The sequence below is a fragment of the Musa acuminata genome, chromosome BXJ2-2 (genome assembly GCF_036884655.1).
Source record: "Musa acuminata AAA Group cultivar baxijiao chromosome BXJ2-2, Cavendish_Baxijiao_AAA, whole genome shotgun sequence".
Taxonomy (NCBI): domain Eukaryota; kingdom Viridiplantae; phylum Streptophyta; class Magnoliopsida; order Zingiberales; family Musaceae; genus Musa; species Musa acuminata.
The window spans coordinates 9,809,926-9,882,014 of record NC_088339.1 but is presented as its reverse complement, the minus strand read 5'-3'; the positions used below and the strand labels follow the sequence as shown (position 1 = coordinate 9,882,014).

General features: G+C 38.7%; 1 long non-coding RNA gene across 1 annotated transcript; it reads left to right on the top strand.

Moving 5' to 3' along the window:
• Positions 1-41,806: 41,806 nt before the first annotated feature.
• On the top strand, positions 41,807-45,940 carry LOC135605135 (uncharacterized). The gene is made up of 2 exons (XR_010484336.1): positions 41,807-43,664; positions 45,705-45,940. It is a non-coding gene; the product is annotated as an uncharacterized LOC135605135 (long non-coding RNA).
• The last annotated feature ends 26,149 nt before the right edge of the window (positions 45,941-72,089 follow it).

The window sequence follows — 72,089 nt, the reverse complement described above, 5'->3', positions numbered from 1 at the left end:
CTTCTCTTCTTCTCCTTCCTCCCCTTCTTCTTCCCGGCGTCACACACACCCTCTCCTCTGTTTCCTCTGCAGGGAACAGAGGTATCACAACCTCTTCTCCTGCTTCCTCTTCTTCTTCTCTTCCTCTTCTTCTTCTTCTGCTCTTCTCCTACCCGACACCCTACACGTCTCCTCTGTTTCCACCTGCAGGAAACAGAGGTTCTGCAGCCCTAGCTGCTGCCACCTCTCGCTTCTCTCCGTCTTCCCTCTCTTTTCCCTCTTCTTCTCCTTCTCTTCTTCTCCTCTTCCCTTTTCCTCCCCAAGGCCACACATCTCCTCGCTGCAGCCTTGCCGCAGCTATCCTCCTCTCTTCTTCTTCTTCTTCTTCTTCTTCTTCTTCTTCTTCTTCTTCCTCTTCTTCCCTTTTCATCCTCAATGCCCCACACATCCTCTTCTCTGTTTCCACCTGCGGAAAACAGAGGTGCTGCAGCCCTAGCTGCTACAGTTGCCTCTCTTTCTCCTCTCCATCTTCCCTCTCTTCTACTTCTTCTTTTCTTCTCTTCTCCCTCTTCTTCCTCTTTTTCCTCTCTTCTTTTCCCTCATCTTCTCTTCTCCCTCTACTTCTCTTCTTCTTCTTCCCACGCCCCACCGCTTCTCTCTGTTTCTTCGAGAAACAGAGAGAGCGTGGGAGGCGGTGGGATAAAACCGAAATTTTCTATTTTCTTTATTTTCTTCTTTTTACAACTTAACAGTTTAGTCCTTGAAATTTCCATATTTACATATAGGTCCTCCGATTTATAAATAAATCTTTATTAATAATTTACAAAAGTGAGGGATATTACACTCTCCCCTCCTTAAAAGAAAATTTAGTCCTCTAAATTGATCATAGCTCAATCGATGAAAAGATGATGATTATGATTTCTTTATTTCCTCCTCCTGCTCTCAAATAGTTTCATTAATACAATACAATTACACAATTATCCAAGAGTGACCGAAATATTCTCCTCCTTGATCCTCAATAGATGGTAACCCGACCTTCAAACAATCTTTTAAAATACCTGTGCACCCTGCAGTTAATCAAACAAGTCGTCGCTTTAGAAAATACTCATTTTTTGATGGTCACCTAATTCAACTATCTACAATCAATACAAAGCCTCAATGTTCCATCCATCTTTTTAACTAACACCGGAACACCCCATGATGAGATATCAAGCCAAATAAAATCCTTATTTAATAGTCCTTGTAGTTACTTTTCTAATTCCACTTACTCAAATGATATCATTGTGTAGAGAGGCTTAGATATTGGGATTGTCCCAAGGACCAAATCAAAAGCAAAATCACATTTGGAGGTAATCCAAACAAGTCATCCTGGGATATATTAGGCAAGGAGATAAATAATGTCCAATACTCTCAAAATAAAAGATCGGCTGATCAAATATGCAAAAAGTGATCATTCGTTATATACCAATCCGCACTGGTATGATAGGAAGATAGTCAATCCATACCAAGTATAATATCAAACTCCAAATCTCTAGGAGAACTAAATCAGCAAAAGTTCAAGTTCTCCAATAAAAATCAGACAAGAGGACCAGATTCAAGTTCGTTATCAAAGAATCTCCAATGATCGTATTTACATATAGCACATAATGTAGTGGTCTAGGTTGAATACCCAAGTGATAGGCAAAATATTCCGAATCAAATCATAGATGGGACCCATGGTCAAACAAATATTTGCATTCTTTCATAAACATGCATAATACCTTCGGTCACTAATTTCAGAAGTTTCAGAATCATATTCAGTGATAGCATACACTCTGACATGGGTTGATGATTTATGAGGCAGTGACTCTTTCTTCTTGTTCAAGGGGCAGTCTTTTATTTTATGATCCAACTTTCTACAAACCAAATAGACTCCAGTCACTCGGAAACATAAATTTGTTTCATAATTTAACTTGTAATTCACATATGATTGAGTCTTTTGTGATGACTTCTCATTTCAAATCCGAATGTCTTGACCCTCTTGTTATCACTTTCTGATTCTTTTCCAATCTTATTTTAATTGGTAAACTTGTCTTTATCATTCTTGTCACTAATCTCCAAAAATTCTTTTCATTATTGCCATTAATTATCAGCCTCTACTTCCAATATAAGTTGGCAAAAGAAATCTTTTGATCATCGAAACAATTTTGAACTTCAAATATCTTCCCTGTATGCATCATCCATTCTTCTACCACCAATGAAATTAGGTTCATCATGCTTCTGCTGCGCCGCTCTGATTCAATATCCCCGATCAATCCTTTCATTCCCCTTAATTAATCAGAAACAAATGAAATAGAAGGACCAAATGTCCTCGTCATTCTAGATTCCTAAAATGCATCAAAGAAAATTTTCACCAATCACTATAGTTCATTAGACCTCAATATATTTTGTACGTCAATATATCAAATATTTCAGTGATCCTCAAACTATGCTTTGATACCAACTCTGTCACGCCCCTCAAAATATATCCATGATTTTTAAAATTTTCGTCACAAACCAATCCAGGATCCAAACTAACGTTTGAGGACACTGAAAAACATTCAATCAAATTCACATCCATAAAACCTGTGCATTTTATAATCATATATCACATCACACGATAATTCACATTTATGGCAACCCAAGCCAACTTGACAAACATGAACAACATTTATAAATCCACAAGCTAAATAGATTATACAATCAGAACTCCAACTATTCACCACAAGTTCATATCGTCATAAATTAGACTTAACATTACGAAATTCCAAATAAGAGAGAGATCTTCTAACACTTTTACACAGTATATCCATTTCGATCATCAGAATAATTCATTACATACAAAATATGCTTATACAACAATAGCAAAACAACCGACAAGACTTGCCCATAATTCTGAATAGCTATCCACTGCCTCAGCCCAAATCAAACATCTCGAAGAGTGACAAGCTGACATGAAAGATTTATATAACAACGGAGTGAGCCAAAAACGGCTTAGCAAGTGACAAAACATATTCAGAACAAAAGAAACAGTTTCAAACGAGTAAGGTATCATAATGTAAGGCAGAATACAAGAATTCTCAAGGATACCATCTCATTAGATACAAATTCATAAGTATCATGTCATTCAAAACATATTTGATTCATAACAAATGGAGCATAGGGTAATTGGAGCATATCAATGGCAGATAGGACCTTTCAGAACATATCAGTTCATAGCAAATGGAGCACAGAGTAATTGGAGCATATCAATGGCAGATAGGACATTTCAGAACATATCAGTTCATAGCAAATGGAGCACAGAGTAATTGGAGCATATCAATGACGTATGAAATGTTCCGGAGCATATCAACGACATATGGAACATTTCGAAACATATCAACAGTGGAGGAAACATTTCAGAGAATATCAATAACAAATACCGTACAGAAGCTCAAACGTCGTCTTTGACGTTGCAAACATATCAATCTTATCCAAAGCATGTACAGAAACACATAACCAAAGCTCTGGATATCATATCAAACATACAGAAGGTGTAGTGGGATCTCAGTCAGAATGTGATTCATCCATTTCTGAATGACCACTTGACAATAGTCTCCCAGGTCTGGGAGCTCCATCTACCCACGTTTAGGTGAAATCAGAGGGGGCCGGCAGAGCATCGCAGGCTCTAAGCACATACCCTTTACCATTTCTGGCAAAGGTCCAGAATATCCCATAGAGCGGGCAATAAGCACATACCCTTTACCATTTCTGGCAAAGGTCCAGACAATCCCACACACCAGAATACAAGAGAGTAGTTTTAGCAATAAGTAGCATATATCGGAAGCACACGCGGAACAACAAACGTACATGTGCCTTTACGAGTCAAATACGATGCAAGCAACAATCTCTCACAAATGTATTCAGATTTGGAATGAAATAAAAGCAAGAGTATACACGGATTCCAAACAATCATGTATAACTCAATTCAAATAAGAAGGTTAGATGAATTCGATATCCAAAGGAATGAAACTAGAATAGGCACACATCGAAAGCAAATGCGGAACAATGGGTATGTACATGTGCCTATAGGAGTCAATACGATATAGCTTAAACGTTACACAATAGTTTTCAAGAATGCAAATAATTTTAAGGACAAGGGCATACAAGAATTCAAAACAGTAATATAAAACTCAATTGAATAAGATGGCTAAAGGATTTCAATTTCCAAAGGAATGAAACCAGAATATAAGAAATCGACCAAAGCTCGATTTCTGGCAGAATACAAGAGGCACATTGAACAAATGATTCAAACTATCAATCGTGCTCCAATTTACTCAGAAATAATCATTGGATAATACTTTCAGATAAGACAGGCTTCATATGAATTGAACTGTCCAACAGAGAGAGTTACAAATAATTTGGTAAACAAGGGTCGTAGAATAAAATCTCTGTTTTGCCGAATTCATAATGTCAGATTCAACAGATAACTGGGCAGGTGTTTGGATTCCAAATCTTTTAATCCATATATCAAAAGAAAGATCTACGAGTCTAGTTTGCAATTAAATAAGCTTTGAATAAATCAATGTTTGCAACAGGGACTTATAAGCAGTTCAGTATCAAGAGGTCAGAAATTACGATCCCTGTTTTGCAGAATCTATAGGCTCATTTGAAACAGAAAGTTTGGGCAGACAAAACTTACTCTGAATTCTTAAAATAAGCTATCAAAACAAAGGTTTATGAGTCTATATTGTGATCAAATAAGTTTTGTCGAAATCAGATGTCAATACATGGAGTTACAATCATAACAAGGCAGAAAGGTCAGAATCTTGGAAGTTGCACAGATTCAAATCGTTACGTCTAAACAGGAGATATATCAAGTGCAAGGCTAGAACAATTCAAAGTTCCTCATATTCAAAGCAAATGTAGAGATAAAATTGCAGTGAGGAAAGATCAGGATACTTGCAATAGGAAAGATTAGAACAATTACAGGAGAAACGATTAGGAACTTGCAATAAGAAATATCAGAGCAATTATAGGAGAAACGATCAGGGAACTTGAAATAAGAAATATCAGAGCAATTATAGGAGAAACGATCAGGGAACTTGCAATATGAAATATCAGAGCAATTATAGGAGAAACGATCAGGGAACTTGCCTTTCAAATATTTTGATCTGAATATCCAAGGAAGGTGTCAGTCCAATCCTTCTACTTTTCCTCCGTGTCCTCTCTCTATTTCGTTTTGTGCTCCCGTTTTCTTCCTTTCATCACAACTACACCACGTGTCGAACATCGAGGCACAGTCACATGCTCTCTCTTACTCTCGTTCCTTCTTTTTCTTTCCCAAACGCAGCTGCCACAGCCGCCGTCGCTGCCGCTGCCACAATCGCCGCCCCTTCCACCGCACTACCTTCCTTCCTCCCTTCTCTCGCAGACATAACTGCTGCATACGCAGTCGCTGCCACTACGGCCGCAATCCCATCCGCAGCCCCTTTTTCCCCCTTTCCTTTCTTTTCTTTCCCAGCTGCAACTGCCACAGTCGCATTCGCAACCATGGCCGTAGCCACCACAGCCGCAGCCTCTTCTTTCTCTCCTGCTCTATTTCCTCTCCTTCTCTTCCAACTGCAGCTGCCACTGCCACAGCTGCCTCTCCTTCTCCTCTTCCTCTCTTCTTCCCTTTTCCTTTCTCTTCTTCTTCATTTTCTTCTCTTCTTTCCCAGCTGCACTATTGCAGTCGCAGCCTCAGCTGCGGCCACAGCCTCTTCTTCCTCCCCTGCTCATCTTCCTCTCCTTCCTCTCTTCCAACTGCAGCTGCCATCGCCGCAGCCGCAGCCCCTTCTTTCCCTTCTCTTCTTCCTCTCCTTCCCTTCTTCCTTTCTCTTCCTCTTTCCCTGCCATAGCTGCAGCTGCAACAGCCGCAGCCGCAGCTACTTCTTTCCCTTCTCCTCTTCCTTCTCCTTCCTTTCTTCTTCTTTTCTTCTTCTCCTTCTTCCCCTTCTTCTTCCCGGCGTCACACACACCCTCTCCACTGTTTCCTCTGCAGGGAACGGAGGTATCACAACCTCTTCTCCTGCTTCCTCTTCTTCTTCTCTTCCTCTTCTTCGTCTTCTGCTCTTCTCCTACCCGACACCCCACACGTCTCCTCTGTTTCCACGTACAGGAAACAGAGGTTCTGCAGCCCTAGCTGCTGCCACCTCTCGCTTCTCTCCGTCTTCCCTCTCTTTTCCCTCTTCTTCTCCTTCTCTTCTTCTCCTCTTCCCTTTTCCTCCCCAAGGCCACACATCTCCTCGCTGCAGCCTTGCCGCAGCTATCCTCCTCTCTTCTTCTTCTTCTTCTTCTTCTTCCCTTTTTATCCTCAACGCCCCACACATCCTCTCCTCGGTTTCCACCTGCGGAAAACAGAGGTGCTGCAGCCCTTGCTGCTGCAGCTGCCTCTCTTTCTCCTCTCCATCTTCCCTCTCTTCTACTTCTTCTTTTCTTCTCTTCTCCCTCTTCTTCCTCTTTTTCCTCTCTTCTTTTCCCTCTTCTTCTCTTCTCCCTCTACTTCTCTTCTTCTTCTCCCCACGCCCCACCGCTTCCTCTATTTCTCAAAGAAACAGAGAAAGCGTGGGAGGCGGTGGGATAAAACCGAAATTTTCGGTTTTCTTTATTTTCTTCTTTTTACAACTTAACAGTTTAGTCCTTTAAATTTCCATATTTACATATAAGTCCTCCGATTTATAAATAAATCTTTATTAATAATTTACAAAAGTGAGGGATATTACAGTTAGGCCCAAGTTTGGGCTATGTTAGGCCAAGTGAAAGGCCCAAACAGTGACCCAACAGGTGGCACTATCATGGCATAGTCTCCGAGACTATGTCAAGCGGTGGTACCGCTAGTCTAGGCAGTGATACTGCCCAGACACAGTCTTCTAGGTTATGGTACCACCAGACTGGGTGGTGGTACCACTCAGTGTCAGGCTGTAGGTGGTGGTACCGCCTAATGCAGGCGGTGGTACCACCCAATGCAAGCGGTGGTACCACCCGTACCCCAAAATTTCGAGGATTTGAATTTTGGCTCTAAGTTTTGAAGCCATTTGGGGTCTATAAATATCTCAGCTATTCCTGCATTGAGTAGCAAGAAAAGTGAACAAAAACTCTATGTTTCTAGAGTTGAAAACCCTTGTAAAGTATAGAGTCTCTCCTCCTAAAATTTAGAGATCATTCTAAGGGAGAGTGTGAGGGAAGCTTTGTAAAAAGGGGGTGTAAAAGTTCTCTCCTAAGCCTGCAAAAGGAGAATAGAGTTGTAAGGAGGTTAATCTTCGCCTATTAAAGGGAGATCGTTAGTGGATGCCGATGGCCTCGACGGAAGAGGAATCGGTGGAGTGGATGTAGGTTATGATGACCGAACCACTATAACTCGGTTTGTATTTACTTCTTGAAATTTACATTTACTACAAACTGCCCTTCTTTACTTGCTTTACATCCACTACACTCTTTCGTATGCTTTCAAGTTAACATCTTCTGAAATGGGTTTAATCGTAATGAGATTTTGAACCGACGTAATTTTTACCATGGCACTAATTCACCCCCCCCTCTTAGAGCCGACTCATTTCTAACAAATTTAAGCATGATAATCATTCATTGCCTTCATGCACTAAGTGTGAACACTTAGAGGCACTTGAGAAGGAAAACTTGCTACTCAAAGAAACTTTAGAAAAGTTTGAGGTTGGTAGCAAGTCCTTGAACATGATCTTTGCCAATAAGGGTCACATTCATAGAAGAGGTGGAATCGAATTTGTGAGTAGCTTTCACAAAAGTCCAACCACCTTTGTTAAATACCCTACCTTGTATGTATCACCCCACACCAAATGTGTCTTTTGTTGCAAACTTGGATATGTTACTTATAAATATCCACTTAAGAGATATAGTCCACACAAATTGATTTGGGTTCCTAAAGGAACCATAAAGAACTCTATGCAAAACGATAAGTTAAGTAAATCGATTTTTGAGGTACCCAAGGTCAAATTGTTATCTAAAAATCATCATTTTTTTGTAGAAATATTTACCATTACAAGATAGGAGTAAGAGATAGTACCTTAATAGTAGATGCTTAAGGCACATGACCGGAGATTCATCTAAATTCTCTAAGCTCACTAGTCTAGACAAAGGATATGTCACCTTCGGAGACAACAATAAGGGTAAAATCCTTTGCAAAGGAACCATATATAATAAATTCAACTTTTTGATTGAAGATGTGTGTTGGTTGATGACACAAAGCATAATCTTTTGAGCATTAGTCAATTGTATGATAAATGATCCATCATTAGATTTGAATCCAATACTTGTATTATTGAAAAACCATACAAAAATACATCTATGATTGGCCTAAAACAAAATAATATATATACTATTGATATTAATGATCTTTATAAAGAAATATGTTTTTCGGTTTTGAATGACGACACTTCGTTTTGGCATAGGAGATTAGGTCATGCTAGCATGAAACTAATCTCTCAAATCTCATCTAGAGAACTTGAAAGAGGTATTCCAAATATTAAGTTTGTTAAAGATAATGTGTGTGATGCTTGTCAATTAGGAAAACAAATAAAAGGTAGTTTCAAGTCAAAGAATCAAATAAGCACCTCTAGACTATTGCAATTGATCCATATGGATTTGTTTAGACCAAATAATACAACAAGCCTAGGAGGTAGCAAATACACTTTTGTAATTGTAGACGATTATAGTAGATACACTTAGACATACTTCTTGGCACACAAAAGTGATTGCTTTAGGTATTTTTCTAAGTTTTGTAAACTCATTCAAAATGAAAAAGGCTTTGTGATTTCATCAATTTGGAGTGATCACGGTGATGAATTTTAAAACTATGATTTCTAAAATTTTTGTGAATATAATAGATACAACCACAATTTCTCTACTCTAAGAAATCCTCAATAAAATGGAGTAGTATAAACAAAAAATAGGAGTTTACAAGAAATGACAAGAACCATATTGAACGAACATAGCTTATCCAAATATTTTTGGGCCAAAGCTATTAACACGATACGCTATGTCATGAATAGGGTTCTAGTAAGACCATTACTTTCTAAAACTCCTTATGAATTATGGAATAACAAAAAATCTAATATTTTGTATTATAAAGTTTTTGGTGGTAAAAGTTTTATCTTGAATGAAAAAGATGCCTTATGAAAATTTGATACAAAATCCAATGAAGGTATTTTTTTTGTTATTCTTCTATTTCAAAAGTCTTTCATATCTTTAATAAAAGAACTTTGATTATAGAAGAGTCTATTCATATTGTCTTTAATAAAGTCTCAGAATTTAAGAAAAATAATTTTGATGATGATCTTGTTATGATCAAGTGCGGTACTAAGATGGGGGGTGAATTAGTGCAGTGAAAAAATTTTGCGATTTCAAAAGTCTACGTTACGATTAAAACCAACTTCGATGAAAATCATTTCGTCGGAAGTTTAACTTGAAAGCGTACGTGAGTGTAGACAAGGCGGTAAGAAGGTAATATAGCTTGTAGTAATGAAACTTGCGTAAATTGAAAAGCAAACCAGGATTTGGAGTGGTTCGGTCAACGTGACTTACATCCACTTTCGGATTCCTCCTCCGACGAGGTCTTTGGCGTATACTAAAAGCCTTCTTTTAATAGGTGAAGACCAACCACATCTTTTATAACACTTTATCCTTTTCACGGGTTTAGGAGAGAACCCTTACAAGTCTCACTCCTCTCTTGAATGATCTCATAACTTAGAAAGGGAGGAGGAGAAATCTAGCACTTATTTACAACACTTTTACACCCCAACAACTCAAGATTATCTCAATGTATATACACGCAGACAAAGCGACACCAAGAGGCAAGAAACCGTTTAGATTCTTTAACATGTGGAGTACTCATCCTCAATTTCTTGATGTTATCAGATCTGCTTGGAATGTTAACGTGCATGGATCCCCCCCTTACATCTTATGTCAAAAGCTCAAAGCCTGTAAAGCAGCACTAAAGGAGTGGTATACAAATACCTTTGGCAATATTACCATCATAGTTCAATTTTGCAGAAAGGAGCTAATGTCATTGCAACATGAGCTGCAACTTCAGCCAAATGATGAGAATATTATCTACAAAGAGACAGAAGCTAGAAATAACTTCATGCAAGCCTTAAAAAAGGAGGAAAGTTTTGCAAAGCAGAAGTCTCGACAGCATTGGCTTACACTAGGAGATTCCAATACTAAATTTTTCTATGCTTCAATTGCTACTCGAAGGGCTGTTAACCGTAACAGCAAATGCAGAGACAAAGATGATAATCTTATTGAGAATTTAGATGAGGTTAAAGCACACACAGAGCAATTTTTTCATTCCTTACTCAATCAAGCTGGGAAAACTAATAACATTCATGTGGAGCCGACTAGAAAACTTGATTCAGAAGCTATTTCAATCCTCAATGCCCCAATTACAGACGACGAAATTGTATGTGTTGTCTTTAAGTCACCAAAGCACAAAAGCCCAGGTCCAAATGGATTTCCAACTGAATTTTACCAAACTGCTTGGTCTATTATTTGAAATGATGTGATCAAGGCTTGCCAACATTTTTTCTCTTCAGGTCATATTCTTAGAGAGATGAATTGTACTTTTATTTCTTTAATTCCGAAGAATGCAGGGGCTGATTCACTAGAGAACTATCGACCCATATCATTATGTAACTTTATTTACAAGATCATCTCCAAAGTATTGGCAAATAGAATGCAAAAGGTAATACACAAGATCATTAGCCCAAATCAAGCTGCTTTCATTAAAGGGAGAAGTATACATCATAACATTTTGCTTGCTAATGACTTGGTCAAAGATTTGCATTCAAAAGCAAGAGGGACAAAAATATGTTTTAAAGCTGATTTACGGAAAGCCTTTGATTCAGTTAATAGGAAATTTATCTATAAGATGCTCCTCGATATGAACTTCCCACAGCAATGGGTTAATTGGATTCAATCTTGCCTGGAAACTCCAAAGTTTTCGATACTCTTTAATGGCTCACCTATTGGTTTTTTTGGGAGCACGAATGGCATCCGACAAGGTGATCCACTCTCTCCGTATCTCTTTACTATTGCGATGGAAGGACTTAGCTGCATGTTGGAACATGCAGTCTTAAATGGCAGCATTAAGGTACCCAATGCTGGCTCTATTCATATATCACATATAACATTTGCAAATGATTTACTTATCTTTCTCCTAAATGATCCAACTTCAGTAAAGAACCTGGCTACTATTATGAATGACTTTGGTATGGTTTCTGGACTTCAGTTAAATCATGCGAAAAGTAAAGTATATATGAGCCCTTACGTTGAGGATAAGGTCTTTATTGCACAAACTTTGGGGGTTAGTGAAGGAAGCCTGCCAGTTCCTTATTTGGGTCTCCCGCTCATATCCACAGGCATTCACAAAACCCACTGCCAGCCTATCCTGCAAAAAATAAAGAATAGAATTTCTTCTTGGAAAAATAGGCTTCTATCAAAAGCAGGACGACTCGAACTCATCCGTTCTGTATTGCACTCCTACTCTATATATTGGTGTAATGCATTTCTTTTGCCTACTGGACTTCTCCAAGATATTGAACGGTTATTAATGAACTTCTTTTGGAATGGCACAAATGATAAGGCAATGCATATGGTAAATTGGGATAGCATTTGCAAACCGAAAGATGAAGGGGGGCTAAACTTGAGAAATACTAGAGATTGGAATCAAGCATGCCTGGTACAATAATTGTGGGATCTTTTGTAAAATAAATGTTCCTTATGGTCACAATGGGTTTCTGCTAGGTATCTTTCAAAGGAATCAGTCTGGGAAATTTCAACAAGAACATACCACTCTGCAGCTTGGAAAGGAATTTTAAAGGCAAGGAATTGGCTAATCAAATACATTTCGCATGCAATCTCTTCTGGAACTAGTACTAATATGTGGTACGATCCTTGGGTGAATGGGAAGAGTATATTTCAATTATATGGTGACAGAATACGAAAAGATCTTGGGGCTCCCAAAGATTAGAAGGTTTCCGAGTTCATTGCTAACGGTACCTGGTGTCTCCCTAATCCTATTTCTCCCGAAATGTTATCACTTTGGCCGACTATCATAGCTATTCCAATCAGGAACAACTCTTCAGATATACTTATTTGGCCTCATGACAATGGCAAATTTAGTGCCACATCCGCATGGAATCAAATTAGGCAAAGAAATAACAAGTGGGTCCTAAGCAGTTGGACATGGGATCGACCGGGATCACAAAGACACTCCTTATGTACATGGCAGGCCCTTCTCAATAAACTACCTACAATAGACAATATGAAAAGAAGAGGTATCTATCATGTTAACCGATGCTCCCTTTGTTTGCAACAAGAAGAAACTGTTGACCACCTCTATTTTGCTTGTGATTATACAAAATGGATATGGAAGGAGATTCTCCAGCGTTTTGAACTCAATAGACTGCCACAACCAAACTTGCACTAAGAACTACGCGACCTTATGCAATGTTTCTCAAGAAAAGGGCCTCTTACACAACTAGCAAAGGTTACTTTCAAATGCGCTATTTGGTGGATGTGGAAGGAGAGATGTATTAGAATCTTTGAATGTCAACACACAAACAATGCTCAGCTCTTGAAAGAGATTATTAGAGACTCAAGATCCTGTATGGAGCATTATCTCAAAACCGAGCACTTCACCCGAAGAGAAAAAGATATTTTTATCAAATTTAATTTTGCTATTAGCTAAAGATCTTGGGAATGATGCCAAATAATGTACCCACAAGTAGTTATAGTCTACAGCATGTGTAGTCATAACTATCGCATTCGCACTCTATGAGTTACTTGGCTTTGTCTATGACTTGTATAGATAAAGCTATTTGTAGAAACTTTACACATAATCAATTTACTTTTACTTACCAAAAAAAAGACTATCTCAATGTTTTTCATGCCCTTTCATGCAAAAAAGGGTGGGATTTTTATAGGCCCCAATGGCTTCAAAATTAGAGCCAAAAAGTGTCACATCCCCGGAATCTGGGGTATTAGAGGTAATCCCACTAACTTACTAGCCCATAATTAAGTTCGTGGGATTATCTCCCAATCCTAACTTAATTTATACTCTAACTATGATAATTAAGACAATTTACATTGCCTCTTGTTCCAGTGCATCAATTGCTCTTCCGACGAGCTTCCAGCATACTTTCAGCGAACATCCGACCAACTCTCGACAATATTCCGATGGACTCCCGACAAGGTCCTAGACTTTACGATGATCTTCTTGGTGAGTTCCGATGAGCTTCTATGGCAAGCTCCTGGACTTTTGATAGAACCCTTGCAGATTCTAAACTTGGGGTTGATCTCTTTAGGGGATCGGCCTCCTTGGAACTCTATAGGGGTTCCTCCCACCAAGTTGCTACTGAAAGGCTGTAGAAAAGATTCATCTATTGCTTATGAAAAGAGAAGAAATACATGGCTATTTATAGGGCTTCTAAACCCTAACTCCTAATTGGACTCCTACTTAAGACTCTTACTTCTAACCAACTCCTAATAGGACTCCTACTCAAGACTCCTACATGAATGTCCTTCTCAATTAGGACTCTCTTACAACTCCTAATTCTTCTTTAAGAAAAAACTCCTACATGAATGTCCTTCTCAATTAGGACTCTCCTAGTTAGAGTCCTAACAGAGTCCTAACAGAATGTCCCTCTCAATTAGGACTCTCCTAGCTAGAGTCCTAACAGAGTCCTAACAGAATGTCCCTCTCAATTAGGACTCTCCTAGCTAGAGTCCTAACAGACCTGCGCTCTTCAAATCAGCCTTGTCCTCAAGGCTGAGATTCCATGAACTTAGGGAACCGGGTCTTCAGCTCCTCATATGGTTCCCATGTGGCGTCTTCAAGTGGTAGATTATTCCAATGCACTAGTACTTCAGTAGAGGGATGTCGGCGACGCATCACGATCCTACGATCGAGGATGGCTTGTGGTTAGGCTTGAATAACTCCATCCTCAGTTGTGTTAGGCAGTTGGATCTGGGGTGACTCGTGTTCTCCCAACTTGGGCTTTAGGCATGATACGTGGAAGACAGGGTGAATTTTGGCATCCTCAGGTAATTTATGTATGTACGCCACGGCTCCAATACGCTCTGTGATCTGATAGGGCCCATAAAAACATGGGGATAGCTTCATGGAGGCTCGAGTGTTGATAGAGAGTTGCTTGTATGGTTGTAGACGAAGATAAACCCAATCTCCCACTGAAAATTCTCTTTAACTTCGTCGTGTGTCGGCTTGCTGCTTCATTCTGGCTTGAGCGGTAGAGAGATTATCTTTTAACAGTTGTAAGAGTTTATCCCTATCAATCAATTCTTGGTCAACCTGATCTACCTTGGCCAAGCCAATTACATACTTTGGAATCACAGGGGCTGGTCGACCATACAATGCTTCATAAGGGGCACATTTTGTAGATGAATGGTATGTAGTATTATACCACCATTCAGCCTAGGGAAGCCATTTCGCCCACTCTATTGGTCGGTCGCTAGCGAAACACCGGAGGTACGTCTCTAAGCACCTATTTACCACCTCTATTTGGCCGTCAGTTTATGGATGATATGCTGTGCTCATCTTGAGTTTGGTGCCTTGTAACTGAAATAACTCGGTCCAAAATTTACTAGTGAAGATCCTATCATGATCACTTACGATGGACCTTGGCATCCCATGCAGTTTAACAATATTTTCTATGAAAATCTAAGAAATACTAGCAGCAGTGTAGGGATTTCTCACAGCACAAAAATGAGCATATTTCATAAGTTAATCAACCCCCATGAGAATCGTGCTTTTACCTTTGGAAGATGGCAGCCCTTCAATAAAGTCCATGGAGATGTCAGTCCACACTGATTCTGGTATGGGTAGTGGTTGCAGCTTCCCTGGATTTGCCACAGTTTCACCCTTGTGCTGTTGACATACATCACATTGTGCCACATATTCAGCAATAATTTTTTTCATCCCTCTCCAATAAAAATTTTGCTTCACTCTTTTGTATGTTCTTAGGAATCCAGAGTGCCCTTTGTAGCGTAGATCCCTCGAATCTCAAGTGTAGTGGGCTATTGCACTTGGATCCTCCTCCAATTTTTTTATGATGTTGCTGATCTCTGGATCCTTCTTCCATTCTTCCCTAATGTCCTCGAGAAGACCGGTGGTAGGAAGGGAGATGGCTGAAACCTTAGCTTGTTCAGGTAGCCGTGAGAGTGCATCTGCAACAACGTTTTCTTTCCCCTTTTTTTAAATAATTTCATAATCAAATCCAAGAAGTTTGGTTACCCATTTTTGCTGCTTAGGGGATGATATCTTTTGCTCCAAAAAGTACTTGAGGCTTTTATGGTCAGTTTTAATTTGAAATCGCCGGCCGATCAGGTAGGGTCTCCACCTCGTTACTGCGTGTACAATGGCAAGCATCTCCTTATCATATACTGACATGTTTTGATGGGAGGGAGATAATGCCTTGCTAGTGTATGCGAGTGGTCGACCATTTTGCATGAGAACGACTCCAATTCCGACTCCATATGCGTCGGCCTCAATGATGAAGGGTCTATTGAAATCTGGTAGTGCAAGTACCGGTGTCATTGTCATGGCTGCTTTAAGTTTGTCGAAGGCAGCAGAGGCTTTGCCTGACCATTGGAAAGCATCTTTTTTCAGTAAAGAAGTGAGTGGTGCACTGATCTTCCCATAGTCCTTAACAAATTTTCGGTAGTAGCCCGTTAGTCCAAGGAACCCCCGCAGTAATTTCACGTTTGTAGGTTTCGGCCAGCCTTGCATTGCCTCAATTTTTGTTGGGTCTACCGCCACTCCTTCTGATATTATATGCCCAAGGTACTCTACTTTTTATCGAATTTGGTGGTAACCGGATCGGAGGTCCAACTTCGTGAAGACTCGAGCTCCTTTCAATTCATCAAGAAGTTCATCCACCACTGGTATTGGATACTTGTCCTTGATGGTGATGCCATTTAAAGCTCGGTAGTCGATGCACATCCGCCAAGTTCTGTCCTTCTTGCGTACAAGTAGCACCGGTGAGGAATAGGGGCTACAACTTGGCCGAATCACCCCTGTTTCAAGAATCTCCTTTACGATCTTTTCAATTTCATCTTTCTGGAGGTAAGGATATCGGTACGGTCGAGTGTTCGCTGGTGGCTTGCCCGGAAGGATTGGAATTCGATGGTCATGTTGCCGAGAAGGAGGAAGACCGTGCGGTTTAGCAAATATGTCGGCAAATTCAGTAAGCAATTAGGCAAGATTTTGATCTTCAATTTCTATTTTCTTCTCTTCTGGTTGTGGCTGGAGATGCATCAAAAAGCCACCATTTACCTTGTGCAAAACTTTCTCCATTCGTTGGGTCGAAACAGTGGTAACGTTGCTTCCGCGCTTCCCACGTAGAATGATCTGTTTGCCCTTACAGTAGAATTTCATAATTAATTTAGAAAAGTTTCAAGAGACATCACCTAGTGTAGTTAGCCATTCTATGCCAAGCACTGCCTCATAGTCATCGATTGGTAGGAGGAAGAAATCGGTGATAATTTCTTGGTCTTGTAGTAATAGTTTCACCTGCAAGCATCTTTGGTCGCACTTTAGGATTTTGCCGTCGACAACCTTTACATCGAACTTGCTACAACCTTCAATATGCAATGTCATCCGAGCAGCAACCTTACTATTCAGGAAGTTATTAGTGCTACCCATGTCAATGAGAACAGTGATCGGCTGTTGTTTGAGAAGGCCTCCAACTTTCATCGTTTGCGGATTTGAGTAGCCAGTGCGTGTACCGTAATGTCGGTCGGCTGTGGCTCTTCTTTCATATCGTCTTCTTCATGTTCAAGGCTCTCTTCTAGATGTTCAATGACCTCTTCTTCTGCTGGTTCAATCATAAGAAGTCTACTTTTTTTACAACGATGCTCGTAGCTCCACGGCTCGTCGTAATGCCAACATAACCCCTTCGCAGATCGCTACCAAAGTTCTTCTCTTGTTAACCTTTTCGGTGCAGGGACTCGGTTGACAGTAGGGGGGGCTGAGGGCTTTAGTATTGTAGGTTGTGGAGTGATCCTAGTCCTCCGGGCTTCATGGTTCAATCGCTCCTCTTGAAGTCGTGCGAAAGAGATGGCTGCCATAAGCGTGTAAGGTTGTCGCGCCTTAGCTTCTCCCCGGATTTCCGGCTTTAAGCCCTCAATAAAGATCCCCAATAATTGTTTTTCAGACCAATCACGAGTTTGATTAGATAACCTTTCAAACCTAGTATGGTACTCTTGAATGGTGGAGGTTTGTCGGATCTTTAGTTGTCCATCAATGTTCTCGTAATAAGTTGGCCCGAAGCGGATCAGTAGTCCTTCTTTGAATTGTCGCCATGAAAGGACTCCATAAGTGTGTTCAAACCAGTCAAACCATTATATGGCATCCCCTTCAAGATGTATAGCTGCATTTTCCACCATGGATGCATCCGTAGTTTTATGGTACCGAAAATATCGCTACGCACGTGAGATCCAACCAATTGGGTCTCCTTCTTCCCATCTAGGGAAGTCCACTCTCATGCGCGAATAGTTGGGGTCAGTCATAGAGCCTCCCCTCTCTTGGAAGTCATCTCTTTGGGCATGATGTGATTGATTTAGAGCTCTCTCCTTGATGTGATTTCTTCGGGCTTTGTGGTCAGCCCAAACTGAATTCGGTAAGGAGAGTCCAAATCTTATCCTCCATTCGTGCCTCAAAGGCTTCAAATTTAGCATTGATTGCCTCCTCAGATGCCATAGTATATGACTCCAAATCTGTGATGTTAAGATCTCTCTTTTGTTGACGGGTTAAAGGCATGTATAGGTTTGATAGAAATCAGCGAAAGTTTGCTGCAGAATTGTGTTGTCTTGTAAGAGCTGAATTATCGTCGAAGAAACAGCGGTTTCTCGACGAGATCTCCACAAAAAATTTGAGAGATTTGAGGTGGGAATTGACAGCAATATCTCAGTTTATATGTCCAATTTAATCAAGAAAATTTCAGCAGTTGTCACGCCCCTCCAAAATATCAACAATATTTAAAATTTTCATCACAACTAACCCAGGATCCAAACACACATTTGAGGTCACTAAGAAAACATTCAGATCAAAATTTCACCTCTATAGTCTACAAATTCATCACCTTGTGCAGTTCATAAACATACCACACATCACTCGATAATTCATATAATCTGAACTCAACTCATCAAAATAATAACCACACATAAATTCACAAGTGGGGAAGTCTATGCAGTCACCAAATCAACGATTACCATAAGTTCATATCATTACATGAATTTAACTTAACATTCCAAAATCCTATACATGAGGGATCCTTTAACTTACACAAAATCCACAGGTTTAGATTCATCGTCACATTTCATTAGATGCAGAGTAGCTTATACAACAAACACATATATGCTAACAAAGATCTGCCCAAAATCTTCTAAACTTTCCACTACCTCAGCCCAATCTTAACATTTAAGCAAGCGATACGCTATCTTGAAAAATTTATCAACAAACGGGGTTAGCATAAAGAGCTCAGCAAGTGACTAACATATCGATATCAAAATAGTACAATTTCCAAAGAGATACAATTTCCAAAGAGATACAGTTTCAAAATACAAGGCAGAATATACGATTTCGTAGATATAATATCATTAGGAGTAGAAACACAATTGCCCTTTCAATCTTACATATTTTGTTCCTGACAGATGGGGCATAGAGTAATTGGAGCATATCAGTAACAAAGGAAACATATCGGAGCTTATCAATGGCATATAAAATGTTCCAAAGCATATCAACGGCATATGGAACATTTCGAAGCAAAATCATCAATGAATGAAGCATTTCAGAGCATATAAAAAACAAATATCGTACAGAAGCTCAAACATCGTCCTTGACGTTGCAATCATATCATTCTTATCCAGAGCATAAACAGAAACAACTCACCAAAACTCTGGATGTTATATCAAACATATAGAATGTGTAGTGGGATCTCAGTCAGAATGTGATTCATCCATTTCTAAATGACCACCTGACAAAAGTCTCCCACGTCTGGGTGCTCCATCCACCCACGTCTAGGTGAAGTTAAAGGGAATATCCAGAATATCCATTACCATTTCTGGCAAAGGTCCAGAATATCCCACAGAGCGGGACCCCACAGAGCGGGCAATAAGTGCATACCCTTTACCATTTCTGGCAAAGGTCCAGACAATCCCACACACCAGAGTACAAGAGGGCAGTTTTAACAATAAGTAGCATATATCGGAAGCACACGCGGAACAACAAAACGTGCATGTGCCTTTTCGAGACAATACGAAACAAAGAACAAATCTCTCACAAATGTATTCAGATTTGGAATGAAATGAAAACAAGAGTGTATAGGGATTCCAAGCAATCATATTTTGCTCAATTCCAATAAGAAGGTTAGACGAATTCAAATATCCAAAGGAATGGAACAGAATACGCGAAATCGACCAAAGCTCGATTTCGAACAGAATTCAAGTGGCATATCAAACAAATATTTCAGAATATCAATTATGCTCCAATACCCATAAGAGAGCTATGGTCGAACCATATATCAATCTATATTCTGATGGAACAAATTTCATATGAAACAGGGTTCCCAACACGGAGTTACCTTTGATTTGGTAACCCAAGGTCAAAAAACACAATCACTGTTTTGCAGAATTTATAGGGTCGGATTCAACAGATAATAGGATAGGCAATTGAATTCCAAAATTTTCAAACTATATTTTAAAAGAAAGATTTTCAAGTCTAGTTTCAAATAAAATCAGTTTGGTACAAATCAGAATTTTCAACAGGGAGTTATAGGCATTTTAGTATCGATAGGTCAGAAATCTTGAACCCTGTTTTACAGCGTCTATAGGCTCATTTGAAACAGATGTTTGGGTAAGTATTCGGTGTCCAAAATCTAAAAAATTACTGTCAAAAGGAAGATATAAGAGTCTAATTTCAAACAAAATAGTTCCTGCCTGAATTCACATTTCGTACTAAAACTTATAGCTGAAACAGTGTATAGGGGTCAGTTTACCGAAAAACTTCAGAATCCATGGTTCTATGTCCAAAGAGAGACATATCAGTTTCTAAATAGAAATCCTTCAATTTATTTTGAATCAACATAAAAACAGAGACTAAATATTCTGTAGGATGGGGTTAGAACACTTGCCTTTGAGAATTTCGACCCTATGCGAAAAGATTAAAGCAGGAACCCTTAAAGCCCCAATTTTTTTTCTGTTCTTCTTCTTCTTCTTCTTCTTCTTTCTTTCTTTCCCTGATCACCCACGAGCTGCCTTCTCTGCTTCCTTAAGAACGAAGGCAGGGAGGCTTAAACGGTGGAATTTGTTATTTTGTGCGTTTTGCAGTTTAGTCCTTGTTTTTATCATATTCACGATTAGGTCCTTAGGGTTTACACATAGGTCCTCAGATTCTTTCTTTTTTTTTTTGAACAGATCTCCCAAATCTTACAAATAATTTACCTCTGATTCATACTCTATTTCTTTTGTCAATTTAAAATAAATGCTTACATTATCACCAGAAATTTATACGAAAATTCGGAAATGAGGAGTGTTACACTCTCCCCCCCTTAAAAGAAAAATTAGTCCCCTAAATTTATCGTACCTCTATCGATGAAAAGACTGGGATACACCTTTTTCATTTCCTCCTCTAGCTCCCAAGTTGTCTCCTCTCCAGAATGATGTCTCCAAATTACTTGAACCAGTGGGATGACCCAATTCCTTAGGACTTTTTCTTTCTTATCAACAATCTGAATAGGCTCTTCCACATAAGATAAATCTTTATCGATCTCCACCAGCTCATACTTAATGATGTGAGAAGGGTCATATATATACTTTCTAATCATCGAGACATGAAATATATCATGGACATGGCACAATGCTGGTGGCAAGGCAATCCTGTAAGCGACAGAACCAACCCTCTCAAGAACCTCAAAAGGTCCAATGAATCTTGGGCTTAATTTTCCTTTCTTCCCAAACCTTATAATGCCTTTGGAAGGGGAGACTTTTAAGAATACAAAATCTCCGATTTCAAACTCAATATCTCGTCTTCTATTGTCGGCATAACTCTTTTGACGACTCTGAGTAGTTTTTAACCTTTTCCTTATTACTTGAATTTTCTCGGTAGTTTCTTGTACCTTGTCCGGTGCCAACAGCTTTCTGTCACCAACTTCCTCCCAACATATAGGTGTTATGCACTTTCGCCCATATAAAGCTTCATAAGGAGCCATCTGAATACTTGAATGATAACTATTATTATAAGTGAACTCAACAAGTGAAATATCCTTATCCCATTCACCTTTCCAATCCATAACATAGGCTCTAAGCAGATCCTCAAGTGTTTGAATTGTTCTTTCTGACTGACCATCAGTCTGAGGATGATATGCAGTACTAAACTTAACTTTAGTGCCCATCGACTCCTGCAATCTTCTCCAGAATCTAGAGAGAAATCTGGAGTCTCTATCAGAGGTGATCTCCTTTGGAATACCATGAAGTCTTACTATTTCATTAACATATAAATCTGTAAGTCTATCAAGCGAATAAGTCATATTAATCGGTAGGAAATGCGCAGATTTTGTTAACCTATCAATGATAACCCAAATAGCATCATGCTTCCTCGAGATTCTGGGTAGTCCCGAAACAAAATCCATAGTAATACATTCCCATTTCCATTCAGGAATAACTAAAGGTTGCAACAACCCTCCAGGTCTTTGGTGTTCTACTTTGATCTGCTGACAAGTCAAACATTTTGAAACATACATTGCAACTTCCTTCTTCATGCCTTCCCACCAATAATGACTTTGAAGATCTCTATACATCTTAGTGCTCCCAGGGTGTAGGGTGTACTTTGAAGTATGACTTTCATTTAGGATTTGATTCTTGATATCGGGTTCATTTGGTACACATACTCTCTCCCCAAATCTCAATAGGCCATCCTTTGAAACTTGAAATTGTGGCTTCAATTCCTTTTCTACTTCACTCCTCAAGTAGATTAAATGTGGATCTCGTAATTGTCCTTCCTTAATTTGTTAAATAAGATCAGATTGCACTTAAATGGAGGCCATCAATATCATCGAGTCTTGCTCTTTCCTCAAAGCTTTCATATCAAAATTTTCTTCTAATAACTTCCATTGCTTCACGACCAGACTAGCCATAAAACTTGTAGATTTCCTACTAAGTGCATCAGCTACAACATTGGCTTTGCCCGGGTGATAACGGATGGCACAATCATAATCCTTCAGAAGTTCTATCCATCTTCGCTGCCTCATGTTTAACTCTTTCTGAGTGAAAATATATTTTAAACTCTTGTGATCAGTGAAGATTTCAAATTGTCGACCATACAAATAATGTCTCCAAATCTTTAGAGCAAAAATAATTGCTGCTAATTCCAAATCATGAGTTGGATAATTCAATTCATAACCTTTAAGTTGCCTAGAAGCATAAGCAATTACCCTCCCTTCCTGCATCAAAACACATCCTAGGCCTTTTCTTGAAGCATCAGTATAAACTACAAATCCCTCACTACCACTTGGAATAGTGAGAATAGGGGCACTAGTCAATCTTCTTTTTAACTCTTGAAAACTTTGCTCATAATCATCACCCTATACAAATTTCATATTCTTTTTAGTGAGGTTGGTGAGAGGTTGAGCGATTCAAGAAAATCCCTCCACAAATCTCCTGTAATAACCTGCCATGCCCAAAAAGCTTCTAACTTCTGTTACATTTGTTGGTACTTCCCATTCAACTACAGCTTCTATTTTCCTTGGATCAACAGATATACCCTTCCCTGAAATCACATGGCCTAAGAAAGCAACTTCATTCAACCAAAATTCACATTTGCTGAACTTCGCATACAACTTCTTTTCTCTTAGTATGGACAACACATCTCTCAAGTGATCCTCATGCTCCTGGTTACTCTTTGAATACACCAATATGTCATCAATAAATACAATTACACAGATATCCAAGAGCGGTTGAAATATCCTATTCATTAGTTCCATAAAAGCTGCAAGGGCATTTGTCAAACCAAACGGCATCACCAAGAATTCATAATGACCATATCGAGTTCTGAAAGCTGTTTTTGAAATATCCTCCTCCTTGATCTTCAACTGATAGTATCCTGACCTCAGGTCAATCTTAGAGAATACTTGTGCACCCTGCAGTTGATCAAACAAATCATCAATTCTAGGTATAGGATACTTATTTTTGATGGTCACCTGATTCAACTGTCTATAATTAATACAAAGCCTCAAAGTTCCATCCTTCTTCTTCACTAATAGTACCGGAGCACCCCATGGGGATACACTGGGTCGTATGAAACCCTTATCTAATAATTCTTGTATTTGCTTCTTTAATTCCTCTAGCTCGAGTGGTGCCATTCTGTAGGGAGGCTTAGATATTGGGGTTGTATTGGAGACCAGATCAATAGTAAATTCACCCTCTCTATCTGCATCATCCATCGTTCTGCCACCATTGGATCAGACTCACCACTAAAACTGGGAGGACTAAGCTTCTTAAACTGTCCAATTCCCAACCCCGTCTGGTTTGATGTCTTTGTTCCATCATTACTTCCTTGTTGGACAGGTTGTTGTTGTTGTTGCATCACTTGTGCCATAGTCTCCAAAGTCCGCATGATACCACTCAATTGATCCGCAGTAGATGCAACAGGAGAACCAGATGATCTCGTCATCCTCGCTTCCTAAAACATCAAAAGAACATTTTCTTTGATCAATCTCTAAATGATAGTCAATAAACCTCAAAAAAAGATGATATTCTTAGTGATTCTCAAATCATGCGCTGATACCACCTCTGTCACGCCCCTCCAAAATATCGACAATATTTAAAATTTTCATCACAACTAACCCAGGATCCAAACACACATTTGAGGTCACTAAGAAAACATTTAGATCAAAATTTCACCTCTATAGTCTACAAATTCATCATCCTGTGTAGTTCATAAACATACCACACATCACTCGATAATTCATATAATCTGAACTCAACTCATCAAAATAATAACCACACATAAATTCACAAGTGGGGAAGTCTATGCAGTCACCAAATCAACGATTACCATAAGTTCATATCATTACATGAATTTAACTTAACATTCCAAAATCCTATACATGAGGGATCCTTTAACTTACACAAAATCCACAGGTTTAGATTCATCGTCACATTTCATTAGATGTAGAGTAGCTTATACAACAAACACATATACGCTAACAAAGATCTGCCCAAAATCTTCTAAACTTTCCACTGCCTCAGCCCAATCTTAACATTTAAGCAAGCGATACGCTATTCTGAAAAATTTATCAACAAACGGGGTGAGCATAAAGAGCTCAGCAAGTGACTAACATATCCATATCAAAATAGTACAATTTCCAAAGAGATACAGTTTCAAAATACAAGGCAGAATATACGATTTCGTAGACATAATATCATTAGGAGCATAAACACAATTGCCCTTTCAATCTTACATATTTGGTTCCTGACAGATGGGGCATAGAGTAATTGGAGCATATCAGTAACAAAGGAAACATATCGGAGCTTATCAATGCCATATAAAATGTTCCGAAGCATATCAACGGCATATGGAACATTTTGAAGCAAAATCATCAATGAATGAAGCATTTCAGAGCATATCAAAAACAAATATCGTACAGAAGCTCAAACGTCGTCCTTGACGTTGCAATCATATCATTCTTATCCAGAGCATAAACAGAAACAACTCACCAAAACTCTGGGTGTCATATCAAACATATAGAATGTGTAGTGGGATCTCAGTAAAAATGTGATTCATCCATTTCTGAATGACCACCTGACAAAAGTCTCCCACGTCTGGGAGCTCCATCCACCCACGTCTAGGTGAAGTCAGAGGGGGCCGGCAGAGCATCGCAAGCTCTAAGCACATACCCTTTACCATTTCTGGCAAAGGTCCAGAATATCCCACAGAGTGGGACCCCACAGAGTGGGCAATAAGCGCATACCCTTTACCATTTCTGGCAAAGGTCCAGACAATCCCACACACCAGAGTACAAGAGGGCAGTTTTAACAATAAGTAGCATATATCGGAAGCACACGCGGAACAACAAAACGTGCATGTGCCTTTTCGAGACAATACGAAACAAAGAACAAATCTCTCACAAATGTATTCAGATTTGGAATGAAATGAAAACAAGAGTGTACAGGGATTCCAAGCAATTATATTTAGCTCAATTCCAATAAGAAGGTTAGACGAATTAAAATATCCAAAGGAATGGAACAGAATACGCGAAATCGACCAAAGCTCGATTTCGGACAGAATTCCAGTGGCACATCAAACAAATATTTCAGAATATCAATTATGCTCCAATACCCATAAGAAAGCTATGGTCGAACCATATATCAATCTATATTCTGATGGAACAAATTTCATATGAAACAGGGTTCCCAATACGGAGTTACCTTTGATTTGGTAACCCAAGGTCAAAAAACACAATCACTGTTTTGCAGAATTTATAGGGTCGGATTCAACAGATAATAGGGTAGGCAATTGAATTCCAAAATTTTCAAGCTATATGTCAAAAGAAATATTTTCAAGTCTAGTTTCAAATAAAATCAGTTTGGTACAAATCAGAATTTTCAACAGGGAGTTATAGGCATTTTAGTATCGATAGGTCAGAAATCTTGAACCCTGTTTTACAGCGTCTATAGGCTCATTTGAAACAGATGTTTGGGTAAGTATTCGGTGTCCAAAATCTACAAAATCAGTGTCAAAAGGAAGATATAAGAGTCTAATTTCAAACAAAATTGTTCCTGCCTGAATTCACATTTCATACTAAAACTTATAACTAAAACAGTGTATAGGGGTCAGTTTACCGAAAAACTTCAGAATCCATGGTTCTATGTCCAAAGAGAGACATATCAGTTTCTAAATAGAAATCCTTCAATTTATTTTGAATCAACATAAAAACAGAGACTAAAGATTCTGTAGGATGGGGTTAGAACACTTGCCTTTGAGAATTTTGACCCTACGCGAAAAGATTAAAGCAGGAACCCTTAAAACCCCAATTTTTTTTCTCTTCTTCTTCTTCTTCTTCTTCTTTCTTTCTTTCCCTGATCACCCACGAGCTGCCTTCTCTGCTTCCTTAAGAACGAAGGCAGAGAGGCTTAAACGGTGGAATTTGTCATTTTATACGTTTTGCAGTTTAGTCCTTGTTTTTATCATATTCACGATTAGGTCCTTAGGGTTTACATATAGGTCCTCAGATTCTTTCTTTTTTTTTTTGAACAGATCTCCCAAATCTTACAAATAAGTTACCTCTGATTCATACTCTATTTCTTTTGTCAATTTAAAATAAATGCTTACATTATCACTAGACATTTATACGAAAATTCAGAAATGAGGGGTGTTACAGCAGTAACAACAAGAAAATTGGTGTAAGTTTCGATAGCAGAATTCTCATCGAAAAATTTCAGCAACTTACAATAAAAATTTGTAGCAATATAGGAACGAAATTTTTTTTTTTTTAGATTTTCGAATAGGAATAACTATATTGCAGCAGTAGTAAGGTAGGAAACCAGAACCTGTTGCAATTCACGGGGAGATCAAAGGATGATCTGCGGTGGTGGAGATGATGGCGGAATTCGGCGACGATCTTTTAAGCAATTGTGGGAATTACTTTGGATGGTTGTGGAGGGTTGTTGGATGGCTGTGGAAGGGTAGCGAGACGCCAAGAACGCTGCTCTGATACCAGGTGATAGAACCCTTGCAGATTCTAAACTTAGGGTTGATCTCTTTAGGGGATCGGCCTCCTTGGAACTCTGTAGGGGTTCCTCCCTCCAAGTTGCTGCTCAAAGGCTGCAGAAAAGATCATCTATTGCTTATGAAAAGAGAAGGAATACATGGCTATTTATAGGGCTTCTAAACCCTAACTCCTAATAGGACTCCTACTTAAGACTCTTACTTCTAACAAACTCCTAATAGGACTCCTACTCAAGACTCCTATTCCCTTACAACTTCTAATTCTTCTTTAAGAAAAAACTCCTACATGAATGTCCTTCTCAATTAGGACTCTCCTAGCTAGAGTCCTAACAGAATGTCCCTCTCAATTAGGACTCTCCTAGCTAGAGTCCTAACAACTTCTCGGTTGGTTCCCGTAGAACTTCCGACGAACGTTAGGACTTCCGTCGAACTCTTGAACTCCTAATGAGATCTCGATCTTGACTTCGGCACAACACCTGCTTTATGTCTTACTCCCATCGTAGTTAATCCTGCACACTTTTCTCAACATATAGATTAGATCAATCAACTTACAATTGACTTCATCATCAAAATCGGAGATTCAACAATCCCCCCCTTTTTGATGATAACAATCAATTGATGATGGAGTTAACCTTAACTCCCCCTATCTATATGCCAATCTTGAGAAAAGACATTCTTGAATTCAAGGCCTTTGAATTCAAGAAACAAATTGATAAGTTAAGTTCATTTAAACTTATCAATATACACATCATGATTCCTATCATGATCTAACATTCTCATAATGATGTCTAGGCATGACATCCATTTTTCAAGTATGATATTTCAAATATGAAAGATGACAAAGATAGCAATTCATCATTCTATGACAAGATATCAATTGTAAAATTATAAGTTAAGCTCTAGATATCTTATCATAATGAAGAAATTTTATCAAGCAAACATTTCAAGTATATATGATGAAATACATTGCATACATTTGTCATTAATTTACCACATTTTGGTATTATTTCTCCCCCTTCGTCATCAACAAAAAGGAGAATGATTCAACAATTCAAGTGTGGTAAAAATTCATGCCATATTTCAACTTGTAAAAATTCTTACCAATCATATTTCAAGCATTCATGACATGGTATTATTCAAAAGTTCTCAACATTAAAAGTTATAAACATTAAAGAGATAGCTTCCATCAACTTCTCCCCTTTTATTTTTCATTAAAACTTTGCATAAAGAAGGAAGGTTAGGAAGAAATCCATTGAGAACCAACTTTGTAAAATGATTTGAATCAAATCAAAAATGATAAAAGAGTTTCATTTAATCATGTTTGAATTTTCACAAGGATTAAAATATTCATGTGAAATCAAATCCTCATTCTTGCAAGTGTTCATCTCATACAAAAAAATTTATAAAAATTCTTCCTTTATTAAGAAATAATTCATGTGAAAGAATCATTATATGAAGGATAAAAGAAATTCCATGAATAAATCTTCATGATGAGAGGAGCATTGCATCAAATCCATTTATCAATAAAAATTCACAAGAGATAAATCCGAGAGATACATTTGTCAATGAAATCCATGAAGTGATTGAGTGTATCAAAAATCATTAAGTGATGGAGCAAGGGTATGAAGTGAACTTGATATGGCATAAACTCATGTATTCGGACAAATTAACATTCTTAATTCTCTTCTAATAAAATCAAATTGTTCTTCACTTAAGGGCTTTGTAAAAAAATCGGCTAATTAATGTTTCGTATCAATAAACTTTAAGATTACATCATGACTATTAACATAAACTCGTATAAAGTGATGCCTAATATCAATATGTTTAGTTCTAGAGTATTGAATGAGATTTTTTGTTAAACATATTACACTTGTGTTATCACATTTTATGGGAACGTTTTTAAGATGGATTTTATAATCTTCTAAAGTGTTTTTCATTCACACAACTTGTGCATAACATGCACTAGCTACAATGTACTCGGCTTCAGTTGTAGATAGTGCAACCGAATTTTATTTCTTGGAAGTCCAAGAAACAAGTGCGTGTCCTAAAAGTTGACATGTTCCTAATGTGCTTTTTCTATCTAATCTACATCTAGTAAAAGCTGTATCAGCATAAGTAATTAGCTCAATGTTCTCGGATTTTGAATACCATAATCCTAGATTTGTGGTTCCTTTAAGATATCTAAGTATTCTCTTAACTGCTTTAAGATGAGATATCTTAGGATTAGATTGAAACCTAATACAAAGTCTTACACTAAACATGATATCTGGTCTAGTTGCAATGAGGTAAAGTAAACTTCCTTTCATACCCCTATAAGTTTTTTGATCAAAGCTTTCTCTACTTTCATCAATTTCTAACTTAGTGGAGGTGCTCATAGGAGTGTTGCGAGCTATCCATATTAAACCTTTTAGCAAATCTAAAGCATATTTTGTTTAACTAAGAAATATACCATTACTTAGTTGTTTGATTTGTAAGCCCAAAAAGAAAGTTAATTCCCCCATCAAACTCATTTCAAATTCAAGACATACTTTTAGCAAATGACTCACATAGAGATTCATTCATAGAACCGAAAATAATATCATCAACATAAATTTGAATAATAAGAAAATTATTTTTAAAATTTTTGATAAACAATGTAGTATTAATCTTGCCTTTAGAAAAATTATTTTTGATAAGAAATTAGCTAAGTGTCTCATACCAAGCCCTTGGGGCTTGGTTCAATCTATAGAGAGCTTTAGTCAATTTAAATATATGATTAGGGAGATTATCATTCTCAAATCTGGGAGGTTGTTCAACATAAACTTCTTCGGAAATAAATCTATTAAGAAAAGCACTTTTAACATCCATTTGAAACAACTGAAAATTGTTACTACTAGCATAGGCAAGGAGCATCCTTATGGCTTCTAATCGTGCCACAGGAGCGAAGATCTCTTCATAATCGACCCCTTCTTCTTAGTTGAAACCTTTGGCCACTAATCTAGCCTTGTTTCTAACCATGATACTAAATTCATCTTGTTTGTTTCTAAAGACCCATTTAGTACCAATAACTAAATGGTCATGTGGCCTAGGAACAAACTTCTACACCTCATTTCTCTCAAATTGATTTAACTCATCTTGCATTGTAATGACCCATGAATTATCTTTTAAGGCCTCGTCAATGCATTTTGGTTCAATTTGGGAGAGAAAAGCGATGTTGGCACAAAAATTCTTAAGAGAAGAACGAGTTTGAACCCCTTAGATGTGTCTCTTATGATTAGCTCCTTAGGATGAGCATCTACATACTTCCAATCCTTGGGTAAGGATGTTTCAGAAGTAGATGCATCCAAGTTGCTAGATGGAGAAAGGGTTTCATTTAAATTCAAAGCATCAAAATTAACATCATTATCAAAATCATTTTTCTTAATTTCGGAAACCTCATTAAAAATAACATGAATGGATTCTTCTATAATTAAAGATACGAAATGCTTTAGAAATAGAAGAATAGCCAAGAAAAATTTCTTCATCGGATTTAGCATCAAATTTTTCTAAAGCATCTTTTTCATTCAAGGTAAAAACACTTACACCTTTAAAATTCCTTTCCAAGCAGTAGAGTGGTATGTTCTTGTTGAAATTTCCTAGATTGATTCCTTTGAAAGATACATAGCAGAAACCTATTTTGACCATAAGGAACATTTGTTTTGCAAAAGATCCCACAATTGCTGTACCAGGCATGCTTGATTCCAATCTCTAGTATTTCTCAAGTTTAGCCCCCCTTCATCTTTCGGTTTGCAAATGCTATCCCAATTTACCATATGCATTGCCTTATCATTTGTGCCATTCCAGAAGAAGTTCATTAATAACCGTTCAATATCTTGGAGAAGTCCAGCAGGTAGAAGAAATGCATTACACCAATATATAGAGTAGGAGTGCAATACCGAACGGATGAGTTCGAGTCGTCCTGCTTTTGATAGAAGCCTATTTTTCCAAGAAAAATTTTATTCTTTATTTTTTGTAGGATAGGCCGATAGTGGGTTTTGTGAATGCCTGTGGATATGAGTGGGAGACCCAAATAAGGAACTGGCAGGCTTCCCTCACTAACCCCCAAAGTTTGTGCAATAAAGACCTTATCCTCAACGTAAGGGCTCATATATACTTTACTTTTCGTATGATTTAACTGAAGTCCAAAAACCATACCAAAGTCATTCATTATAGTAGCCAGGTTCTTTACTAAAGTTAGATCATTTTGGAGAAAGATAAGTAAATCATCTACAAATGTTATGTGTGATATATGAATAGAACCAGTAATGGGTACCTTAATGCTGTCATTTAAGACTGCGTGTTCCAACATACAGCTAAGTCCTTCCATCGCAATAGTAAAGAGATACGAAGAGAGTGGATCACCTTGTCAGATGCCATTCATGCTCCCAAAAAAACCAATAGGTGAGCCATTAAAGAGTATCGAAAACTTTGAAGTTTCCAAGCAAGATTGAATCCAATTAACTCATTGCTGTGGGAAGTTCATATCGAGGAGCATCTTATAGATAAATTTCCTATTAACTGAATCAAAGGCTTTCCGTAAATCAGCTTTAAAACAGATTTTTGTCCCTCTTGTTTTTGAGTGCAAATCTTTGACCAAGTCATTAGCAAGAAAAATATTATGATGTATACTTCTCCCTTTGATTAAAGTAGCTTGATTTGGGCTAATGATCTTGTGTATTATCTTTTGCATTCTATTTGCCAATACTTTGGAGATGATCTTGTAAATAAAGTTACATAATGATATGGGTCGATAGTCCTCTAGTGAATCAGCCCCTGCATTCTTCGGAATTAAAGAAATAAAAGTGCAATTCATCTCTCTAAGAATATGACCTGAAGAGAAAAAATGTTGGCAAGCCTTGATCACATCATTTCCAATGATAGACCAAGGAATTGGCTAATCAAACACATTTCTTATGCAATCTCTTCTGGAACTAGTACTAATATGTGGTACGATCCTTGGGTGAATGGGAAGAGTATATTTCAATTATATGGTGACAGAATACGAAAAGATCTTGGGGCTCTCAAAGATTGGAAGGTTTCCGAGTTCATTGCTAACGGTACCTAGTGTCTCCCTAATCCTATTTCTCACGAAATGTTATCACTTTGGTCGACTATCATAGCTATTCCAATCAGGAACAACTCTTCAGATATACTTATTTGGCCTCATGACAATGGCAAATTTAGTGCCACATCCGCATGGAATCAAATTAGGCAAAGAAATAACAAGTGGGTCCCAAGCAGTTGGACATGAGATCGACCGGGATCACAACGACATTCCTTATGTACATGGCAGGCCCTTCTCAATAAACTACTTATAATTGACAATATGAAAAGAAGAGGTATCTATTATGTTAATCGATGCTCCCTTTGTATGCAACAAGAAGAAACTGTTGACCACCTCTATTTTGCTTGTGATTATACAAAATGGATATGGAAGGAGATTCTCCAGCGGTTTGAACTCAATAGATTGCCGCAACCAAACTTGCACCAAGAACTAGGCGACCTCATGCAATGTTTCTCAAGAAAAGGGCCTCTCACACAACTGGTAAAAGTTACTTTCAGATGCGCTATTTGGTGGATGTGGAAGGAGAGATGTAACAGAATCTTTGAATGTCAACACACAAACAATGCTCAGCTCTTGAAAGAGATTATTAGAGACTCAAGATCCTATATGGAGCGTAATCTCAAAACCGAGCACTTTAACCGAAGAGAAAAAGATATTTTTATCAAATTTAATTTTGCTATTAGCTAAAAATCTTGGGAATGATGCCAAATAATGTACCCATAGGTAGTTTTGATATAACTGGATAAACATTTTCTATGTTGACTATAATTGGGAGTTATAGTCTACAGCATGTGTAGTCATAACTATCGCATTCGCACTCTATGAGTTACTTAGCTTTGTCTATGACTTGTATAGATAAAGTTATTTGTAAAAACTTTACACATAATCAATTTACTTTTACTTACCAAAAAAAATAAAAACACTTACACCCAAAAACATTAAAATATGAAACATTGGGTTTCTTGTTGTTCCACAACTCATAAGGAGTTTTGGTGAGTAAGGGTCTTACTAGAACTTTATTCATGATATAGCATGCTGTGTTTACGGCTTCGGCCCAAAAATATTTGGATAGGCTATGTTCATTTAACATGATTCTTGTCATTTCTTGTAAGTTTCTATTCTTTTTTTCTACTACTCCATTTTGTTGAGGATTTCTTGGAGTAGAGAAGTTGTGGTTATATTCATTAGATTTACAAAATTCTTGAAAATCATGGTTTTGAAATTTACCATTGTTATCACTTCGAATTGACGAAATCATAGAACCCTTTTCATTTTGAATAAGTTTACAAAACTTAGAGAAATACCTAAAGCATTCACTTTTGTGTACAAAAAAATAAGTCCATGTGTATCTACTATAATCATCCACAATGATAAATGTATATTTGCTACCTCCTAGGCTTGATGTAGCAATTGGTCCGAACAAGTCCATATGGATCAATTGCAAAGGTCTAGAGGTGCTTATTTGGTTCTTAGGTTTGAAGTTGCCTTTTATTTATTATCCTAGTTGACAAGCATCACACACATTATCTTTGATGAACTTGATATGAGGAATTCCTCTAACAAGTTCTTTAGATGAAATTTGGGTGATTAGTTTTATGCTAGTATGACCTAATCTCACATGCCAAAGCCAAGCATCATCATTCAAAACCGAAAAATACATTTCATTGCAAGGATCATTAATGTCAATGGTGTATACATTATTTTATTTTAGTGCAATCATAGATGTGTTTTTGTGTGGTTTCTCAATAATACAAGCATTAGATTCAAATTTAATAATATATCATTTATCACATAATTGACTAATGCTTAAGAGGTTATGCTTTAAGCCATCAACTAACGATACATCTTCAATAAAAAAGTTGGATTTGTTACCAATGGTTCCTTTGCCAATGATTTTACCCTTGTTGTTATCTCCAAAGGTGACATATCCTTCGTCTATGCTAGTGAGCTTAGAGAATTGAGATGGATCTCTGGTCATATGCCTTAAGCATCCACTATCAAGGTACCATCTCTTACTCCTAGCTTGTGATGGTACATTTTTTTACAAAAAAGGATGATTTTTAGGTACTCATTTGACCTTGGGTGCCTCAAAAATTGATCTATATGGCTTATCATATTGCATTGAGTCATTTGAGGTTCTTTTAGGAACCCAAATCAATTTATATGGACTAAATTTCTTAAATAGATAATGATAAGCTACATGCCCAAATTTGCAACAAAAGTTATATTTCTTTCATGGTGAAATATGCAAAGTAGGGCCTTTAACAAAGGTAGTTGGATTATGGTGAGAGCTACTCACAAATCCGATTCTGCCTTTTCTATGAACGTGACCCTTGTTGGCAAGGATCATATTCAAGGATTTACTACCAATCTCAAATTTTCTAAAGTTTTCTTAAGTAGCAAGTTTTCTTTTTAAAGTAATTCTAGTTCATCACATTTTGTATAGGATGCTAAGCTATTTTCATGCTCAATCTTTACTCTATCAAAGTTGCTAATAAGAGAAGCATGTTCCTTTTTCAAAGAGTTGTACTTTTACTTAAGATTCTACATTCATCAAACAATTCATGAAAAGCACTTGAAAGCTCATCGAAAGTTAAATTTGTATCTAATGAACTTGTTACCTCATCTCCAATAGCCATTAGCGCATAGTGAGCAACTTGCTCGATGTTGGTTGGCTCCTCTTCTTCGGAAGCACTTGAGTCGTCCTATGTAGCTTTGAGCGCCTTCTTCTTTGGTTGCCTCCTCTTTGCTTGGGGACATTCACTCTTGAAGTGTCCCGGCTTCTTGCATTCGTAGCATATTACTTGATCTTTCTTGGGTTAAAATTTATTTTTAGTATCATTTTTAAATTTATTTCTTTTTATGAATCTTTCGAACTTTCTTGTTAAGAGAGTTTTCTTTCAAGTGGTATTCTTGTGTTCTCAGTGTCATATCCTTTCTGTTCTTTGGAAGGGTGTCCTTAAGCTCTTCATGAGCTTTACATGTCATCTTATAGGTCATTAGTTCTTCAAGAGGAAAGTTATTTAAATCTTTGGCCTCTTGAATGGCCGTGACTTTAGGGTCCCAACTCTTTGGAAGGGATCTTAAAACTTTATTAACGAGCTCAAAATCTGAGAAACCTTTACCAAGTCCTTTTAGACCATTAATGACATCCATAAATCGGGTGTACATGTCTCCAATGGTCTCACTCGGTTTCATTTGAAACAACTAATCAGAATGCACCAAAAGACTAATTTTTGACTCCTTCACTCTTCTAGTGCCTTCATGAGTTACTTCGAGTGTGTGCCAAATGTCAAAAGCCATTTCACAAATCGATACTCGATTAAACTCATTTTTATCTAATGCACAAAACAAGGCATTGGAAGAGAAGACTTTTGAAAGCTATTTTCTATAATATTCCATAATTTAAAATCCATTAAAATTAGAAAGATCCTCATTCTAGTCTTCCAATATGTGTAATCCATCCCATTGAATATGAGCGGACATGTAATTGAATGACCCTCTAGGTTGCCAGCAAATATCATCTCTCTTGGGTTTAAAACCAAATGAGAGTGAACTTGGCTCTGATACCAATTGTTAGGATCAAGAGCAGCACTAAGAGGGGGAGGGGGGGGGGGGGAGGGGGAATTAGTGTAGCAGAAAACTTTCATGATTTTAAAAGTCTACGTTTCGATAAAACCGACTTCGACGAAAATCGTTTCGTAAGGAGTTTAACTTGAAAGCGTACGTGAGTGTAGAGAAGACAATAAGAAGGTAATGTAGCTTGTAGTAATGAAACTTGCACAAATTGAAAAGCAAACTAGGATTTAGAGTGGTTCGGTCAACGTGACCTACATCCACTTTTGGATTTCTCCTCCGACGAGGTCTCCGGCATTCACTAAAAGCCTTCCTTCAATAGGTGAAGACCAACCACCTCTTTTATAGTACTTTCTCCTTTTCACGGGTTTAGGAGAGAACCCTTACAAGTCTCACTCCTTTTTTTTTGTAAGTAAAAGTAAATTGATTATGTGTAAAGTTTCTACAAATAGCTTTATCTATACAAGTCATAGACAAAGCCAAGCAACTCATAGAGTACGAATGCGATAGTTATGACTGCACATGCTGTAGACTATAACTCCTAATTATAGTCAACATAGAAAATATTTATCCAGTTATATCAAAACTACCTATGGGTACATTATTTGGCATCATTCACAAGATTTTTAGCTAATAGCAAAATTAAATTTAATAAAAATATTTTTTTCTCTTGGGTTAAAGTGCTCGGTTTTGAGATTATACTCCATACAGGATCTTGAGTCTCTAATAATCTCTTTCAAGAGCTGAGCATTGTTTGTGTGTTGACATTCAAAGATTCTGTTACATCTCTCCTTCCACATCCACCAAATAGCGCATCTGAAAGTAACCTTTACCAGTTGTGTGAGAGGCCCTTTTCTTGAGAAACAAGTCTCACTCCTCTCTTGAATTATCTCAAAACTTAGAAAGGGAGGAGGAGAACTCTAGCACTTGTTTACAATACTTTTACACCCCAACAACTCAAGATTATCTCAATGTTTTTCATGCCCTTGCATGTAGAAAAGGGTGGGGTTTTTATAGGCCTTAATCTTAATGGCTTCAAAATTAGAGTCAAAAAGTATCACATCCTCGGAATCCGGGGTACTGGCGGTACCACCACTACTTATTTGACTCTGGGCGGTACCATCGTCGTTACTGGGTGGTACTACCACTACTTATTTGACTCTGGGCGGTACCATCGTCAAACAGGGGCAGTACCATCACCCAAATATCCTTGGGCACTGTCTTCGAGGCAGTGCCAACATCGGCCCTAGAGGTGCCACCGCCGGCCAAGAATTCGGTGGTTGAATTGGGTGCTCAATTCAGCCCTGTTAAGGGCCTAGTTGGCCCATACTTAAGTTAGTGGGATTATCTCCTAATCCTAACTTAATTTATACTCTGACTATGATAATTAACATAATTTACAGTGCATCTTGTTCCGGTGCATCAATTGCTCTTCCGACGAGCTTCCGGCATACTTCCGGTGATTTTTCGTTATACTTCTGGCAATGTTCCGACGGACTCCCAACAAGCTCCTAGACATTATGATGATCTTCTTGGTGAGTTCCGACGAGCTTCTATGGCAAGCTCCTGGCCTTCTCGGTTGGTTCCCACAGAACTTCCAACGAACATCCGAACTTTCGTCGATCTCTCAAACTCCCAATGAGATCTCGATCTTGACTCCGGCACAACACTTGCTTTATGTCTTACTCCTATCGTAGTTAATCCTGTACACTTTTCTCAATATATAGATTAGATCAAACAACTTACAATTGACTTCATCAACTTGGATTCATCAACAGATCTTAATTTTGATGCTTTGAATTTAAATGAACCCTCTCCTTCAACTAGCAACTTGGATTCATCTTCTTCTGAAACATCATCTAATGAATGGAAGTATGTAGATGCTCATCCTAAGGAGCTAATCATAGGAGACACATCAAAGGGTGTTCAAACTCATTCCTCCTTTAAAAATTTTTGTGCTAATGCTGTTTTTCTTTTTAAATTGAACCAAAATATATTGACGAAGCCTTAAAAGATGATTTATGGGTTTTTGCAGTGCAAGAAGAGTTGAATCAATTTGAAAGAAATAAGGTGTAGAAGCTTGTTCTAAGTCCTAGTGACCATTTAGTTATCGGTACTAAATGGGTCTTTAAAAACAAGCAAGATGAATTTGGTATCATGATTAGAAATAAGACTAGATTAGTGGCCAAGGGTTTCAACCAAGAAGAAGGTATTGATTATGAAGAATCCTTCGCTCTTGTGGCAAGATTAGAAGCCATAAGGATGCTCCTTGCCTATGCTAGTAGTAATAATCCACCCGGATTTAAAACTTTCTTTTTTCTAATCATGTGATTAAGTTAACTAAAGCTCTATATGGATTAAAACAAGCCTTGAGGGCTTGGTATGAGTGACTAAGCTCCTTTCTTATCCAAAATAATTTATCTAAAGATAAGGTCGATATTATATTTGTTAGGATCGGAGCGGCACTAAGAGAGGGGGGGGGCGTGAATTAGTGCAGCGGTAAAGTACGATAAACTTTTGACGATTTAAACACTTTCGGAAACTTCGTACGATAAAAGCAACATTTCGTTTGAAACTGTTTCGATTGCATTTTAACTTGAAGGGATACGTAAGAAGGAGACAAAGAAGTAAAGCATTAAAGTGCAAATGGTTTGCAGTAATATAAATGACAATAAGTAAATGCAAACTAGAGATCATGCCAATTTTAAAGTGGTTTGGTCAAATGACCTACATCCACTTGCGAGGCCCCTCTTCGATGAGGCTCCCACCTTCCACTAGCAAATCTCTTGAAGGGGAAGGGTTCACTCTCTTACAGATTTTCAGCAAGAAAGAAGGAGGTGAACACTAGCAAATTGAAAACAAGACTTGCTAAGACTTTTCTGTTAGAACCCTTGCAGATTCTAAACTTGGGGTTGATCTCTTTAGGGGATCGGCCTCCTTGGAACTCTATAGGGGTTCCTCCCTCCAAGTTGCTGCTCAAAGGCTGCAGAAAAGATTCATCTATTGCTTGTGAAAAGAGGAGGAATACATGACTATTTATAGGGCTTCTAAACCCTAACTCCTAATAGGACTCCTACTCGAGACTCCTACTTCTAACCAACTCCTAATAGGACTCCTACTTAAGACTCCTATTCCTTGACAACTCCTAATCCTTAAGACTCTTATTCCTTTACAACTCCTAATTCTTCTTTAAGAAACAACCTCCTAACCCTAGCCGGCCTCTTTATCTCTTTAATAGGGGTCGGCTTAGGTAGGTTTTACATGAATGTCCCTCTCAATTAGGACTCTCCTAGCTAGAGTCCTAACAGACCCGCCCTCTTCAAATCAGCCTTGTCTTCGAGGCTGATGATTCATGAATTCTGAGAATTTGATCTTCAAGTCATCGTAGTTCTCCCAAGTGGCATCTTCTGATAATAGGTTCGCCCACTGTATTAGCACTTTAGTAGCGGGTCGTCATCGTTGAGTCACATTCCGTCGATCAATAATAGCACTTGGTTGGGTCTGGAGTTCCCCTTGTGTAGTCATATTTGGTGGATGGCTTTGGGCTATCTCCAAGCACCTATTTACAACTTTTGTATGGCCATCGGTTTGTGGGTGATATGTCATACTCCTTTTCAATTTAATACCCTGCATATGGAATAACTTTGTCCAAAATCTGCTTGTGAAGATGGAAGTAGAATTTGTCACAAGCATAATGCATCCCTTATAGTGTAATTCTTTTGAGTTCCAATTGTAATGAGCCACGGAGCTTGGTGCTTCCTCCAATTTTTGTAAAATCTGCTTGGTGCTTATAATCTTACTAGTCTCTAAATCTTCCTGCCATTCTATCTTAATATCCTCAAGGAAGTCGCTGGTCGAAAGTGAAACGGTCGAAACTTCAGCTTGCTCGGTTAGTTGCGAAAGCGCATCTGCAAGAACATTCTCTTTCCCCTTTTTGTAAGTTGTTTCATAATCAAATCTAAAAAGTTTTATTACCCATTTTTGCTGCTCAGAGGATGATATCTTTCGCTCCAAAATGTACTTAAGGCTTTTTTGGTCAGTTTTAATTTGAAATCATCGACCAATCAAGTAGGGTCTCCACCGCGTTGCTGCGTGCACAATGGCGAGCATCTCCTTATCATATGTTGACTTATTTTGATAGGAGGGAGATAAAGCCTTGCTAGTGTATGCGAGTGGTCGGCCATCTTGCATGAGAATGGCTCCAATTCTGACTCCAGATGTGTCGACCTCAATAATGAAGGGTCGGTTGAAATATGGTAGTGTTAGCACTAGTGTTGTCGTCATGGCTGCCTTAAGTTTGTCGAAGGCAGCGGAGGCTCTGTCCGACCATTGGAAGACATCTTTTTTCAGTAAGGAAGTAACTGGTGCACTAATCTCTCCATAGTTTTTCACAAACTTGCAGTAGTAGCCTGTTAAACCCATAAAGCCATGTAGCAATTTTATGTTCCTTGGGGTAGGCCAGTTTTGCATTGCTTCAATTTTGAAGGGGTCCACCGTCACACTTTCCTCTGATATGATATGCCCAAGATATTTCACCTTTTGTTGAAAAAAGTAAAAATTCGTAGTGGCCGTTGTGTGTTCGAAAGGCGATTTTCGGTATGACTTCTTCAGACACTCGTATTTGATAATACCCGGATCGAAGGTCCGGCTTTACGAAGATTTGTGCTCCCTTTCAACTAGCAATTCATCTGTTATTGGAATAAAGTATTTGTTCTTGATGGTTATGCCATTGAGAGCTCGATAATCAATGCATATTCGCCATGTTCCGTCCTTCTTGCGTACAAGTAGCACCGGTGAAGAGTAGAGGTTGCAACTTGGCCGAATAACTCCTGTTTTGAGCATCTCTTTTACAATCCTTTCTATTTTATCCTTCTGGAGATGTAGATACTGATATGGCTGAGTATTTGCTGGAGGTTTGCCTGAAAGAATCGTTATATAATGATCATGCCGACTGGTAAGAGATAGGTTGTGCGGTTCGTCAAATATATCTGAAAATTTAGTAAGCAAAGGAAGTAGGTTTGGATCTTCAAATTCTATTGGCTCTCCCTCAGTTTGCTGCTCAAGTTGTACCAGAAGGCCGCTGCATGCTTTATGCAAAACCTTCTTTATTTGTTGTATGCAAATCATCGTTATGTCGCCCTCACGTTTCTCATTCCGTATCACCTGTTTCTCCTTACTATAAAATTTCATAATTAGTTGCATAAAATTCCAAGAAATATCACCTAATGTCGTCAACCATTTAATTATGAGCATGGCCATATGATCATCAAGAGGGAGAAGGAAGAAATATGCAATTATCTCTTGCAGCAATAGTTTCTCCTGCGGGCGTCTACGATCACAATTCAAAATCCGTTCGTCGACGACCTTAACGTCAAACCTGCTGCAATTCTCAATAGGTAAGGCCATCTGGATAGTAACCTTACTATTTAGAAAGTTATTAGAACTGCTCGTGTCGATAAGAACAGTGATCGGTTGTTGTTTGAGAAGGCCTCCAACTTTCATCGTTTGCGGGTTTGAGTAGCCGGCTAGTGCATGTACCGTAACTTCAGTCGGTTGTAGCTCTTCTTCTGCATCTTCTTCTTCATGTTCAAGGCTCTCTTCTGGATGTTCAATGACCTCTTCTTCTATTGGTTCAATCATAAGAAGTCTCCCTTTACTACAGCGATGCTCACGGCTCCACGGCTCGTCACAATGCCAACATAACCCCTTCGCATATCGCTCCCGAAGCTCTTCTCTTGTTAACCTCTTTGGTGTAGGTACTTGGTCGATAGTAGGGGGGGCTGAGGGCTTCAATATTACTGGTTGAGGAGCGACCCTAGTCCTCCGAGCTTCATGGTTCAATTTCTCCTCTTGATGTTGTGCGAAAGAGATGGCTGCCATAAGCGTATACGGTTGTCGCGCTTTAACTTCTCCTCGGATCTCCGGCTTCAAGCCCTCAATGAAGGTCCTCAATAGTTGTTTTTGAGACCAATCATGAGTTTGATTAGATAACCTTTCAAACCTGGTTTGGTACTCCTGAATGGTGGAGGTTTATCGGATCTTTGCTAGTTGTTCGTCAATATTCTCGTAATCGGTTGGTCTGAAGCGAATTAGCAGTCCTTCTTTGAATTGTCGCCATGAAAGGACTCCATAAGTATGTTCAAACCAGTCAAACCACTGTATAGCATCCCCTTCAAGATGTATAGCTGCAATTTTCACCATAGATACATCCGCGGTTTTATGGTACCGAAAATATCGCTCCGCGCACGAGATCCAACCAATCGGGTCTCCTTCTTCCCATCTAGGGAAGTCCACTCTTATGCATGGATAGTTGGGGTTGGTCATATAGCCTACCCTCCCTTGGAAGTCATCTCTTCGAGCTTGGTGTGATTGGGCAAAGCTGTAATATCCCCCACTTTTAAAAATGTATTAATAAGGATTTATATGTAAATTGGGGGACCTATATGTAAATATAGAAATTACAAGGACTAAACTGCTAAGTTGCAAAAAAAAAAAAAGAAAAGGAAAAACCGAAATTCGGTATTATCCCACCGCCTCCCACGCACTCTGTTTCTTTCCAGAAACAGAGTGAGCGGTGGGGCGTGAGGAGAAGAAGGAGAGTGGTTGAAGAAAAGAAGAAGAAGAGGGAAAAGAAGAGAGGAGGAAGAAGAGAGGAAGAAGAGGGAGAAGAGAAGAAGATGAAGAAGAAGAAGAAGAGGAGGTGGCTGCAGCGAGGGCTGCAGCGAGAAGCTGTGGGGCGTGGGGAGAAGAAGAGAGGAAGAAGAGGGAGAAGAGAAGAAGAAGAAGAAGAAGAAGAAGAGAGGATGATAGCTGCGGCAAGTATGCAGCGAGGAGGTGTGTGGGGTTGGGGAGGAAAGGGGAAGAGGAGAAGAAAAGAAGGAGAAGAAGAGGGAAAAGAGAGGGAAGAGGGAGAGGAGCGAGAGGTGGCAGCAGCTAGGGCTGCAGCACCTCTGTTTCCTGCAGGTGGAAACAGAGGAGAGGTGGGGCGTTCGAAGAGGAGAAGAAGAAGAAGAAGGAAGAGAAGAGGAAGAGGAAGCAGGAGAAGAGGTTGTGATACCTCTGTTTCCTGCAGAGGAAACAGAGGAGAGGGTGTGTGTGACGTCGGGGAGAAGAAGGGGAGGAAGGAGAAGAAGAGAAGAAGAAGAAAGGAAGGAGAGGAAGAAGAGAAGGGAAAGGAGGAGCTGCGGCTGCGGCGGTGGCAGCTGCAGCTCGAAGAGAAGGAGAGGAAGAGATGGTGAGGAAGAAGAGAAGAAGTAGAAGCGGGTGAAGAGGCGGCACCTCTGTTTCCTGCAGGAGGAAACAGAGGAAAGGAGGTGCTGTTCGTCGGGGAGAAGAAGGGGGCTGCAGCTGCGGCGATGGCAGCTGCAGCTGGAAGAGAAGAAGAAGAGGAAGATGAGCAGGGGAGGAGGGAGAGGTTGCGGCCGTGGCTGCGGCCGCGACTGCAGCAGTTGCAGCGGGGAGAGAAGAAGAAGAAAGGAAGGAGAAGGAAGAGGAGAAGGGAAAGAGGTAGCTGCGGCTGCGGTTGTGGCAGCTGCAGCTGTGGCAGGGAAAGAGGAAGAGAAAAAGGAAAGGAAGAAGAAGAGAAAGGGAAGGAGAGGAAGAAGAGAGGAAGAGGAGAAGGGGCTGCGGCTGCGGCGATGGCAGCTGCAGCTGTGGCTGGGAAAGAAGAGAAGGAAAGGAAGAAGAAGAGAAAGGGAAGGAGAGGAAGAAGAGAGGAAGAGGAGAAGGGGTGGCAGCTGCGGCAGTGCCAGCTGCAGCTGGAAGAGGAGGAGGAAATAGAGCAGGGGAGGAAGAAGAGGCTGCGAGTGTGGTGGCTGCGGCCGTGGCTGCGACTCCGGCTGCGGCTGCGACGTTGGCTGCGGTAGCTGCGGCAGTGGTGGTGGCTGCAGTAGCTGCAGTAGCTGCTTTTGGGAAAGAGAAAGAGTAGGAACGAGAGAAGGGAAGAAGGAAATAGTGCAGTGGAAGGGGGCTGCGGTTGTGACCGCAGTTGCGATTGTGGCAGCGGCGGCGGCTGTGGCAGCTGCGTTTGGGAAAGAAAAAGAAGGAATGAGAGTAAGAGAGAGCAGGTGACTGTGCCTCGATGTTCGACACGTGGTGTAGTTGCGAAGAAAGGAAGAAAACGGGAGCACAAAACGAAACAGAGAGAGGACACGGAGGAAAAGTAGAAGGATTTGGGCTGGCACCTTCTTTGGATCTTCGGATCGAAATCTTTGAAAGGCAAGTTTCCCACTTGTTTCGATCCTTTCTATTGCAAGTTTCCCGCTTGTTTCGATCCTTTCTATTGCAAGTTCCCTGTTCGTTTCTCCTATAATCGCTCTGATATGTCTTATTGCAAGTTCCCTGATCGTTTCTCCTATAATTGCTCTAACTTTTCTTATTGCAAGTTTCCCGATCGTTCCGCCTGTAATTGTTCTAATCTTTCCTATTGCAAGTATCCTGATCGTTCCTCACTGCAATTTTATCTCTACATTTGCTTTGAATATGAGGAACTTTGAATTGTTCTAGCCTTGCATTTGATATATCTCCTGTTTAGACGTAACGATTCGAATCTGTGCAACTTCTGATATTCTGACCTTTTGATACCGAGCTGCCTATAAGTCTTTGTTGGAAACTCTGATTTGTTCAAAACTGATTTCATTGGAAAATAGACTCGTAGACCTTTCTTTGATATATGGATTGAAAGATTTGGAATCCAAACACCTGTCCAGCTATCTGTTGAATCTGACATTAGGAATTCTGCCAACAGAGATTTTGTTCTACGACACTTGCTTACCAAATTATTTGTAACTCTCTCTGTTGGACAGTTCAATTCATATGAAGCATGTCTTATCTGAAAGTATTATCCAATGATTATTTCTGAGTAAATTGGAGCACGTTTGATAGTTTGAATCATTTGTTCAATGTGCCTTCTGTATTCTGCCAGAAATCGAGCTTTGGTCGATTTCTCATATTCTGGTTTCATTCCTTTGGAAATTGATATCCTTTAGCTTTCTTATTCAATTGAGCTTTATATTACTGCTTTGAGTTCTTGTATACTCTTGTCCTTAAAATTATTGCATTCTTGAAAACCATTGTGGAACATTTATGCTATATCGTATTGACCCATATAGGCACATGTATATTCCATTGTTCCGCATTTACTCCCGATATGTGCCTATTCCAGTTCATTCATTTTGACATTGAATTTATCTAACCTTCTTATTTGAATTGAGCTATATATGATTGTTTGGAATCCTTGAATGCTCTTGCTTTCATTTCGTTTCCAAATCTGAATACATTTGTGAGAGATTTGTTCCTTGCATCATATTTGACTCGTAAAGGCACATGTACGTTTGTTGTTCCGCGTGTGCTTCCGATATATGCTATTTATTGTTCGTACTGCCCTTTTGTACTCTGGTGTTTGTGGGATTGTCTGGACCTTTTCCAGAAATGGTAAAGGGTATGCGCTGATTTGCCCGCTTTATGGGGTCCCGCTTTGTGGGATATTCTGGTATGCGCTTATTTGCCCGCTTTGTGGGGTCCCGCTTTGTGGGATATTGCTTAGAGCCTGCGATGCTCTGCCGGCCCCTTTGACTTCACCTAGACGTGGGTGGATGGAGCTCCCAGACGTGGGAGACTTTTGTTAGGTGGTCATTCAGAAATGGATGAATCACATTCTGACTGAGATCCCACTACACCTGCTGTATGTTTGATATGATATCCAGAGCTTTGGTTATGTGTTTCTGTACATGCTTTGGATAAGATTGATATGTTTGCAACGTCAAAGACGACGTTTGAGCTTCTGTACGATATTTGTTTTCGATATGCTCTGAAATGCTTCATTCACTGATGATATGCTTCGAAATGTTCCATATGCCGTTGATATGCTCCGGAACATTTCATATGCCATTGATATGCTCCAATTACTCTGTGCTCCATTTGCTATGAACTGATATGTTCTGAAATGTCCTATCTACCATTGATATGCTCCAAATTACTCTGTGCTCCATTTGCTATGAACTGATATGTTCTGAAATGTCCTATCTGCCATTGATATGCTTCAATTACTCTATGCTCCATTCGTTATGGATCAAATATGTTATGAATGACATGATACGTATGATTTGGTATCTATTGAGATGGTATCCTTGAGAATTCTTGTATTCTGCCTTACATTATGATACCTTACTCGTTTGAATCCGTTCCTTTTGTTCTGAATATGCTTTGTCACTTGCTGAGCCGTTTTTGGCTCACTCCGTTGTTATATAAATCTTTCAGGTCAGCTTGTTACTCTTCGAGATGTTTGATTTGGGCTGAGGCAGTGGATAGCTATTCAGAATGATGGGCAAGTCTGGTTGGTTATTACGATATTGTTGTATAAGTATGTTTTGTATGTAATGAAATGTTGTCGATGAACCGAAATGGATATACTGTGTCAAAGTGTTAGGAGATCTCTCTTATTTGGAATTTCTGAATGTTAAGCCTAATTTATAATGATATGAACTTGTGGTGAATAGTTGGAGTTCTGATTGTATAAATTATTTAGCTTGTGGATTTATAAATATTGTTCATGTTTGTCAAGTTGGCTTGTGTTGCCATAAATGTGAATTATTGAGTGATGTGATATATGATTATAAACTGCACAGGTTTTATGGATGTGAATATGAATAGAATGTTTTTCAGTGTCCTCAAACGTTAGTTTGGATCCTGGATTGGTCTGTGATAAAAAATTTTAAAAATCATGGATATTTTGAGGGGCGTGACAAAAGCTCTCTCCTTGATATGATTTCTTCGGGCTTAGTGGTCGGCCCAATCTGAGTTCGGTAAAGAGCGTCCGAATCTTATCCTCCATTCGCGCCTCCAAGGCTTCGAATTTAGCATTGATTGCCTCCTTAGATGCCATAGTATATGGCCCCAAATCAATGATGTTAAGATCTCTCTTTTGCTGTTGGGTTAAAGGCATGTATAGGTTGAGAGAAGTGATGGTCGAAAGTGTTGGTGGATTGGTGGATGTAGGCTGCGGTTTAGGCTTGTTTTGTGGCTGTTTTTGGTGCAGTTTGAGGGTGGGGTTTAGTAGAGTTTTAGGGCTGTGGATGAAAGTTTTGGATCTGTGGTAGATGGTAGCAAAGGTTTGACAGAAATCCGTGGAAGTTGCAGCAAGTATGTGCTGTCTTGTAAGAGTAGAATTGTCGTCGAAGAAACAACGGTTTCTCGACGTAATTTCCACCAAAAACTTGAGAGAATTGAGGAGGGAATTGATAGCAAAATCACAGTTTATATGACAGCAAGGATATCTAATTTAATCAAGAAAATTTCGGCAGTATAACAGCAAGGAAATTGGTGCAAGTTGCAATTGCAGAATTATCATCGAAAAATTTCAACGGGTTACGATGAAAATTTGCAGCAACATAAAATCATTTTTAGAGATGAATTTCTTAATAGATCAATCTTAGATGAAAGCCAAGATGATATATGAAGTGTATAAGATATTTCATTCAAAAAAGATTGCAAATAGATGGGTTAAGGCAACGATATGCAGCTGAAATTTTCTGCAGCATAGATTTTCAAGTGCAGCAGATTGGACATAAAAGATCAGTAGTTTATATTGAGAATTTTTCGATGAAACCAAAGGGAAATCTACTATTAGGAAGTGTTAAAGATGTCATAAAAATTTTGTAGAAATTTAGATAGAAAAAGCACAGTAGCAAGATCAATCAGATGGTGCTATGCGGCTTGAATTCTGCAATTCAAGTGCAGCAGATTGGACATAAAAGATCAGTAGTTTATATTGAGAATTTTTTGATGAAACCAAAGGGAAATCCACTTTTAGGAAGTGTCAAAGATGTCATAAAAATTTCATAGAAATTTGAATAGAAAAAGTACAGTAGCAAGATCAAACAGATGGTGCTATGCGGTTGGAATTCTGCAATGTATCTTTCGTCGTAGAGATGAAAACTTTGTGACGAAAAGTTTATGCAGCAATATAAGAATGATTTTTTTTTTTTTTTTCGAATAAGGATAACTAAATTGCAGTAGCAGTAAGGTAGGAAACCAGAACCTGTTGCAATTCACGGGAGATCAAAGGATGATCCGCGATGGTGGAGATGATGGCGGAATTCGGTGACGATCTTTTAAGCAATTGTGGGAATTGCTTTGGATGGTTGTGGAGGGTTGATGGATGGCTGTGGAAGGGCAGCAAGATGCCAAGAACGCTGCTCTGATACCAGGTGTTAGAACCCTTGCAGATTCTAAACTTGGGGTTGATCTCTTTAGGGGATCGGCCTCCTTGGAACTCTATTGGGGTTCCTCCCTCCAAGTTGCTGCTCAAAGGCTGCAGAAAAGATTCATCTATTGCTTGTGAAAAGAGGAGGAATACATGACTATTTATAGGGCTTCTAAACCCTAACTCCTAATAGGACTCCTACTCGAGACTCCTACTTCTAACCAACTCCTAATAGGACTCCTACTTAAGACTCCTATTCCTTGACAACTCCTAATCCTTAAGACTCTTATTCCTTTACAACTCCTAATTCTTCTTTAAGAAACAACCTCCTAACCCTAGCCGGCCTCTTTACCTCTTTAATAGGGGTCGGCTTAGGTAGGTTTTACATGAATGTCCCTCTCAATTAGGACTCTCCTAGCTAGAGTCCTAAGATTTTCTAAGACCTTTCTCTCAATCAATTGCTTATCAAAAAGTTGTAATCTCAGTTGAGATTTGAGGGGTATTTATAGGCCTCAAGAGGATTCAAATTTGAGCTCCAAAATTTGAATTCTCTTTGGTTCCCGATGTTGGCGGTGCCATCGCTTGTCAGTGGCGGTGCCACCGCCTGTTAGTGTTTGACACTGACAGTGGACTGGCGGTGCCACCGCCCAGCCAAGCGGTGCCACCGCCAAGCTCTCAGGTGTTGGACGGTGGCACCGCCCGGCAAGGCGGTGGCACCGCCTAGCTCTCCGGTTCACTGGTTGGGCTTAAAATTTGGCCCAAACCAAATCTAATATTGGGTCCAGTTGGTCCCTAACCAGGATATAGGATTATCTATTAATCCTAATCCTAATTACAAGTAAACTACATAACTAAAAACATCCTAAGTAAGTTTTCAACCACGAACATCGAGTCTTATTCCGGCGAGCTTTCCGACGAACTTCTTCCGACGGACTCCCAGCAAGCTCCCGATCTTGTGATGACTTTAACGAGTAGCCGAGCCTTCTCGGTGATCTCCGTGAACCTCTGACGATCTCTTTGGCGAACTTCCGGAAATTCCGACAGGTTCCCGATTTCTTCTCGGTTGGTTCCGGCAGCATCTCCGACGATTCTTCGGACTCTTAAACGTCCATCGAACTTGACTCCGGTATTCTTGCTTTGTGTTTTCTAGTTATCATAGTTTATCCTGCACACTTAACTCAATAATATGGATTAGATCAATTAACCCATCAATTGATTTTATCATCAAAATCCAAGATTCAACAATCTCCCCCTTTTTTATGATGACAATCAATTGATGACGGAGTTAAACATAACTCCCCCTATCTATGTGTCATATTATGAGAAGATGAAAACACTTGAATTCTATCCATTGAATTCAACTATAATCCGATAAGTTCTAACCGTAGAACTTATCGTTATTCTCATTAAGCAATAGTAAATACGAAACTTCAATGAAAATCATTTTCAAGTCGAATGATAAGAGACAATTTTTACTACGATAGGAGATAAAGATTTTCAACATGAATTTCATGATATAAATGTAAGGCATGCTTTCAATATGATCAATCAATCTTGCGATATTCTCAAAGATTTTACAAGGCATATAAGACATTCATATCACACAAGTTTTTATAATTCATATAAGTCATGTTATCGATGCGCATAAGACATTTTCAATAAGTCATGCTATCGAAATGGTATAAGTCATCACTTAGTCATCACTTCTCCCCCTTTGTCATCAACAAAAAAGGGAATGAGACTTGAAGCATATAATTTGTAATTATAACATCAGGAATTCAGCATTGATCATACAAAAATTCATCAACCAAAAGTAAGTATGCTAAAATATTTATGCAGAGTTCATCTTAAAGGAAAATTCAGCATTCATCCATTTTATTAAATCTCTTCTTTCTATAAATAACAAAAATTGTAGATGTACAAGAAAGAGATTGTGATTAAAAAAAATTTCAAGTAGTAACTCCAATAAGTCAAGATCATAATTCGAATACAAACTCATTCAAATTCAAATCGTCAACTTGAAACTCATAATCAAGCCATCAAAATCAATTTCGAGATTCACAAAATATCATAAAATCATTAATCATGATCAGATGGGAGCGGTGTTTGACTCAAGATAGGATAAGGTAATTTAACTTGTCATTTAGAATCGAAAGAGAAGGATCAAATTCACCGAGGAACGGAGAGAGGATGAAAAACTTTACGGAAAATCCATTCAAACAAGTTTATTCTTAGGGACAATTTAACATACCAAATTCCCTTCTAATGAATTCAAATTGGTCTTCATTCAAAGCTTTTGTAAATATATCTGCTAATTGATGCTTTGTGTCAATGAATTCTAGAACAACATAATTGTTAAGGACATGATCGCGTATGAAATGATGCCTAACGTCGATGTGCTTAGTTCTAGAGTACTGAATTGGATTTTTGGTGAGACATATGACATATTAATATTATCACATTTTATAGGAGCATTTTTTATAAGCAAAAATGGTTTTCGCAGAATGGTTTGTTGGAACTCGCCAAGATCAAATCGTGAAGTCTAGGAGCTTGCCGGGAGTCCGCAGAATGGTTTTCGAGAGTTTATCGGAAGACCGTCGGAAGTTCGTCGGAAGCTCGCCGGAAGAAGTCTTGACTTACGGACTTTGTAATAGCTTAGAAAATGTCTTTAAATTCGTAGTTAGCATGTTAATTAGGGTTAGGATTAGGTGTTAATCGTATAACCCAAGTAGGGGCTAATTGGGCCCGAGTTCGGACTGGTTTGGGCCAAGTTTGGAGCCCAACCAGTGAGCTGATTTGGCCTAGGCGGTGGCACCGCCCAGCACCCGGGAGCTGGGCGGTGACACCTCTTGGGCTGGGCGGTTGCACCGTCCAGCACCCGAGCACTGGGCAGTGGCAGCGCTTGGCTGGGCGGTGGCACCGCCAGCATCGGGAACATACGAGAATTCAAATTTTTGGAGCCCAAATTTGAATCCTCTTGAGGCCTATAAATACCCCTCAAGTCTTAGCTGAAAAAACAACTTTTTGAGCAGCAAGTGTTTGAGAGAAAGGTCTTAGAAAAAGTCCTAGCTAATCTTGTTTTCATTTTGCTAGTGTTCACCTCCTTCTTTCTTGCTGAAAATTTATAAGAGAGTGAACCGCTTGTAAAGAGTTGTAAGAGGAGTATTTACCCTTCCCTTTCAAGAGATTTGCTAGTGGAAGGTGGGAGCCTCATCGAAGAGGGGCCTCGCAAGTGGATGTAGGTCATTTGACCGAACCACTTTAAAATCGACATAATCTCCGGTTTGCATTTATGTTTATGCATTTATCTTTCTGCAAACCTTTACTTTGCTAAGTTCACTGCTCTCATCTTATTACGTACGCTTTCAACGTAATTGAAACGATTTCAAACGAAAACGTTGCTTTTATCGTGCGAAAGATTTTCTAAAACCAAAGTTTTAATCCGCTACACTAATTCACCCCCCCCCCCCCCTCTTAGTGCTGCTCCGATCCTAACAATTGGTATCAGAGCCACGTTTTTCTACCTTGGTTTAACACCCAAATAGAAATGGCTCTTTACGGCTTTCAAGAGGGTCACTCTCTCATTTGTCCTCCCTTTTTCAATGGGACAGATTACACTTATAGAAAACTCTCGAATGAGAGTTTTCTTACTTTCTTTGGATTTGAATTTATGGCACATAGTCGAAAATGGATTTGAAATGTCTTCTCTTCCAATGAACCAATGGAATGATTTGGAGAAGAAGATGTTTTCTTTAAATGCAAAGGCTATGAATGCCTTATTTTGCGCTTTGGACAAAAATGAGTTCAATCGGGTTTCTTTATGCGAAACGGCTTTCGACATATGGCACACTCTTGAAATCACACACGAAGGCAATTCTAGAGTTAAAGATTCGAAAATCAACATTTTAATGCATGATTTCGAGCATTTCAAATGAAGCCGAGCGAAACCATTGTTGACATGTACACCCGTTTCACGGATGTCGTCAATGGTTTACAAGCTCTTGGCAAATGTTTCTCGAATTTTGAACTTGTTAGTAAAGTTTTATGATCACTTTCTAAAGCTTGGGAATCAAAAGTAACGGCAATACAAGAAACAAAAGATTTAAATATTTTTCCACTTGAAGAACTTATCGGCTCATTAATGACAATAGAAATGGTGCGCAATGCACATGATGAATACAATGAACACTTGAACCACCTTCCAAAGAACAGGAAGGATTTGGAACCTCGGACAAATGAATACCACTTGAGCGATGACTCAAGTGATGAGGACAATGATGAACTTAAACTTCGAACACAAACTCTTAATAAGTTCATTAAACAAAAATCTAAAATAAACAATGAACTTGAATGGAGGAAGAGGCCAAAGAAGAGGAAGGCAACCAAGGATGAATCAAGAACTTCCAAAGGTGAAACGACGAGGGCTTTGACGAGCTTCAACTACAAGGTAAGTAACTCAACTCTCTTGAATTATTTTGAAATTACTTAAAGTTTTTAATGAGTTCTTAATTTAGATAGTAGGAATAGGAAAAAAAAATAATTTGTTTTTCAAAAATTATATCATGTTTTTCTTTTTAGCATCTTTGAAAAAATTAAAAATTTGATCATGAAAAGTATATTGCTAAGTTTTCATACATGTTATGTTTTGAAATGTTGAATGATGTATGCAACATTATAGATGATAGTTATATATAATGCTAAGGATTAATTCATGCATGTGTATTTTGATGATTTTATGTCATGCATGAGTTTTTGAAGTGAATATTGATTTGATACTCTCATTTTGGATTAACATGTTTTTGGTTTAATCATTTTTATGATGAATTAAGATTACATTCTCATGACATATTAAGATGACAAAGTGTATATACATCTATGTATGAATTTCTTGATAGTCTTTTGATGATAGATGTGATATCATGATGTTTTATTTTTTATGTGTTTGGTCTTGACGGTTTTATGACGAAACTTTTGTTTTGATTTTAAATGATGATACATGTTTTCACAAAAAGATTTGAACACCCTCACATGAAATCAATTATATGAAATGGAAATAAATTTTATATCCTATTGAGATTAATGAATTTAGTTTACCAATCTTGTGAATCTCATGAAAATAAACATGATGAATATTTTAAAAATAAATGAGTGTATCATGTATTTGGTCTTAATGATTTCTCTTAAACATATTTTTTTGAAATCATACTTGATGATGAATATCAAGATATTAAAAGGATGTTATCATGGAATCATACTTGATGATTTGTTCTATGAAATTTACCTTTCCATCTTAAATATTGACACTTGTTTTATTAAAGGTAAAGGAATGCTTATAAGAAGCAAATCACATGAATAGAAATTTATAAAAACGAAATACGATCCTCTATCTTATCGATTTTTCAATAAATCTATGCTTGTCATGTATGAATTTATTGAATGTGATTTTGATGATGATTTTGGATTTCACAAATGCTTGATTCATACTTATGACATGAGACACATTTTAAATATGAATCATGTTCAATGCTTCAATCATATTATATCTCCCTTAATTCATTTTGTTCTCCTAGATTTATTTACGAAAGAGGAGAATCTTCCAAAAATAAAATGATGCAAATGAATCACTTATCGATATGTCTTTTTGAAATATACTTTTAATGTGATGTTGATAATTTGAGATGCCTATTGGAATTCATGACATAAGATAATTGAATCCTTGACTTACTCTAGCTTTAAAATAGATGTTTAAAATCTTGCTTGATTAGCTGTTTTATAAGATTTTGCCTTTATGTCTTGAACTTTCATGCTTATCTTGATTTGGCATATAATGACTAAGGCATACTTAGATGAAAAAGAATCACTTCAAAAATGCTTTTCCCATCGGATCAAGATTAATGATTTCATGATATTTTGTGAATCTCAAAATTGATTTTGATGACTTGATTATGAGTTTCAAGTTACCGATTTGATTTGAATAAGTTTTATTTAAATCATAATCTTGATCTTGTAAAATTGGAATAACAAATAATATCTTTTGGTATTCATGAATACTCACAATATGAAAGTATTGGTATTCATGACTTGAATTTAATTGAAACATTGCATGCTTAAATTAATCATTCTCCTATGTTTCAAAAATTCCTTAAAAGCCTTATGAGATGATTGAAAATTAATTTGCTTTATGATGAATCACGAATCATGACTTGATCTATGATATTGATATATTTTAATCATGATCCTTGGTTGTATAATCCTTTTGCTCTATTAAAAGGATTTATTGAATGAATCATGTCCTTCTTGAATTTTCTTGATATCATGACATGATTTTGTAAGTTGGCTTGTATAATGATTAAAATCTTTTGGCCATCGATTTCTCCCTTCTTTTCGGTAATGACAAAGGGGGAGAAATATATGAATTGATACTATGAGTACCATATTTGAATGATAAATATATGAATTAATAAGTGCCATATTTAAATTTGAATTAAGTTGAGATATCAAAAGAAGCTTGCATCGAAATATATGGAAAATTGATAATCAAAATGCTATGATTGCCATATGCCATGTTTGCATCATATTAAGATATCAAGAACTAGCATTGTAATTTTACTTGCTGATATCTTGTCATATGATGAAATGCTACGAATTGTTGCTAAAATGATGCATGCAACACTTATGCTTTTTATGTGATGTATTGCATATGATGTGTATCATGAATGCTTTAAATGATGAATGTTTGGTATCATGATCAACATGTTGATAAATGCTTGAAAATTTTAATGTTTGAGTATCATGTATGATATGCTTATTAATGATGATTGATTTATTTTTCGGTATCGTGCATGAAAAATAAGGTTATTGAAATTGTGTATGTTTTAATTTGAATATATAATGATGCACAAATAAGAATGATACTTACCTTTGTCATAATATGAAAATTGATATAAGGGTCTTCCCTTCTTTTTGACAATGACAAAGGGGGAGCAAGAATTTCTAGCGTGGACATCATGAAAAGAAGCAAACTAACTAGCTTGCATAAATTCAAGATGAAAGCAAAAATTGCACTTCTCAAAAGAGAAGATGCAAATGTAACATTTGCCAAATTGTTTGCTTGCCTCATGTAAAACATTATCTCTTGCTAGTTTGGCATTTTTGCTAGCTTGTATGTTACAAAACTTGATCACTTTTTCAAACATTTTGTTAGCTTGCATGATGTAGAACTTGCTATCTTGAACATTACCAAAAGTGCTATCTTGTATGCTATAAAACTTGCATATCTAAAACTTGATAGCTTGAATGTCCTAAGCATGATGCAATACTTGCTAAATTTTCTAGCTTCAAAACTGCATGATGATAAAACTTGATATTATGTTTTTCATGCAATGAGTTGAACTTATATTAAAAACACAAAGAATAGTTGTACTTCTCCTTTTTGTTGATGACAAAGGGGGAGAAGTATGTTGATGACATGATATGCATAAGTTTATGCATATGTTCATGATGATGTGTTGCAAGTATTCATGATGAATATTGCAATGACTTGAATTCAGTTTGAATTCAAGGTTCTATCAATATGGCATATTGATAGGGGGAGTTTGTTTAAACTCCCGGAGTTAAGGTTAACTCCGTCATCAAGTGGTTGTCATCATCAAAAAGGGGGAGATTGTTGAATCTCGTATTTTGATGATGAAACCACTTGATATGTGTTTATGATTTAAACTGCATTTTGAGCGATGCAGGTCTACTCGATCAGGTTTAGACAGTTGACGCAAGAGGAATTGACGTTGCGCCGGAAGAGATCACGTCAGGATATTGGATGGCTGAATGCTTCGAACGTCGGGCATCGGGCCAAGGAGAGCGAAATTGCGCCAAGGATATCGGGGTTACGGAGGTCAACCGCCGATTGGGCAACAAGCCGCAAGAGAGGACGATGCACCGAAGAATCGGACGAAGCGCCAACCAATGACGTGCCAGGCAACAGAATGTCAATTCGCGTTGTAATAATTGTCTAGATCGGAGTTGAGTTTTGGTTTGTGTGTGCAGGATTAACTACGATAACGATGAAGACATAAAGCGAAACAAAGTGCTGGAGTCAAGCGCAAAGGATTTGTTGCGAGTTCGAGAGTTCGATGGAAGTCCGAAGGTTCGTCGGGAATGCTGTCGGAACTAGCCGAGAATGAGTAGGGAGCTTGCCGAAGGGTTTTTCGGAAGCTCGCCGGAAGGTTCGTTGGAAGTTTGCGGAGCTCACCGAGAAAGATCGGAGCTTGCCGAAGAAGCTTGTTGGAACTCGCCAAGATCAAATCGTGAAGTCTAGGAGCTTGCCGGGAGTACGCAGAATAGTTTTCGAGAGTTTATCGGAAGACCGTCGGAAGTTCGTCGGAAGCTCGCCGGAAGAAGTCTTGACTTACGGACTTTGTAATAGCTTAGAAAATGTCTTTAAATTCGTAGTTAGCATGTTAATTAGGGTTAGGATTAGGTGTTAATCGTATAACCCAAGTAGGGGCTAATTGGGCCCGAGTTCGGACTGGTTTGGGCCAAGTTTGGAGCCCAACCAGTGAGGTGATTTGGCCTGGGCGGTGACACCTCCTGGGCTGGGCGGTTGCACCGTCCAGCACCCGAGCGCTGGGCGGTGGCATCGCCTGCATCGGGAACTTACGATAATTCAAATTTTTGGAGCCCAAATTTGAATCATCTTGAGGCCTTTAAATACACCTCAAGTCTTAGCTGAAAAAACAACTTTTTGAGCAGCAAGTGTTTGAGAGAAAGGTCTTAGAAAAAGTCCTAGCTAATCTTGTTTTCATTTTGCTAGTGTTCACCTCCTTCTTTCTTGCTGAAAATTTGTAAGAGAGTGAACTGCTTGTAAAGAGTTGTAAGAGGGGTATTTACCCTTCCCTTTCAAGAGATTTGCTAGTGGAAGGTGGGAGCCTCATCGAAGAGGGGCCTTGCAAGTGGATGTAGGTCATTTGACCGAACCACTTTAAAATCGGCATAATCTCCGGTTTGCGTTTATGTTTATGCATTTATCTTTCTGCAAACCTTTACTTTGCTAAGTTCACTGCCCTCATCTTATTACGTACGCTTTCAACGCAATTGAAACGGTTTCAAACGAAAACGTTGCTTTTATCGTACGAAAGATTTTCTAAAACCGAAGTTTTAATCCGCTACACTAATTCACCCCCCCCCCTCTTAGTGTTGCTCCAATCCTAACAGTATCAACCTTACCTTTGGTAAAATTATTTAAAATAAAAAAGGAACTAAGCCTTTCATACCAAGCTCTAGGAGCTTGTTTCAAGCCATAGAGAGCCTTAGTCAATTTGAATACATGATTAGGAAGAAGAGAATTTTCAAATCCGGGAGGTTGTTCGACATATACTTCTTCGGAAATAAAACTATTCAAGAAAGCACTTTTGACATCCATTTGAAACAGTTTAAAATTATTACTACTAGCATAGGCAAGGAGCATCCTTATGGCTTCTAATCGAGCCACGGGAGCGAAGGTTTCTTCGTAATCGATACCTTCTTCTTGGTTGAAACCATTGGCCACTAATCTAGCCTTGTTTCTAACCACGATACCATTTTCATCTTGCTTGTTTCTAAAGACCCATTTAGTACCAATGACAAAATGGTCACTAGGTCTAGGAACAAGCTTCCATACCTTATTCCTCTCAAATTGATTTAATTCCTCTTGCATTGCAATAACCCAAAAATCATCTTTTATGGCCTCGTCAATGCATTTAGGTTTGATTTGAGAAAAGAAGGCGGCGTTAGCACAAAAATTCTTGAAAGAGGACGAGTTTGAACCCATTTTGATGTATCTCCTATAATTAGCTCCTTTGGATGAGCATTACTTCCATTCCTTGGGTAAGGAAATTTCAGAAGAAGGTGCATCCAAGTTGCTATTTTGAGGAGGGGGTTCATTTAAATTCAAATTATCAAAACCAAGATCATCATCAAAATTATTTTTCTTTAAATTAGAAATTTAATTAAAAACTACATGAATAGACTCTTCTATTATTAAGGTTCTTTTGTTAAAAACCCAAAAAGCCTTAGAAACGGAAGAGTAACCAAGAAAGATGCCTTCATCGGATTTAGCATCAAATTTTCCTAAGGCATCCCTTTCATTCAAAATAAAGCATTTACAACCGAAAACTTTAAAATAGGAAATATTTGGTTTTTTGTTATTCCATAATTCATAGGGAGTTTTTGATAGGGATGGTCTTATTAGGACCCTTTTCTTGATGTAGCAAGCCGTATTTACGGTTTCGGCCCAAAAATACTTGGGTAGACTATGTTCATTTAACATCGTTCTTGCCATTTCTTGTAGGTTTGTATTTTTTCTTTCAACTACTCTATTTTGTTGGGGATTCCTCGGAGTGGAGAAGTTGTGATTGTATCCATTAACTTCACAAAAAAGTTTGAAAGTCACAGTTTTGAAATTCGCCACCTTGATCACTCCGAATTGATGAAATCATGAAACCTTTTTCGTTTTGAGTGAGTTTACAAAATTTAGAGAAACACTTGAAACAATCACTTTTGTGAGCTAAGAAATAGGTCCAAGTGTATCTAGTATAGTCATCCATAATTACAAACGCATATTTGCTTCCTCCTAGACTTATTGTGTCAATTGGTCTAAATAAGTCCAAATGAATCAATTGTAATGGTCTAGTGGTGCTAATTTGAGTTTTTGGTTTGAAACTAGTTTTTATTTATTTATTTATTTTTTGATAAGTAAAAGTAAATTGATTTTGTGTAAAGTTTCCACAAATAGCTTTGTCTATACAAGTTATAGAGAAAGCTAGGTAACTCATAGAGTACTCATGTGGTAGTTATGACTACACATGCTGTAGACTATAACTCTTAACTGTGGCCAACTAATAAAATTTAAAGTCCAGATATGGCAAGATTTCCTGTGGGTATAGCTTTTGACATCATGCCCAAGATCTTTAGCTAATAGCAAAATTAAATTTGATAAAAATATCTTTTTCTCTCTGTGTAAGGTGCTCCATTTTGAGATCGTTTTCCACACATGATCTTGAGTCTCTAATAATCTCTATCAAGAGCTGAGCATTGTTTGTGTGTTGACTCTCAAAGATTCTGCTACATCTTTCCTTCCACATCCACCAAATAGCGCATCTGAATATAACCTTTGTCAATTATGTAAGAGGCCCTTTTCTTGAAAAACATTGCATGAGGTCAGCTAATTCTTGATGCAAGTTTGATTGCGGCATTCTATTGAGTTCGAATCGCTGGAGAATCTCCTTCCATATCCATTTAGTATAGTCACAAGCAAAATAGAGATGGTCAACAGTTTCTTCTTGTTGCATGCAAAGGGAGCATCGGTTAACATGATGGATACCTCTTCTTTTCATATTGTCTATTGTAGGTAGTTTATTCAGAAGGGCCTGCCATGTACATAAGGAATGTCTTTGTGATCCCGGTCGATCCCATGTTCAACTGCTTGGGAGCCACTTGTTATTTCTTTGCCTAATTTGATTCCATGCGGATGTGGCACTAAATTTACCATTGTCATGAAGCCAAATAAGTACATCTGAAGGGTTGTTCCTAATTGGAATAGCTGTGATAGTCGGCCAAAGTGATAACATTTTAGGAGAAATAGGAGTAGGGAGACACTAGGTAGCAATGAACTCGGAAACCTTCCAATCTTTGGGAGCCCCAAGGTCTTTTCGTATTCTATCACCATAGAATTGAAATATACTTTTCCCATTCACCCAAGAATCGTACCACATATTAGTATTAGTTCCAGTAGAGATTGCATAAGAAATGTGTTTGATTAGCCAATTTCTTGCCTTTAAAATTCCTTTCCAAGCTACAGAGTGGTATGTTCTTGTTGAAATTTTCCAAATCGATTCCTTTGAAAGATACCTAGCAGAAACCCATTGTGACCATAAGGAACATTTGTTTTGCAAAAGGTCCCATAATTGCTTTACTAAATATGCTTTATTCCAATCTCTAGTATTTCTCAGGTTTAGCCCCCCTTCATCTTTCGGATTGCAGATGCTGTCCCAATTTACCATATGTATTGTCTTATCATTTGTGCCATTCTAGAAGAAGTTTATTAATAACCATTCAATATCTTGAAAAAGTCCAATAGGCAGAAGAAATGCATTAGACCAATATATAGAGTAAGAGTACAACATTGAACGGATAAGTTCAAGTCATTCTGCTTTTGAAAGAAGCCTATTTTTCCAGGAGGAAATTCTATTCTTTATTTTTTGCAGGATAGGCTGACAGTGGGTTTTGTGAATGCCAGAGGATATGAGTGGGAGACCAAGATATGTAACTGGCAGATTTCCCTCACTAATGTAACATCCCTCATTTTTGAATTTTTGTATAAGTTTCTAGTTGTAATGTAAGTATCTATTTTAAATTTGATAAAATAATAAAAATATGAATCTGAGAACTTATTCATAAGATTTGGGAGATTTATTCAAAAAGAAAAAAAAATCTGAGGACCTATATGTAAACCCTGAGGACCTAATCATAAATATAATAATACAAGGACTAAACTACAAAATGCACAAAAATACAAATCCCACTGTTTAAGCCTCTCTGCCTTCGATCTTAAGGAACCAGAGAAGGCAGCTACGTGGATGATCAGGGAAAGAAAGAAAGAAGAAGAAGAAGAAGAAGAAGAAGAAGAAAAAAAAAAAAAAATTGGGGCTTTAAGGTTTCTTGCTCAAATCTTCTCATTTAGGGCCATAATTCTCAAAGGCAAGTGTTGTAACCCTATCCTACAGAAGTATTAGTCTTTGTTCCTATATTGATTCTGAAAGATTTATGCTTAGACTCTGATATTTCTCTCTTTGGACATAAAACCAAGGATCTGAAATTTTTTCGGTAAACTGACCCCTAAACACTATTTCAGATATAAATTTTAGCACCAAATGTGGATTCAGGCAAAACCTAGCTCGTTTGAAATTAGACTCTTATATCTTTCTTTTGACACTAATTTTGTAGATTTTGGACATCGAATACTTACCCAAACGTCTATTTCAAATTAGCCTATAGATGCTGCAGAACAGGGATCAATATTTCTGACCTTTTGATACTCAAATGCCTATAAGTCCCTGTCAGAAATTCTGATTTGTACCAAACTGATTTCGTTCGAAACTAGACTTGTAGACCTTTCTTTTAACATATAGATTGAAAAATTTAGAATTCAAATGCCTACCCTATTATCTGTTGAATCCGACCTTGGGAATTCTGCAAAACAATAATTTTGTTTTTGACCTTGTGTTACCAAATCAAAGGTAACTCCTTGTTGGAAACCATGATTCGTACGAAACTTGTTTTAACAGAAAATATATTGATATATCTTTTGACAATAGCCTTCTTAAGGGTATTAGAGCATAATTGACAATCTGAAGTATTTATCCAATGAGCCTCTCGAATTCTGTCAGAAATCAAGCTTTGATCGATTTCGTATCTTCTGTTTTCGTTCATTTGGAAATAGATTTTGTTCAGTTCCCTTCACTCAATTGTGGCTTATATTAATGTTTGATTTCTCGTTTGCTCTTATCTATAAATTATTACCATTCCTGAACATATTGTGTAACGTTTATGCTATATCACATTGACTTATATAGGCACATGTATAACCCATTGTTCCGCATTTGCTTTCGATGTGTGCCTATTATAGTTTCTTTCCTTTGATTATCGAATTCATCTAACCTTCTTATTTGAATTGAGTTGTATGTGATTGCTTGGATTCCATATGTGCCCTTGCTTTCAATTCCTTTCAAATCTGAATATAATTGTAAAAGATTATTGCTTACTTCGGATTGACTCGTAAAGGCACATGTACGTTTTGTTGTTCCGCGTGTGCTTCCGATATGTGCTATTCATTGTTCATACTATCCTTTTGTACTCTGGTGTTTGTGGGATATTGTGAACCTTCGCCAGAAATAGTGAAGGGAGTTATGCATAGAGCCTGAGATGCTCTACCGGCCCCCTATGACTTCACTCAGACGTTGGGTGGATAGAGCTCCCAGACGTGGGAGACTTATGTTTGGTGGTCATTCAGAAATGGATGTACCATATTATGTTATGGTCCCACTTCACCTTATGTATGTTTGATATGATATCCAGAGCTTTGGTTATGTGTTTGTATACATTCTTTGGATAAGAATGATATGAATGTAACGTCAAAGACGACGTTTGAGCTTCTGTTTGGTATTTGTTATTGATATGCTTCGAAATGTTCCATATGCCATTGATATGCTCCGGAACATTTCATACGCCATTGATAAGCTCTGAAATGTTTCATTCATTGTTGATATGCTTCGAAATGTTCCATATGCTGTTGATATGCTCCGGAACATTTCATACGCCATTGATAGGCTCCGAAATGTTTCATTCATTGTTGATATTCTTCGAAATGTTCCATATGCCGTTGATATGCTCCGGAACATTTCATACGCCATTGATAAGCTCCGAAATATTTCATTTGTTTTTTATATGCTCCGAAACGTTTCATTCGTGGTTGATATCATTATATGCTTCGTATTTTTGATGAGTAAGAATTCGGTTGGTTTTCTCCTTCTTGAATAGATAGTATTTCATATTCATCTGGAATGTCTACGCTAGTTTTCTGCATTCGTAATTGAATAGATTGTATAGATTGTCATTTACGACTTGGGCAAGTTTTCTAGCCTCAGAACCGAAGCCTCTGATAGTAACAAAATTAGCTCACGAATACAAATTCTGCCATATGAAGTCAAATTCGGTGTTCAGAAATACAATCCCATCCCGCTTCCCACATATGGTATCAGAGCCAATTGTATTCTGTTTTGATATAGTCTCTAACCTAACTGCTATGATATCTATGCTGAATTTGCTTTGTAAACTATCACTTACGATTTAAACTTGTGAGGAGCCCGAGGAAGGCAACCAGGTCAGGGAACCACAGTAAGACCTTTGACGCAAGCCCTCAAAGTTAAGAACGTAAGTAGATCTAAAACAATGCATATTTAGCATATGTCTAAGCTTTGGGAAGAAGCTATCCAAAAATGGTATACAGACTCCCATACCTCCCATCTGGACTACCTGAATCTAGCGGAGACTTCAAAACCCACTAAGAAAGAACTAGCTCATAACATCTCTGTCATTTACGACTGAACTTGTCTTTCAAGCAGAGTAAATCTGAGAAACTTCAAACTTTTGCTTGAAGAAAACCGCAACCTTGAGCATAGGGTTAAGAACCTCGAATCCTCAATAACAACGCTGTCTTCCTTACTCATCAAGAACAAGCCTCTTACTCAATCTGATGTTCAAAGATTAGTTCTAGAGATAACTAAGCAACCCAAACTCATTGAGGAAGAAGCCTTACGACTTTCACAGAGCCTGGACCAAAAACTCCAAAGGATTGAAATTCTATTATCCAAAATAGAAAAACAAATCTTTGGATGAGTCATATATCCTCCAGGAGTACCGAATCTTACAAAGAAGCTCTTAAGGCTACTGAATCTATTGAACCTCCATCACTTGGGTTTCTCAAGGCAAGTGATTTTCAGGGGACTCTTAGCCATCAGGTAGCCGTAATCAAGCAGCATAACGTACAAATTCAACTTCTGGTACAAATTGCTGAAAACATAAAAGGAATACGAACGGAGCTACAGACAATACGGGAATTGCAACAATCAAAGGCAACGCAATCCCAAGTAGTACCAGACGAGCTCATCACCAAACTAGCAAACCTCAACCTAGGCCCCTATGAGAGGCCTAAAGAAACAAAAGGAAGAATATTAGTCTTTAAAGACCCTATAAAAATCTTCCAAGAAACAAAAGGATGACTTCCACGACACAAACCCAAGAAGTATCTACGTCAACTCCTCTTGTAGAAGACCAAATCAGGAACTACAGAAGAAACCAGAGGAGAATATTCAACGCTAGAAGACGACTTGGGCAACTCATCTTCAGAAATACAGACTTAAACGCGCAGGTTCTGGAACAACAAATATACCCTCAAGCGCAGCTGCAATTATCCATGAGGGAAAGAGCTGCAATAGCACCTGCTGAAGTATTATACCACTCAAGAAGAGATGATGTGCATCACAGGGTCTATACGCATCGATCTGAAGAAGCTATGTTGGTCACCAACAATCAAGAAGACAGGGCTTTCATTCAGGAGCCAAGCTTTGACCAACTGATCAGGAGTGGGATGAGGTATATTCATCTCGGGATCCTACAAACAAGGGTCCAGACACTCCATAGGCAGGAAGAAGGAACACTGGCACTATTAGTGTTCCGAGACAACAGATGGGCTGATGATAGGTCCATCATTGCCACAATGGAAGTAGACCTGACTAGAGGAAGTCAACTGGTCTACGTTGTACCAGACACCATGATGACGATAGGAGATTTTTACCGTAATATACAACTTTCTATACTAACCCGTGGATATGACACATGGCAGAATGGAGAGGCAAATCTGCTAATCACTAGGGGAATGGTGGGGCGACTTTCAAATACCCTGAATGTCGCCTTTGCATATGAAATTTCAGGGGTGGTGGATTACTTAACAAGCCATGGCGTAAGGGCCTTGCCAGGAAGAAGGTATTCCACAGCCGAAATCAGAGGAAGAGACTGGATGATCAGACCCACACAGGTCTCAATTCCCATACAACCTGCCGAACTCAGGAGCCGAAATCTGATTGACGGAAGAATTTCAATTAGCTTCGACAATTATAAAGCAGCATCAACATCCAGCAGGATCCGTTACAACAACGTGGATGACGAAACATTCAGCGATGAAGAGGAAATCCGAAGCCACACAATAGCTGTCAACATTCAATTAAACGACAGCGAGGACGAGGCCGAGGAGCTAAGGGAAAACCTTAATTCCTACTTCCAAGGCGCCCACATCACAGAAGAGGAAGTAGAGATGTCGTACCCTCGGAAGCGTCAAAAGGAATTAATCGCAGCAGGACTAGAGGAGGAACTGATAATGGAATACCCACAGTTAGCAAGGCTATCTCAACAGGTATATTCATCATCTGCTATATCAAATTACAGGCCACCGACGGACTCAACCATGGGACCCATAAACTATCCCCCGGCTGTAAACATAGAGTCCACAAGTCAAAGACCAGAATATGAAGGGCACTCAAGACAACCAAGGTTCTGGGCAAAAAACTTCTCGGAAGCCTGGAACCTCCCTTCAGCTTTCCAACAGCAAGGAGCAATGTTCATAATCCCATCCCAATTGGGAATGTTTGATGAAGTTTTCATGAGATGGGAATCAGTAACAAAAAACTTGGTATCCTTACAAGGATTTACTGATCCCCTAGCAAAAATGGAGTTTATTGAAAATCTGCTTGGAGAAGCAGAAAAACTAGCATGGATCCAATGGCGAATGGCCTACCCAGAAGAGTATCAACTACTAATGGCCAATGCAGATGGGACAGGAGGAACACAAAATATCCTCTCACAACTGCGGACGATTTTCATACTGGAAGACCCATTTCAGGGATCCACAACAGCACAGGAAGAGGCCTACAGAGACCTTGAAAGGTTATCCTGCACTAATCTCAAAAATATTATTCAATTCCTAAATGATTATATGAGATTGGCATCAAAGACAGGAAGGCTATTCATAGGCCCAGAGCTATCTGAAAAATTATGGTCCAAAATGCCAGGAGAATTGGGAAAAAGAATCAAGGAGGCATTTGAAGCAAAATATAGAGGAAATACTATAGGAGTAATCCCAAGAATACTATTCTCCTACAAATACCTGGAAGCCGAATGCAAGGATGCTGCATTCAGAAGAGCATTAAAGGACCTATCTTTCTGCAGTGAAATTCCTATTCCAGGATACTACAACAAACCTGAAAGAAAATATGGGGTAAGAAGATCAACAACCTACAAAGGTAAACCCCACTCATCTCATGCCAGAATTGAGAAAAGAAAGCACTTAATAAGGAACAAAAGGTGTAAGTGCTATCTCTGTGGAGAAGAAGGACATTTCGCAAGAGAATGCCCCAATGACCGGAAAAACATCAAGAGAGTTGCTATGTTTGAGCAACTAGACATTCCGGATGAATATGAAATACTATCTGTACAAGAAGGAGAAAACCAAAGCGATGCAATCTATTCAATTTCTGAAGGAGAGGACATTGAAGATTTTCAGTACGGTATTCACTCCTTTACTCATAAAATATTCGCTTTAATAGAAGACAGCAGGACTTGGTGGATAGGTCCGGAGACAGGTTACCGGAAAAGAATACAAGTTTCACAAACACAAGCTGAGTGCAGACATATATGGGAAATCAACACCGAACTTCCACCAGAGTGGGAAAAATGCAAATGCTGCAAAAAAATTTCTCAAAGAAGGCACAGAAGGCATTGTCCATTATGCAAGATTACTTCATGCGGAATGTGCAGCATATATTATTTCGACAAAAGAACCCCCGTCATGATGGAGGAACCTCCAAGGTATGAACCTAGAAATTTGCTTCAACAACAACAAGATTTTATTAACCATTGTGAAACAGAGATAAGAAGGCTAAAAGGAGCGGTGGAATCCGAGCAACAAAAGGCTAAGGAGCTGGAAGAAATGCATGTCCAGTCTATAGCCATAGCCCAAGAAAATCTCCGTCTAAAGAACGAGGTGGTAGAGCTAAAAGCAAAATATGACAAGTTGAAAGAAGAAATACTAGAAGTGGATCAGCTAAGACTAGAAAAGGCTGATCTCCTAAGAGAAATACAAAGGCTAGAAAAAGGAAAAACGGAAGAAAGTGAGGAGGAAGAAAGTGAGGAAGCCCTTGTCCTCCTAGAAGAAGAAACTCAGAAAATCCTGTCAATGGAAACAAAGGAAATAGGAGGGACGAGAAGGGCCAAAAATATGCTCTTCAACTTAAAGGTACATATGGAAATTTTAAATATTCCAACTTTTGAGGTTAACGCTATCCTAGACACAGGCGCCACTACTTGCTGCATAGATGAAAGGGTTGTTCCAAGCGCTGCAATGGAAGAAAACCCTTACATAGTACATTTCAGTGGGATTACCTCCAAGACGACAGCAAACAAAAAATTAAAGGGAGGAAAAATGACTATTGGGAATAATACTTTCAGAATCCCCTACACTTATGCGTTCACAATGAAACTTGGGGATGACATCCAAACGATCATCGGATGTAATTTTATAAGGGCAATGCAAGGAGGAGTCAGAATTGAAGGTAATATGGTTACATTCTACAAAAACTTAACAACCATCAATACCTTGCCCTACATCTCAACAGCCGCAGCTATAGAGGAATTGGATTTAGAAGAAGAAGATTATATCCAAATCCAAGAGGCAGTACTCTATTCAGCAGAAGCACAGCAAAGTGACAGAAATATAAAGGCCAAGTTCGGAAGCCTGTTAGATCAGCTGAAGGCCCAAGGCTACATTGGGGAAGATCCCCTTAAACATTGGGAAAAAAACAAGATAACCTGCAAATTAGAAATAAAAAACCAAGACTTTGTGGTAGAAGACAAACCCCTAAGACATTTAACACCACAAGCAAAGGAAGCCTTTTCCAAACATGTAAAAGCACTACTGGACATAGGGGTTATCAGACCAAGCAAGAGTAAGCACCGGACCACTGCTATAATTGTCAATTCAGGAACCACTGTTGATCCTATAACAGGAGCTGAGAAGAAAGGAAAGGAAAGGATGGTTTTCAACTACAAGAGGCTTAATGACATCACCGAAAAGGATTAATATAGCCTTCCTGGCATCAATACCATCCTCAAAAAGGTCAGCAATAGTAAAATCTACTCAAAATTTGACTTAAAATCCGGTTTCAATCAAGTTGCTATGCACCCCGACTCCATTGAATGGACCGCATTCTGGGTCCCTGAAGGATTATACGAATGGCTTGCAATGCCATTCGGTCTCAAGAATGCCCCTGCTGTGTTCCAGAGAAAAATGGATAATTGCTTCAAAGGTACTGAACAATTTATTGCAGTATACATTGATGACATTCTTGTCTTCTCAGAAAATAAAAAGGATCATGGGCAACACTTGGCCAAGATGTTAGAAATATGCCAAGAAAATGGCCTGGTCCTAAGCCCAACAAAGATGAAAATCGCAGTAAAGGAAATTGAATTCCTTGGGGTAGTTTTGGGAAACTCCAAGATCAAGCTGCAACCCCATGTTATTAAAAGGATCACGGACTATCAGGAGGAAGACCTCACGACCAAAAGGGGCCTTAGATCTTGGCTGGGACTTCTAAATTATGCAAGGAGTTACATACCTAACTTGGGCAGACTCTTAGGCCCATTATATTCAAAAACAAGCCCGACAGGAGAGAAAAGACTGAATGAGCAAGATTGGAAGCTAATCAAGAAGATCAAAAAACTAGTGCAAAATCTCCCAGATCTAGAGGTACCCCCAGAAGACTGCTTTATAATACTTGAAACGGATGGATGCATGGAAGGGTGGGGAGGTATCTGCAAATGGAAAAAACAAAAGTATGATCCCAGGAGCACTGAAAAAATATGCGCCTACGCTAGTGGAAAATATAGCCCAATCAAATCCACTATAGATCCTGAGATGCATGCAGTCATGAAAACTCTAGAGGCATTGAAAATCTATTTTCTTGATAAAAAGGAGATCATCATCAGAACTGACTGTCAGGCAATAATAAGCTTCTTCAACAAATCTACTCAAAACAAACCATCGAGGGTCAGATGGATGGCTTTCGCAGACTACATCACTGGGAGCGGCGTAGAAGTCAAATTCGAGCACATTGAAGGAAACAGTAATATTCTGGCCGACTCTTTATCTCGACTAATAAATGTTCTGGTTGCAGGATGGCCGAGCGAATCGTTACTGTTGCTCATAGAAGCAACTCAGGAAGTTCAAGCCAAACCAAACCCCAAGGCAATAGTACATCTGAGTCAATTAATAAACCAGGTGACCTCCTCATGCAATACCAACAAGAGCTGGGTAAGCTTAGAGCCAGAACACAAGAAGGACTCCCATTGGACGAAATGGGATTGTCCGAAAGAAAACTCGGAGCAATCCAAAAGGAAGCCGCCCGACAAGCATGTAAAGCGCTACAGCAATTCAGGGACATCCACCTAATCAAAGTGGAGGAGTACCAAAGAAGAAGTGGAGGAAAGGACAACTGGTATAAGGACTGGTTGCCAGTTGTCCTCAGGCAACAACAACAACTGGAGACGGCTTTATCACTAGCAAAAGACGTCTCACAAAGGACAACTAGCTTCAGCCTCTAGGAGGATGGTGAACCCTTGGCAACAGACTGATACCATATGTGGGAAGCGGGATGCAGGAGAAATCGACAAACTTCGTAAGAAATGTTAAGCACAAAGAACTCATAGAAAGCTTAAAATGCTTACAGAAGTCTGGATAGCTTACAGAAGGTTTAGACACACCAACAGTTTCTTTCTCAAGTAGGACTCTGGTGTTCGACCGATGCCCTTCAAGAGACTAAACGAGAGAATATATAGATGTAAAGGATAGAACCGGGTGCTCATTGGGCCCCATCGCATTCTTATCCGTTCAACTCATATATCTCAAGTTTCTATAGGAAAAGCAGATGCTCCAGCTGTTGCCAGCTGTTTGTCAATTATTGACGACACTACGAGTGGCTCCCCGGGGCTCAACTCGTCTTTACTTGGCGGCTAAGGGAAAGCAGATGCTCCAGCTGTTGCCAGCTGTTTGTCAATTATTGACGACACTACGAGTGGCTCCCCGGGGCTCAACTCGTCTTTACTTGGTGGCTAAGGGAAAGCAGATGCTCCAGCTGTTGCCAAGGGTTCACCATCCTCCTAGAGGCTGAAGCTAGTTGTCCTTTGTGAGACGTCTTTTGCTAGTGATAAAGCCGTCTCCAGTTGTTGTTGTTGCCTGAGGACAACTGGCAACCAGTCCTTATACCAGTTGTCCTTTCCTCCACTTCTTCTTTGGTACTCCTCCACTTTGATACTATACGACTAATGGCCAATGCAGACATTCCGGATGAATATGAAATACTATCTATTCAAGAAGGAGAAAACCAACCGAATTCTTACTCATCAAAAATACGAAGCATATAATGATATCAACCACGAATGAAACGTTTCGGAGCATATAAAAAACAAATGAAATATTTCGGAGCTTTGACATTCCGGATGAAAACTAGCGTAGACATTCCGGATGAATATGAAATACTATCCGGAATGAGTAAGAATTCGTAATTGAATAGATTGCATCGCTTTGGTTTTCTCCTTCTTGTACAGATAGTATTTCATATTCATCCGGAATGTCTAGTTGCTCAAACATAGCAACTCTCTTGATGTTTTTCCGGTCATTGGGGCATTCTCTTGCGAAATGTCCTTCTTCTCCACAGAGATAGCACTTACACCTTTTGTTCCTTATTAAGTGCTTTCTTTTCTCAATTCTGGCATGAGATGAGTGGGGTTTACCTTTGTAGGTTGTTGATCTTCTTACCCCATATTTTCTTTCAGGTTTGTTGTAGTATCCTGGAATAGGAATTTCACTGCAGAAAGATAGGTCCTTTAATGCTCTTCTGAATGCAGCATCCTTGCATTCGGCTTCCAGGTATTTGTAGGAGAATAGTATTCTTGGGATTACTCCTATAGTATTTCCTCTATATTTTGCTTCAAATGCCTCCTTGATTCTTTTTCCCAATTCTCCTGGCATTTTGGACCATAATTTTTCAGATAGCTCTGGGCCTATGAATAGCCTTCCTGTCTTTGATGCCAATCTCATATAATCATTTAGGAATTGAATAATGTTTTTGAGATTAGTGCAGGATAACCTTTCAAGGTCTCTGTAGGCCTCTTCCTGTGCTGTTGTGGATCCCTGAAATGGGTCTTCCAGTATGAAAATCGTCCGCAGTTGTGAGAGGATATTTTGTGTTCCTCCTGTCCCATCTGCATTGGACAGGAGGATATTTTGTTGCTCGGATTCCACCGCTCCTTTTAGCCTTCTTATCTCTGCTTCACAATGGTTAATAAAATCTTGTTGTTGTTGAAGCAAATTTCTAGGTTCATACCTTGGAGGTTCCTCCATCATGACGGGGGTTCTTTTGTCGAAATAATATATGCTGCACATTCCGCATGAAGTAATCTTGCATAATGGACAATGCCTTCTGTGCCTTCTTTGAGAAATTTTTTTGCAGCATTTGCATTTTTCCCACTCTGGTGGAAGTTCGGTGTTGATTTCCCATATATGTCTGCACTCAGCTTGTGTTTGTGAAACTTGTATTCTTTTCCGGTAACCTGTCTCCGGACCTAATTGAAATGGAAGTAGACACTCCATAGGCAGGAAGAAGGAACACTGGCACTATTAGTGTTCCGAGACAACAGATGGGCTGATGATAGGTCCATCATTGCCACAATGGAAGTAGACCTGACTAGAGGAAGTCAACTGGTCTACGTTGTACCAGACACCATGATGACGATAGGAGATTTTTACCGTAATATACAACTTTCTATACTAACCCGTGGATATGACACATGGCAGAATGGAGAGGCAAATCTGCTAATCACCAGGGGAATGGTGGGGCGACTTTCAAATACCCCGAATGTCGCCTTTGCATATGAAATTTCAGGGGTGGTGGATTACTTAACAAGCCATGGCGTAAGGGCCTTGTCAGGAAGAAGGTATTCCACAGCAGAAATCAGAGGAAGAGACTGGATGATCAGACCCACACAGGTCTCAATTCCCATACAACCTGCCGAACTCAGGAGCCGAAATCTGATTGACGGAAGAATTTCAATTAGCTTCGACAATTATAAAGCAGCATCAACATCCAGCAGGATCAGGTTACCGGAAAAGAATACAAGTTTCACAAACACAAGCTGAGTGCAGACATATATGGGAAATCAACACCGAACTTCCACCAGAGTGGGAAAAATGCAAATGCTGCAAAAAAATTTCTCAAAGAAGGCACAGAAGGCATTGTCCATTATGCAAGATTACTTCATGCGGAATGTGCAGCATATATTATTTCGACAAAAGAACCCCCGTCATGATGGAGGAACCTCCAAGGTATGAACCTAGAAATTTGCTTCAACAACAACAAGATTTTATTAACCATTGTGAAGCAGAGATAAGAAGGCTAAAAGGAGCGGTGGAATCCGAGCAACAAAATATCCTCCTGTCCAATGCAGATGGGACAGGAGGAACACAAAATATCCTCTCACAACTGCGGACGATTTTCATACTGGAAGACCCATTTCAGGGATCCACAACAGCACAGGAAGAGGCCTACAGAGACCTTGAAAGGTTTTCCTGCACTAATCTCAAAAACATTATTCAATTCCTAAATGATTATATGAGATTGGCATCAAAGACAAGAAGGCTATTCATAGGCCCAGAGCTATCTGAAAAATTATGGTCCAAAATGCCAGGAGAATTGGGAAAAAGAATCAAGGAGGCATTTGAAGCAAAATATAGAGGAAATACT